A 59,355-nucleotide genomic window follows, 5' to 3' on the forward strand; every position below is an offset into this window, starting at 1 on the left:
AACCAGGCGAGGCAATCATTAGAGAAACCAAGGATGTCGAGTCTGCCGATGAGGATGTGGTGATTGACAGAGTCAAAAGCCTTGCCAGGTCAATGAATACGGCTGCACAGTATTGTTTCCTATCGATGGCGGTTAAGATATCTTTATGACCTTGAGCGTGGCTGAGGTGCACCATGACCAGCTCTGAAACCAGATTGCATAGCGGAGAAGGTATGGTGGGATTCGAAATGGTCGGTAATCTGTTTGTTGACTTGGCTTTCGAAGACCTTAGAAAGCAGGGTAGGATAGATATAGGTCTGTAGCTGTTAGGGTCAAGAGTGTCCCCCCCTTTGAAGAGGGGGATAACCGCAGCTGCTTTCCAATCTTTGGGAATCTCAGACGACACGAAAGAGAGGTTGAAAAGGCTAGTAATAGGGGTGGCAACAATTTCAGCAGATAGTTTTAGAAAGAAAGGGTCCAGATTATCTAGCCCGGCTGATTTTGTAAGGGTCCAGATTTTGCAGCTCTTTTAGAACATCAGCTGACTGTATTTGGAGAAAGAGAAATGGGGAAGGCTTGGGCGAGTAGCAGAGGGGAGGGCAGTGCTGTTGTCCGGGTAGGGGTAGCCAGGTGGAAACATGGCAGCCGTAGAAAAATGCTTATTGAAATTCTCAATTATAGTGGATTTGTCGTGGTGACAGTGTTTCCTATCTTCAGAGCAGTTGGAAGCTGGAGGAGGTGTTCTTATTCTCCATGGACTTTACAGTGTCCCAGAACTTTTTTGAATTTGTGTTGCAGGAAGCAAATTTCTGTTTGAAAAAGCATACCTTGGCTTTTCTAACTGCCTGTGTATACTGGTTTCTAGCTTCCCTGAAAAGTTCATATCACGGGGGCTGTTCGATGCTAATGCAGAACGCCATAGGATGTTTTTCTGTTGGTTAAGGGCAGTCAGGTCAGGAGAGAACCAAGGGCTATATCTGTTCCTGGTTCTAAATTCTTGAATGGGGCATGCTTATTCAAGAAGGTGAGGAAGGCATTTTTTTTAAATGTCCAGGCATCTCTTACTGACGGGATGAGATCAATATCCTTCCAGGATACCTCGGCCAGGTCGATTAGAAAGGCCTGCTCGCTGAAGTGTTTCAGGGAGCGTTTGACAGTGATGAGTGGAGGTCGTTTGACCGCTGACCCATTACGGATGCAGGCAATGAGCAGTGATCGCTGAGATCTTGGTTGAAAACAGCAGAGGTGTATTTGGAGGGCAAGTTTGTTAGGATGATATCTATGAGGGTACCCGTGTTTACGGAATTGTGGTACCTGGTAGGTTCATTGATTTTGTGTAGATTGGAGGCATCAAGCTTAGATTGTAGGGTGGCGGTGTTAAGCATGTTCAAATTTATCGCCTAGCAGCACGAGCTCTGAAGATAGATGGGGGCATCAGTTCACATATAGTGTTCAGAGCACAGCTGGGGCAGAGGGTGGTCTATAGCAGGCGCGAACGGTGAGAGACTTGTTTTTAGAGAGGTGGATTTTTTAAAAGTAGAAGTTCAAATTGTTTGGGAACAGACCTGGATAGTAAAACAGAACTCTGCAGGCAATCTTTGCAATAGATTGCCACACCGCCCCCTTTGGCCGTTCTATCTTGTCTGAAAATCTTGTAGTTGGGGATGAAAATGTCAGAATTTTGGTGGTCTTTCTAAGCAGGATTCAGACACGGCTAAATTAGCGGGCCCCAGATGAGCGTTCAGGTAACGTCGGGACGGAGGTGCCAGTTGGATAACTCCCTCGGGCAGATAACGTCGGCAGTCAGTCGTGAAGGCCCGGTGGGGCTCCGTATCTGCAGCAACAACAAKAAKAAWAAACGGGTCCGGATAGGTGACTGTAGCCCAGGAATGGCTGATGGAACTCCTCAGCTGGCTAGCTCCGGAATGATTTGAGTTTGCTCCGGGATCGACGTAAGCCAATAGTCACACGGTTTGCAGCTAGCTAGCTGCGAAATCAAGGTGCAAATGTCCAGAGCCTGCGACTGAAATCCGGGGAAACTGAGAGAAAAAAAGTCCCGGAATGCTCCGGTCCGAGTCGCGTTGCACAAAAGTGCCGGTAGATTATCGAGCTAAAGGAATAGCTGATGACCACAAAACGTGGGCAGCTGAAACACCAACGCTAGCCAGCAAACCGGCTAATTTCTGGGCAGCTACAGATTAGCTTCTGGCTAGCTATCGGATAGCTTCTGGTTAGCTTTCTGGCTAGCTTCTGAATTAGCCCCTGGCTAGCTTCCACGGTGGATTTTCAGATTTGAGGTAAATAATACTTTTTTTGTAATTGGTGAAGCGGGTTGCAGGAAAGCTTTTGCAGGAAAGCTTTTGTAGTTGAGTTCTTGGATAATAAAATATATAAAAGATATGCGAAGAAAGGTGTAAATATATATATATACAGGACACGACAATACGAAACAGAAATGACGTCTGAACTGCTAAGCCATCTTGGAATCTTTAACTTAACCAAAGTGAACAAAGCCGGGTAGCACGGTACTCAAAAGACATCAAGCGACATCAGCGTAATTCCAGTCATGCCTGCTGCCATTTAGGCCCAAGTCAGCCCTTTTATGTACTGTACTTTTAGAGGTGGGTCATGGTGTCACCAGGCTTATCTTTTTAGTTTCAGGGATAAACGGAAAAGTACAACTGGTCCACATCAAACTGCTGGGCAGGATGTAGTCTGTAGGGCCAAAAACCCATATGAAACACATTGGTTTCAACTGCTCTTCAATTCGTGCACCTTGGTTTGAGAGCAAGGTAGCGGCAGTGCTCCTTTCCCTCTGTAGTCAGCTGGCTAGCCTACTGCTAGTTGGTTTCAACTGCTCTTCAATTCGTGCACCTTGGTTTGAGAGCAAGGTAGCGGCAGTGCTCCTTTCCCTCTGTAGTCAGCTGGCTAGCCTACTGCTAGTTGGTTAACGTAGCTTCCAAACACATGCTGCTAAAACACCTGTCTGAAACCAAAAATAACAGCAACTGTATTCCCTAAACTATTTTACCATATGGCATAAACTACCAGGGGGTCTGCCTTGAGGGAGAAATTATCCCTGAATTTCTCACTAGGAGGCTGATGCACCACTCAGTTACTAAACAACAACAACGGGTCATCAGTGAACAGATTGGATGACAGAATAGAGAGATAAGGGCTTCTCACTGCTAACAACGTCACTCCCCTGAAACAAACTAAGGTCTAATTTCACTAGAGTCAGGTCAGGGTAATGAAAGTGTTGTCGCTGTCCTGAATAACCCTGTCCAACAGGAGTAATACTCAGTATCTGCACAGTTTAACGCACAAACATCTGATCTAATCTTTACCCTAGCTATCGCTTTAACAGGCCCAGGGACAACCAATTCAATTAGTAAAGGAGCAATAGAGAGAAGCAGGGATGGTGAGATAGAGAGGTTGGTTTTCCACTTCGAACCAGGCCGACAGGTAACAGGAGAGGGCTGAGGAACCAACTGCTCCTGGATATCCTGAGATAAGGAAAAGATGGAGGGGAGAGAAGGACATGGCAGGGAAATGGTCCAATTCAATCACTTATCAATAGAACATCCCTCGTCATCCCTATTGCCTGATCTGGCAGACTCACTAAACACAAATACTTCTTTTGTAAATGATGTCTGAGTGTTGTTGTGTGCCCCTTGCTAACAGTAAATAAATAAAAAACAAGAAAACATTGCCATCTGGTTTGCTTAATAAGGAATTTGAAATTATTTATACTTTAACTTTTGACACTTATGTATATATTACACCAAATACTTTTAGACTTTAACGCAAGTAGTATTTTACTTGGAGACTTTCCCTTGTAKTATAGTGATTGGTTAACACTTGTCGACATTTGATTTTCTTTATCATGACTATTCGGTCTGGTTGGCTGATATAAGTAACAGAGAGGCAGAAAGACAGAGGAGCGCTCCTMTTACCAACAAGAAAAACAAAAATGTCACTCAAACAGAAGGGGAACTAACAGTCACTGACCAACAACCAAAACTAAACAGGTGGGGTTTTAGGAGAAGTTCTGAAAGACACTCATGGGGGTGTCCACTGAAAGTTGACTAACAACAACTGGAACCTAAAAGACACCCACCATGAGAGCTCACAAATTTTGCCAAAGAGGTAAACAAAATAAAAACCCACACCAAACTTAACGACAGGAAGCAAAGCAAACCAAAAACGTGGAACAAAACAAAATCTGACAAAGCAATGTTTTCCTAGAAATCAAGTAGGGCATTACAACTAAATGTGTTGACAATCCACATCTCCCAAGACAGCTGGAGCAATGGGCTCGCCACTCTTAAATAGCACTTGGGCCAGCACAGGTGAAACACCTTCCCACTAATGAAACGGCAATGAGCACAGGTGTAACACATACAAAATGCTAACACATATTGACGAGGTGACACCAATCGGTGCACCCTATGTGCTAACGAGCTTTACATGCTAAAGCCCACCCTCAAAACATAAACGTAAAAACAATAGCCTGTAACAGGCTGCATCAACAACCCCCGCTCTGGCCCAACTCTATTCCTTCCTCAGACAGCAGCAGAAACACAGATAGAAAAGACTCTAGCTAACCACCTTATACTAAAATATCCACACACACCACTAGCCAGCCATACAGTGCCTTCAGAAATTATTCATACCCCTTGACTTAATCCTGATTTTGTTGTATTGCAACCTGAATTCAAAATTGATAAAATTCATTTTCTCACCCATCTATACACAATACCCAAAAGTTATCTGAAAAAGTGGACAGGGTAGATTTATGATGAGATATGGATAAGAGCAATATACTTTTATTTGATAATTGGCAGCCAAGCATTGGTCATCAGCATTCAAAGACAACACAAGATGAATAGGAAATGTGTGTCAAGCTCATGACTGTCCATCATTAAGTTCATCATAACTTATTGTTTAGAATTATTACTTCATGTATTTTTTTATAATTTTACATCCTTTGGATATTTCTATCTGTAGCCCACATTTTTTCGATATTTAAATAATAATGAACTTGATTCATCCATTGTCTTAATGATGGAGGATCATTTGATTTCCATTTTTTATTTCTGAGAAAAGAAATGCCCAACCCATTGAGTATCTCATCGCACCCTCATATGCCATGTCTTGAAATATGCAGATAGATGGACGAAAAGTACATTAACATTGCTAAATGTACTGGATTAAGCGTCATTTTTTGTTAATTTTAATTTGGTTAGTTACTGTATGTTCCAACACTCCTTCCATCTTGTGCCAATATCAGTTATTTTCAGGTCTTGGTTCCAATAGTTTCTATTTTATTTTGAAGAGATTGTCAGTGGGATAGGCTTTCTGCAAGGTTTTTTATATCTTCCCTATCATATGAGCATCATAACTTATTTAATCTGCCTATAAACTCTTAATGCTTTTCCACGTCGTAGTGGTACCTACAGTACAACCTATCATATCATCGCATGACTCCAAGTTTAGTTCAACGTAATGATTTATTATATWAATATTTGTGGATAAAGGAGCTTCCACCACAATTGTCACATAATTATACTTTTTACAGACACAAAAAGATCCCACCATGTTGAACAAATAAATTGTCTGGCGACATTTATGAAATTGTACCGGCACATCCGGTTTCCATCAAACCTGTCATGATATATATTTTATACTGCATTAATTAACTTGCATAAAAATTGTGATTGGAAAGGATAGTGTCACCATAAAAGGTGAATGGAGGGCACTTTCCAGGTGGAGTTACTGTCTAATGCTTATTCACATGTGCATCGTTTTAGAATGTCTGATTTATAATGGGAAACATGCATATATATGGCATGCAGCAATTATTTTAGATTTTTTTTAAAGTATGACCTGACGGAAAACTGTGATTTTTATTTGTTAATTTTAGGTATTACCAATACTCAAAAAATCTCTGAAATGTGTTAATGCAGCATACTGTTAATTAATGTGCATTGTGGAAAAAAATCTCTATTTCGAATGGTACTGTAATTCCACCCCACAAAATACAGTACCATACTGTATCTTTGGCGCACCAAAACCTTTTGACCACTAGTGGGTGCATGGAATTGTTGTCTCTGTCTTATTTTAACATATTTTGAGGCATGCCTTGTAAGAGGCTATATTTGTTGCACCTGTGAGTGAGAATGCTGTACCAACTTAACTCCAATGTGGTGATAGTGCCCCAATTTATTTTAAATATGTAATGGACAGATTGGAGTGGTAGTAAGTCTTTAAATGGTTGAGCATTTTGCCATGTCCTTTTGGTACATTTTTCGCTGTAGTCACTGACATTTTGGAAGCATTTGTTGATGAATATTTGGTGTTTTATATCACTTGCACTTCTAGAGTCCTTAAATAATATTAGTGATGTTACATTTGATACCGGAGCTCTGAGGCATGCGTCAAAATTGATAAGCAGTTCAGTTCGAAGCAGTTTGCCGATGCCTGAATACTTTATCAGAAGCACGTGATCAATGACATCCAAAGCATCCTTTTGTCGAACAACCACCTGATTGGTTTGGTATTGGTTTCGGTAGAAGACAAAAAGGCTGCACTGCGTACACGCTACGACGTGTGCAACATCATCTATACTGAACAAAAATATAAATGCACCTAGTGTTGGTCCCATGATTCATGAGCTGAAATAAAAGTACCCAGAAATGTTCCATACSCACAAAAATATTATTTCTCTCATATAACACATTTGTTTACATCCTTGTTCGTGAGCATTTCTGTTTTGCCAAGATAATCCATCAACCTGACCAGTGGCGGTCAGTGYCCTTTAAAGATGAGGGTGATACTTTTTTTAATGAGCATGCCCTTATTTTTATTACAGCATATTGGATGACTGTCATTAATTTTCCATTCACKCAGCTCAATGTAACATCAATAGGTTAAGGCTACTAAGTGATACTGAAATGAACCTAGCCTTGTTTATCCCCGCTTGGTTACATTTGCTTCCGTTTAAGAAAAGTCTTTCAACAGAATTGGAAAAATGAGTACACCCCTGATCACACTCAACAGTTCACTTTCATAGCAGCCACATAAAAACAGCACGATCAATCAAATCAAAATAAATTTATTTATATAGCCCTTCGTACATCAGCTAATATCTCGAAGTGCTGTACAGAAACCCAGCCTAAAACCCAAACAGCAAGCAATGCAGGTGTAGAAGCACGGTGGCTAGGAAAAACTCCCTAGAAAGGCCAAAACCTAGGAAGAAACCTAGAGAGGAACCAGGCTATGAGGGTGCCAGTCCTCTTCTGGTTGTGCCGGGTGGAGATTATAACAGAACATGGCAGATGTTCAAATGTTCATAAATGACCAGCATGGTCAAATAATAATAATCACAGTAGTTATCGAGGGTGTAGCAAGTCAGCACCTCAGGAGTAAATGTCAGTTGGCTTTTCATAGCCGATCATTAAGAGTATCTCTACCGCTCCTGCGGTCCTAGAGAGTTGAAAACAGCAGGTCTGGACAAGTAGCACGTCCAGTGGACAGGTCAGGGTTCCATAAGCCGCAGGCAGAACAGTTGAAACTGGAACAGCACAAGGCCAGGTGGACTGGGAACAGCAAGGAGTCATCATGCCCGGTAGTCCTGACGCATGGTCCTAGGGCTCAGGTCCCCCGAAGAGAGAGAAAGAAAGAGAGAAGGAGAGAATTAGAGAGAGCATACATAAATTCACACAGGACACCGGATAAGACAGGAGAAGTACTCCAGATATAACAAACTGACCCTAGCCCCCCGTCACATAAACTACTGCAACATAAATACTGGAGGCTGAGACAGGAGGGGTCAGGAGACACTGTGGCCCATCCGACGATACCCCCGGACAGGGCAAACAGGAAGGATATAACCCCACCCACTTTGCCAAGCACAGCCCACACTAGAGGGATATCTTCAACCACCAACTAACAATCCTGAGACAAGGCCGAGTATAGCCCACAAAGATCTCCGCACCGGCACAAACCAAGGGGGGGGGCGCCAACCCAGACAGGAAGATCACGTCAGTGACTCAACCCACTCAAGTGACGCACCCCTCCTATGGACGGCATGAAAGAGCACCAGTAAGCCAGTGACTCAGCCCCTGTAATAGGGTTAGAGGCAGAGAATCCAGTGGAGAGAGGGGAACCGGCCAGGCAGAGAACGCAAGGGCGGTTCGTTGCTCCAGAGCCTTTCCGTTCACCTTCACACTCCTGGGCCAGACTACACTTAGTCATATGACCTACTGAAGAGATAAGTCTTCAGTAAAGACTAAAAGGTTGAGACCGAGTCTGCGTCTCTCACATGGGTAGGTAGACCATTCCATAAAAATGGAGATCTATAGGAGAAAGCCCTGCCTCCAGCTGTTTGCTTAGAAATTCTAGGGACAATTAGGAGGCCTGCGTCTTGTGACCGTAGCGTACGTGTAGGTATGTACGGCAGGACCAACTCGGAAAGATAGGTAGGAGCAAGCCCATGTAACGCTTTGTAGGTTAACAGTAAAACCTTGAAATCACCCTTGCCTTAACAGGAAGCCAGTGTAGGGAAGCTAGCACTGGAGTAATATGATCAAACTTTTTGGTTCTAGTCAGATTCTAGCAGCCGTATTTAGCACTAACTGAAGTTTATTTAGTGCTTTATCCGGGTAGCCGGAAAGTAGAGCATTGCGGTAGTCTAACCTAGAAGTAACAAAAGCATGGATTAATTTTTCTGCATCATTTTTGGACAGAAAATGTCAGATTTTTGCAATGTTACGTAGATGGAAAAAAGCTGTCCTTGAAACAGTCTTGATATGTTCGTCAAAAGAGAGATCAGAGCCAGAGTAACGCCGAGGTCCTTCACAGTTTTATTTGAGACGACTTTACAACCATCAAGAATAATTGTCAGATTCAACAGAAGATATCTTTTGTTCTTGGGACCTAGAACAAGCATCTCTGTTTGGTCCGAGTTTAAAAGTAAACGTTTGCAGCCATCCACTTCCATGTCTGAAACACAGGCTTCTAGCGAGGGCAATTTTGGGGCTTCACCATGTTTCATTGAAATGTACAGCTGTGTGTCATCCGCATAGCAGTGAAAGTTAACATTATGTTTTTGAATGAACTCCCCAAGAGGTAAAATATATAGTGAAAACAATAGTGGTCCTAAAACGGAACCTTGAGGAACACCGAAATGTACAGTTGATTTGTCAGAGGACAAACCATTCACAGAGACAAACTGATATCTTTCCGAAAGATAAGATCTAAACCAGGCCAGAACTTGTCCGTGTAGACCAATTTGGGTTTCCAATCTCTCCAAAAGAATGTGGTGATCGATGGTATCAAAGGCAGCACTAAGGTCTAGTAGCACGAGGACAGATGCAGAGCCTCGGTCTGACGCCATTAAAAGATCATTTACCACCTTCACAAGTGCAGTCTCAGTGCTATGATGGGGTCTAAAACCAGACTGAAGCATTTCATATACATTGTTTGTCTTCAGGTAGGCAGTGAGTTGCTCGGCAACAGCTTTTTCAAAAAAAATTGAGAGGAATGGAAGATTCGATATAGGCCGATAGTTTTTTCTATTTTCTGGGTCAAGGTTTGGCTTTTTCAAGAGAGGCTTTATTACTGCCACTTTTAGTGAGTTTGGTACACATCCGGTGGATAGAGAGCCGTTTATTATGTTCAACATAGGAGGGCCAAGCACATGAAGCAGCTCTTTCAGTAGTTTAGTTGGAATAGGATCCAGTATGCAGCTTGAAGGTTAAAACCTCTACTTATCACCCTCCCGATCCGGGATCCTCCTCATCAAAAAAGCTGACTAGCATAGCCTAGCCTAACGGGACAGTGATATCATATAATATAATTTTCATGAAATCACAAGTCCAATACAGCAAATGAAAGATAAACATCTTGTGAATCCAATCCATCATTTCCGATTTTTTAAATGTTTTACAGCGAAAACACATATGTATTTCTATTAGCTAACCACAATAGCCAAACACACAACTGCATATTTTCACCATGTTTCCACCGCATAGGTAGCTTTCACAAAACCGACAAAATAGAGATAAAAATTAGTCACTAACCAGAAACAACTTCATCAGATGACAGTCTTATAACATGTTATACAATACATTTATGTTTTGTTCGAAAATGTGCATATTTGAGGTATAAATCATAGTTTTACATTGCAGCCACCATCAAAAATAGCACCAAAGCAGCCAGAATAATTACAGAGAGCAACGTGAAATACATAAATACTCATCATAATTTATTTATTTTTTTATCAGAAAAATACATGGTGTACAGCAAATGAAAGATAAACATCTTGTGAATCCAGCCAATATTTCAGATTTTTTAAGTGTTTTACAGCAAAAACACAATATAGAATTATATTAGCTTACCACAATAGCCAAACACACAAACGCATTTATTCACCGCAAAGGTAGCTTTCGCAAAAACCAGCAAAAGATATAAAATTAATCACTAACCTTTGGACAACTTCATCAGATGACAGTCTTATAACATCATGTTATACAATACATTTATGTTTTGTTCGAAAATGTGCATATTTATAGCTACAAATCCTGGTTATACATTGTGAATACGTAGCAACGATTCACCAGAATCTCCGGAGATATTTTGGACACTCACCTAATCTGACCAAAGAACTCATCATAAACTTTACATACAAATACTTGTTGTATGGCAAATGAAAGATACACTGGTTCTTAATGCAACCGCTGTGTTAGATTTTTTTAAAATAACTTTACCACAACATACAGCTTGGGTTATTGTGAGACAGTGCTCACCAACACGGCGGAGAATAGACATCAACATATACACAGAAATACGAAATAACATCATAAATGTTGTCTTACTTTTGCTGAGCTTCCATCAGAATGTTGTACAAGGAGTCCTGTTTACAGAATAAATCGTTGTTTGGTTTTAGAATGTCCATTTATTCTGTCGAATTCCGCGCACAATGCTAGCCAAGGTTGCTAACATTCCCATCCTCTCTTGGCGCAAAGAACGGAAAACTCCAAAAGTCCCAATAAACTGATAAAACTCGGTTGAAAAAAACTACTTTATGATGTTATTATCATATGTATCAAATAAAATCAGAGCCGGAGATATTCGCTGTGTATACCGAATGCTTTTCAGAAGACAATGTCGAGGTCCCTCGCGCGCCGTCGAAGACAAAGAAAATACCGGACCTGTCACTCCAAAGCTCTTGTTCGGCCTCAGATCAAGCTAGACACCCCATTCCACCTTCCACTGCCTGTTGACATCTAGTGGAAGGCGTATGAAGTGCATGCATATCGATAAATAAAAGCCAGTTGAATAGGCAGGCCCTGAAACAGAGCCTCGTTTTCAGATTTTTCACTTCTGTATGGAAGTTTGCTGCAAAATGAGTTCTGTTTTAGTCACAGATGTAATTCAAACAGTTTTAGAAACTTGAGAGTGTTTTCTATCCAATAGTAATAATAATATTCATATTGTATGATCTAGAACAGAGTAGGAGGCCGTTTCATTTGGGCACGATTTTTTCCAAAGTGAAAACAGCGCCCCCGTATTGACAAGAAGTTTTTAAGAGGCCATGATTATTTTCATCATTGTGTCAAAGATATAGTACTAAAACACTTAAGTGTCTCTCCCGAACTAGGTCCTGGCAGAGTTGTGCAGACTCAGGACAGCTGAGCTTTGGAGGAATACGCAGATTTGAAAGAGGAGTCCGTAATTTGCTTTCTAATGATCATGATCTTTTCCTCAAAGAAGTTCATGAATTTATTACTGCTGAAGTGAAATCCATCCTCACTTGGGGAATGCTGCTTTTTAGTTAGCTTTGCGACAGTATCAAAAATACATTTTGGATTGTTCTTATTTTCCTCAATTAAGTTGGAAAAGTAGGATGATCGAGCAGAGTGAGGGCTCTTCGATACTGCGCGGTACTGTCTTTCCAAGCTAGTCGGAAGACTTCCAGTTTGGTGTGGCGCCATTTCCGTTCCAATTTTCTGGAAGCTTGCTTCAGGCTCGGGTAATTTTCTAGTTTTTTATGGGTGCAACTGCATCTAGGGTATTGCGCAAGGTTAAATTGAGTTCCTCAGTTAGGTGGTTAACTGATTTTTGTCCTCTGACGTCCTTGGGTAGGCAGAAGGAGTCTGGAAGGGCATCAAGGAATCTTTGTGTTGTCTGAGAATTTATAGCACGACTTTGATGCTCCTTGGTTGGGGTCTGAGCAGATTATTTGTTGCGATTGAAACGTAATAAAATGGTGGTCCGATAGTCCAGGATTATGAGGAAAAACATTAAGATCTACAACATTTATTCCAGGGACAAAACTAGGTCCAGAGTATGACTGTGGCAGTGAGTAGGTCCAGAGACATGTTGGACAAAACCCACTGATTCGATGATGGCTCCAAAAGTTTTTGGAGTGGGTCTGTGGACTTTTCCATGTGAATATTAAAATCACCAAAAATTAGAATATTATCTGCTATGACTACAAGGTCCGATAGGAATCGGGAACTCAGTGAGGAACGCTGTATATGGCCCAGGAGGCCTGTAAACAGTAGCTATAAAAAGTGATTGAGTAGGCTGCATAGATTTCATGACTAGAAGCTCAAAGGCGAAAACGTCATTTTTTTTTTGTAAATTGAAATTTGCTATCGTAAATGTTAGCAACACCTCCGCTTTTGCGGGATGCACTGGGGATATGGTCACTTGTAACCAGGAGGAGAGGCTCATTTAACACAGTAAATTCATCAAGCTTAAGCCATGTTTCAGTCAGGCCAATCACATCAAGATTATGATCAGTGATTAGTTCATTGACTATAACTGCCTTTGAAGAGAGTGATCTAACATTAAGTAGCCCTATTTTGAGATGTGAGGTATCACGATCTTTTTCAATAATGGCAGGAATGGAGGAGGTCTTTATCCTAGTGAGATTGCTAAGGCGAACACCGCCATGTTTAGTTTGCCCAACCTAGGTCGAGGCACAGACACAGTCTCAATGGGGATAGCTGAGCTGACTACACCGACTATGCTAGTGGCAGACTTCACTAAGCTGGCAGGCTGGTTAACAGCCTGCTGCCTGGCCTGCACCCTATTTCATTGTGGAGCTAGAGGAGTTAGAGCCCTGTCTATGTTGGTAGATAAGATGAGATCACCCCTCCAGCTAGGATGGAGTCCATCACTCCTCAGCAGGTCAGGCTTGGTCCTGTTTGTGGGTGAGTCCCAGAAAGAAGGCCAATTATCTACAAATTCTATCTTTTGGGAGGGGCAGAAAACAGTTTTCAACCAGCAATTGAGTTGTGAGACTCTGCTGTAGAGCTCATCACTCCCCCTAACTGGGAGGGGGCCAGAGACAATTACTCGATGACGACACATTTTCTAGCTGATTTACACGCTGAAGCTATGTTGCGCTTGGTGACCTCTGACTGTTTCATCCTAACATCGTTGGTGCCGACGTGGATAACAATATCTCTATACTCTCTACACTCGCCAGTTTTAGCTTTAGCCAGCACCATCTTCAGATTAGCCTTAACGTCGGTAGCCCTGCCCCCTGGTAAACAGTGTATGATTGCTGGGTGATTCGTTTTAAGTCTAATACTGCGGGTAATGGACTAGGGTTTTCAATGACTAGGGTTTTCAATTTGTCAGAGCTAATGGTGGGAAGCTTCGGCGTCTCAGACCCCGTAACGGGAGGAGTAGAGACAAGAGAAGACTCGGCCTCAGACTACTCGCTGCTTAATGGGGAAAACCGGTTGAAAGTTTCTGTCGGCTGAATGAGCGACACCAGTTGAGCATTCATCAGCATTTCCCTCCAGAAGCCATGAGAAAGTTGTCCGGCTGCGGGGACTGTGCGGGGGGATTTATACTACTATCTGTACTTACTGGTGGCACAGACGCTGTTTCATCCTTTCCTACACTGAAATTACCCTTGCCTAACGATTGCTTCTGAAGCTGGGCTTGCAGCACAGCTATCCTCGCCATAAGTCGATCGTTCTCCTGTATATTATGAGTACAGCGACTGCAATTAATTCACCTTCTTCGCAACTATCTAAGCACTCTTCTCCTTTTACCTTTTCCCTTCGCTTGTGGACATCAGTGCACAACACATCAGCTGTCTGTGACAGGCYAAAAKAACTTTCCAAGCCAAACCTTCATATCATGACCGCTAACCACTGCACACAGCCTACATCGTTGTCACAACACAGTCAACTAAAACTAGTAGAACTAACGTGTTAGTTAACCCACTACAATTATGCAGTGCGGTGTACAGTCAGAAAGCAGTTTAGCAGTTACACCGGCGGGCCTCAGTGGCAATAAATTAATKAAATTAAAAACACACCTTGACTTGGAAGAGTTCCAGTGTTGGATAGCCATCTAGCTAACATAGCATCCCTCTCTGTTTGAGCCGGGTATTTGAGTAGGCTAAACTAGCTAGCTGCATAAGCAGTTTAAAGTTTAAAGTTAAAAAACAAAATACAACCAAATATAGCTAGCTCTCGCTCTCTCTCGCTCACTCTCTCTTGCTTCTCCTTAATTTTGGAATAAATTAAATTGTTCAAAACTGTTCAACTATTGTCTTTCTCTCTCTTTGAGTCAAATACCCACCACATTTTATGCACTATCCTGCTAGGTAGCTTTCAGTACTTGATTAATTCTCTGATCCTTTGATTGAGTGGACAATATGCCAGTTCATGCTGTAAGAGCTTTGAGGATGTCCTCTGGAAGTTGTCATAATAACTGTGCAAGTCTATGGAAGGGGGTGAGAACCATGAGCCTCCTAGGTTTTMTATTGAAGTCAATGTATGCAGAGGAGGACAGAAGCTAGCTCTCCCCTTGCTACATTATGGTGCTACCCAGTATGCTGCTGAGGATACTGTTGATCTTCATTGCAAAACAATGTGTTTTAATAAATTATTTGGTGACGTAAATATATTTAAAAAAGTTTTATCTAAAAAGGATAACTCTGTATTTTTTCACATAACACAATGCCACAGATGTCTCAAATTTTGAGGGAGTGTGCAATTGGCACACTTACTACAGGAATGTCCACCAGACCTGTTGTCAGATAATTTAATGTTCKTTTCTCTACCATAAGCCACCTCCAATGGCATTTCAGAGAATTTGGCAGCATGTCCAACCGGCCTCACAACCGCAGACCACGTGTAACCACGCCAGCCCAGGACCTCCACATCCGGCTTCTTCACCTGTGGGATCATCTGAGACCAGCCTCTAGAATAGCGGATGAAACTGAGGAGTATTTTTGTCTGCAATAAAGCCCTTTTGTGGGGAAAAACGAATTCTGATTAGCTGGGCCTGGCTCCCCAGTTGGTAGGCTTGGCTCCCAAGTGGGTGGGCCTATAGCTGTGCCCCTGCCCAGTCATGTGAAATCAATAGATTAGGGTCTAATTTATTCATTTCAATTCACTGATTTCTTTATTTGAACTGTAACTCAGTAAAATTGTTGAAATTGTTGCATGTTGCATTTACATTTTTGTTCAGTATGTAATAATGTGGCTGTTCTAAATTATTTTGACCAGCAGGTGCCACTAGCGTASACTGTGTTTATCAAAGCCTCGAGTAATAAACTTATTTTCGACACAATTGGCTGGAAAGCCTCAACGCATCAGGAAGCTTTACATTGTACGTATTCTTTTCAGAAATTGCGCACGCAGATATTTAATGTGAATTTTATGCAACAGTTATAAATGAGYCCCCTGAGTCCTTTGCAACTCCCTGTGTTGGGGGGAGGAACCACACCCAGGGATAGGCAAAAATTACAAAATACAGATACGTTGATCTTTATGGTATTATATATCATAATCAACTACAAAATACATTAGAATTATACATCACTATCGTATCAATTACATTTTCCCTCAACAAAGTATTTATCAACATTATTACATATACATGTATACAGTATTTAGTTAATTTAGCAAATGCTCTTATCACACTATATTGCTATCATACTTGTGATACCAACGCAGGATGAAAGGGGGGGGCCACAAAATGTGAACCGCTATAAAAAATATATATATATACAAATTATGGTATTTTAAAAATACAAAATGTAAAATACATTGTAGTGTAGTTCAGCCTGGTCTAATTCAAATGTCAAAATACTCAGAAGTAATTAAAATGCGCATTTCAAATACATGTAACAGAAATGCTGCCCATCACTACTGTCACGTTCCRGACCTTATTTCCTTTATTTTGTCTTTGTTTAGTATGGTCAGGACGTGAGCTGGGTGGGCATTCTATGTTATGTGTTTCTATGTTGGGTTCTTTTCAATTAGCCTGATATGGTTCTCAATCAGGGYCAGGTGTTTTACYTTTCCTCTGATTGAGAACCATATTTAGGTAGGCTGTTCACACTGTTTGTTTGTGGGTGATTGTCTCCTGTGTCAGTGTTTGTGCCACACGGGACTGTGACGGTTAGTACGTTTGTTGTTTTTGTATTCTTGTCTAGTTTTCATGTCATTAAATTATGGAAACTTACCACGCTGCACATTGGTCCTCCGATCCTTCTCGCCTCTCCTCATCTGAGGAGGAGGAACAAGGCAGTTAACCCACTGTTCCCCGGTAGGCTGTCATTGTAAATAAGAATTTGTTCTTAACTGACTTGCCTAGTTAAATAAAGGTCAAATAAAAATGTTCCTAACATGCTACGTTAATTCTCCTAACCTGCTACCTGACTGGGCAGAATTTCTGTTACATCTATTTAAAATATGTATTTAATTACTTTTGAATTCGTTTTTAGTATGTTAGCAGTTGTATTACACTGGCCTAAACTACAATCGAATGTTTGTTGTAACAAACACTTTTGAGTGCTSTAATTTGTTTTTTCAAAATACAAAATAGTTTTCTATACCATTTTTTWTAGTGGTTCACAAATCTGTGGCCCCCTTCAGCCTGCATTGGAATCAGAAGTGATGGCACTCTGGTGTGATGAGAGCGTCAGCTAAATGACTAAAATGTAAATGTGAAAATGAACACATGCAAAGTGCGCTGGGTATTTTTCTAATGAGCTCCGCCCCCAAAACAAGGCCAATAATAATGCCCAGTGTGCTTTGCAGTTGTTTATTTTTACAAATACATTTACATTTTGATAATTTAGCAGATGCTCTTATCCAGAAAGACTTACAATCAGTGTATTCAACTAAGGTAGCTAAAAAAAATATCACTCATAGAATGTACAATTATTTTGGTTACAGTTATTGACAATGTGGTTGTAGTTAAGCCGTCTACTTGCAAATGTATTTTAAAAATGCTAGCATTTTATTTAGATACAATGGTTTGTCTGGTATTTTGTATTTGAAACAAGATACTTTTAGATGTATATTTTTCACATCTCTGCCTGCTACCAAAAGGCAATTCTGACCTTGGCTGTATACCATCTAGTCAAAACCATAGCCTGGGTATCTTATACAGTATGGTGTGTAAGAGTTCACAGTTGATGTCAAAGGTGTGAGTCATTTCCTTGTTAACTCCCAAAGATATTTAATTGGTAAATTGTGTTCACCCCCTGTTCATTGTATTTAACCCCCTGTTCCTTAGATCCATGAGAAGTGATGGAGTCCAGAGTTATGATTTTGAGCATAATAAATATAATGGAAGATTTTGAGTTTGAGAAACATGGGGTAAAGAAGATGGATGCCTGCCTCCTGGGCTGCACCACCTCCTGTGCTTTTATATTTTAACATGCATGGTTTATGTGTAATTTTTAATGTAAGAATATTCTGAAGTTGAAAACCACAGTTAACCATGCCTTAATTTAATAAATGTTTTAAACTGAGGTGCATTCAGTTCGGTTCAACGTTTTCTATGCTGCATAACAGTTTGTTCTGAATGACATGTTTCCCCAAAACGGTGTGCACTGTTCTTGAACAGCCTTTTGAGGTATGCTTGGTTATGTTTGGTGGGTGCGGCGAGGTGTTGTCTGATTAAAATCAAGTTGTATTTGTCACATGCACAAATACAGTGAAATGCTTAACTTGCAAGCACAATATATGGGTACGACCGTTTGAAATCTCAAAACTCGTGCTGCACAGCATGAACAATCTCCGTCTATGCCAGCATAATCAACTGGTCATTCAGTACAGCACAGTACCGTTTCTCATTTTTGCATTTTACATTTTACTCGACGCTCTTATCCAGAGCAACTTACAGCAGTGAGTACATAAATGTTCTCATACTGGTCCCCCATGGGAATTGAACCCACAAACCTGACATTGCAAGTGCCATACTCTCTCTAATTAAACATGGAGAATTGTTCTATAAAGAACCTTCCTCAAAACTCAAGTTACTTTGTAGATCCTTTTGAAGAGGATAGGCATATTATATGATTAAAATGTATTTGGTGGTATTATTGTGATAATTGACCATTTGAATCAGGTGTGCTAGCCGTGCAATGCCTGTGTGTCCCTGATGATATACACTGCTCAAAAAAATAAAGGGAACACTTAAACAACACAATGTAACTCCAAGTCAATCACACTTCTGTGAAATCAAACTYTCCAATTAGGAAGCAACACTGATTGACAATAAATTTCACATGCTGTTGTGCAAATGGAATAGACAAAAGGTGGAAATTATAGGCAATTAGCAAGACACCCCCAAAGGAGTGATTCTGCAGGTGGTGACCACAGACCACTTCTCAGTTCCTATGCTTCCTGGCTGATGTTTTGGTCACTTTTGAATGCTGGCGGTGCTCTCACTCTAGTGGTGAGCATGAGACGGAGTCTACAACCCACACAAGTGGCTCAGGTAGTGCAGTTCATCCAGGATGGCACATCAATGCGAGCTGTGGCAAAAAGGTTTGCTGTGTCTGTCAGCGTAGTGTCCAGAGCATGGAGGCGCACCGACAGGCCAGTACATCAGGAGACGTGGAGGAGGCCGTAGGAGGGCAACAACCCAGCAGCAGGACCGCTACCTCCGCCTTTGTGCCAGGAGATGCACTGCCAGAGCCCTGCAAAATGACCTCCAGCAGGCCACATATATGACATATATTAATATATTATATTACTTAAATATACAGAAAATGAAAATAATATACTTCAAATACAAGATAAACTTTTCTAGTTGATCTTAGGTATACTATAAATATGCTATCATCAACCTTCAATACACGTATTAAAAGTGTACTTTAAATTAATTGGTTTTCAGTCTTAAAGTATACTATATGTTCACTATCATTACACTTAAACACACCCATTAAACCTATACTTCAAATTCAAATGTTTTAATTGTGTTTTTAGTATTTTAATTCAAAATACACTTGGAGTTGCAAAAGTATTCATACCCCTTGGTATACAAAGTGGGGTTAAAATTGATTTAATTGTAATTTGTTTGTCAACAATACTCAAAATACTGCACCCACACTGCTCGTGCGCACCAACGTCAGTTCTATTTGTGACGCCGAACGCAGTGCAAGTTCCAGGCGCTAAAATAGAAGTAAGTTATATTTGTGACGCAAAAAGCAGTACAAGTCCTGCCTCTCCCATCTCCTCATTGGTTTATAGAAACAGATACCCACGTATCATCTCCTCATTCGTTATACCCACGTGGGGGATTGGAAGATTAACTGAGTTTGGTCGGTCGTCGTGGTAACGCCAATTGCCATATAAAGTCCAAAGAAGAAAAAGCCTGGAAGGAGGAGAGATGACTAGAAATGATTTGGTTGATCGTTTTGTGTGGATTAATTGTGGGAGTAGAGGACCTTGTGCATTTCAGGTAAAATAACAACTCAACGTTTATATCCCAGGACAAATTAGCTAGCAACAGCAAGCTAGCTAAATAGTACAAATTAGCTAGCAACTGCAAGCTAGCTAGCTAAATTGCCATAAATGTTTAATGCTTTTCGACCTGTCCCCAAATTAATAAACTCGCATTTATTTTCAGCAAACTTAACATGTGTAAATATTTGTATGAACATAACAAGATTCAACAACTGAGACAAAAACCGAACAGGTTCCACAGACATGTGACTAACATAAATGGAATAATGTGTCCCTGAACAAAGGGGGGGGGAGGTCAAAATCAAAAGTAACAGTCAGTATCTGGTGTGGCCACCAGCTGCATTAAGTAAGTACTGCAGTGCATCTCCTCCTCATGGACTGCATCAGATTTGCCCGTTCTTGCTGTGAGATGTTACCCCACTCTTCCACCAAGGCACCTGCAAGTTCCCAGATATATCTGYGGGGAATGGCCCTAGCCCTCACCCTCTGATCCAACAGGTCCCAGACCTATATATTTAACTTAAATGTCCACAAAATGTATTTAAAGTATACTTTCAAAAAATCATGTTCCAAAAATGTGCACATTATCCAGCATCCTTTTCTGCAGCTGAAGTTTTTATATTTAATATATTGTTCCTCACGTTTAGCTTATTCATACATTTTGATGTTCATGTTCGAACTGAATAATGTTGTAATTATAATTACACATTACGTATTACAATTGTTTTTGTTTATGTTAATTTGTCACAGTAATGAGAACAACTGAAGTGTGAAATGCCAATGCCAGTGCACAGTTAACAAACACATCACTTGTAAATTGCTGTTCCAGCCACACCTGCTTTATAAATAGTATGTTAACCAAGAAGCCTTGGTCAATCAAGGTAACTTTCACATGATTACAATATCAAATGTGGTTAATGAGTAGAAGTCTATTTGTAAAAGTAGAATCGAAATACATTATAAATGCACTTTATTTCTAAAGAAAATACAGMAATTCTAATTCAAATACCATTTTAGTATACTTCAAATTTGAGGAATATACATACATAAATGTACTTAAGGTGTATTTAAAGTATATTTGTTTTGCTCTTTATCCAAAACACTAAGAAAATACTTAGGTAGAAAAATTGTCCCAATTTAGATAATTGAAAATGTATTTAGTATACTTACATTCTATTAAAATTAAACATGTTTTCACTTTAAATGCATTACACCAATTTAGATCATTTTAAACATAGCTGTATTTATCACAGACCTACTTAAATATATTACAATATACTAAAAAAGTATGATTTAGGTATATTTCAATGTATGTATTATTCACTTAGCATTAGATTAACTGGAATGACACTCTCACTCACGGTTGCACAAAAAGAGCTGTGTGTAAACCACGGCAACAAAATATTGTAATGAACCACCACAAAAAGAGGAAAGGACACTTTTCTGAATTGCAAAGAACCATTTTGAGCCATTATGATTCAATATAGAACCATCACCCTTCCCAAAGAACCTTTGAGGAACCCTATTTTCTTAGTGTGTAGTCCTCACGGCAGAGGAGGTCTGCTGTGACTGAATCAGAGACTAACTGAGACAGTAGCGACAGTGACAGCAGGGGCATTAGTTCAGGTGATAGAGGCAAACAGAGAAAGAGCACCATTAGCTCCTACAAAAGTCCAGCCTGTCACCATCAATCAGGGGTGGATTGGGACAAAGATTATAAAATTCTGCCTTGGCATTTTAGCCACACCATACAGGCAGTAATGCTACTGACACATAACATAGGCAGTAAAATATTGTACAGCGTTTCTCATCTTTTATTGTACCAGTGACCGGTGAAACATAGTACCCCCCCTTTTTTTAACAAGCTCTTTTTGACCAGCACATGTTTAAGGAACTGGCAGGACATCTGTGTCTCTCTGTTGTCTTCCTACCTCCACGGCACTCACCTCTGAGCTGTCTCTGCTAAGCCTAACATACTTTCCCACAGCACTGGGACCACACTGCCTGTGCTGGGCCCAGCAACATCTTAATGTACAACTTTATTTTAAGGGTCCATCATAATAAACCATTTATGTGACATTTATTTAGCAGTTGCAAAACTTTTTCTCACCATTTATTAACCATTACTACCACATTTGTAAATGTTAGTAAGCTAGTTTTTCCACACATGTGTGTATATATATATATATATATAGTATATATAAATTACCTTAATAAACATCCTGTGTTGTGTGCTTGTTCTTTTTAACAGGTACTGCAGGAATGTCTACCAATGGCATGCCTATCTTTTTGTGACAAATTACACTGGTCCCTCAGACATTTATAAAGTATTTATAAAGTATAAATAGCACTCACTTTAGATTAGGGACTGCAAAAATACTTTACTAATAATTAGTAAATGGTATATTAATGTGGTAGTCATGATTAATAAATGGTGAACACACAATTTATGAATCCCTTATAAATAGTTTATTACGGACCTTTAAAATAAAGTGTTACCCATCCAAGTTGTGAATGAATAAACACATAAATTAGACAAAGAYGAAAATCCCTGAATGAATGCCTTATACTTTAGGTGACCATTGTCTTTTATAATACATTATAACACCCTAACTACATATTTCAATATTAGTGCCTGTCATGTGTTCCCCCAGCCCACTTTTAATTTATTAAATATTTTATTAAACATTAGACTACATGTAATTCAATAGAAGAAAACAGAGAGAAAGAAGGAGAGAGAGACTGCCAGTTCCTTAATGTTTTGCCTGTATAATACAGCCAATGGCTACAATAAGTAAATGTAATTCTCTCTTGCTCCCCCCCTCTCTGTTTTCTTCTATTGAATTCAATAAAAAACCTTCTGCGTTTGTCAAACAATGATGCCAGGACTAGTTTTTGTGGATGCGGATAGATTTCCAGTGTTGTGCTTCATATCTTTCTGCCAAGAAGTGCCAGGTCTTTCAGCGAATGAAATAGACGGGAAATAGGCAGGAATTTCCAGTCTCCAGTGGCGGTGGCGGTGGCTATGTAATGTAATCCGACACCAGAGCACTTGTTACTACAGCTTATAAACTAAGACKCACTCGCTGGCTGAAGAGACTGAGGCTCAGAAGCGAGTAAACATTGATAAAACAATAAATTGTCATAAACACCGGGATTGGAACAAAGATTCTAAAATTCTGCTCTGGCATTTTATCCACACCAGCCCACAGTCATCGTGCGCACCCGCCCCCAACGCTACTTACACACACAGGCAGGCCTATCAGAAAACCGGGTTGGCAAATCTTGGTAAAGGGGGCCGGCCGTTTCCCACTAACAATTCAAATGCTCAAATATATTCTTACGACACAAGCCGGGCATGTCCCTTTTAATTATTATTTTTTAGCAGCACACACAACAAAAAGATGGTCCGGCCCATCTGGCATTTGGCAGAATTACCAGGTGGCCAATTCGCCCATGCCATCTATCTTCTCTGGACATSGCCTGTTATGCTCAACCTTAAGTGGATAAGATAGACTTGTATTTTTTCATCAAATGTACAAATTGGACCTACCACCATGGATGGAAAGGATTCTGAAATTTCCTAGAAGTAATGTTACGTTAATTACATTTGACCTTGATAATTGACTAATTACCTAAGTTTACCCATTCAACTTGGCTCATTAACATATTGTAAGAGACAGATATTGTATATTTGTTGCACCTGTGAGTGAGAATGCTGTACCAATTTAACTCTTATGTGGTTATAATGCCCCATTAATTAAAAAAATATAAGGAACAGACTGGAGTGGCAGCTGGTCTTAAAGGTACTCATCGGAGGAGATTTCAACTGTGCCTTCCGAGATGAAGACCGCAGCAGGCCCAGGAGAGACCATAGCACACAGGAACTACAATCAATCATCGTCGACTTCTCCCTAACAGATGCCATTGGCACCTCCCCTCCAACACCAACGTGGGTGAGTTCCTCCGGTGCATCCTACTCCAGGATTGACATGTTCTTGCTCTTGCCAGGTCTGAAAATGTGCTCCATGACAAGCCAGGAAGGGGACTTCTCAGACCACAGGAAGCTGACCGTGTCTGTAGATTGGGAAGGCCTAGTGAGAGTATGTAGGGGGTCTGAATACATCTGTCCGTTAGGACTCAGCAGTCAAGCTCTCCTTTGCCAGACGCTACCTGGAGTGGATAACTTTGAAAGAGCTTTTGGACTCCTTGATAGAGTGGTGGGAAATGGTTAAGGCCAGGACCAAGGGCTATTTRGGGGGAATAGGGCAGAGAAAAGCTAGGTAAAAGAGGGTCATTTTTGAACACCACAACAAGGCTCTCCAACGTCTTAGTATCRTCCAGCTAGGGGTGGGATATGGCCAGAGAGCTGGCCGAAACCAAAGAACACCTTTCCACCCTCTATTGGGAAGAACAGAAGAAGATCCAGCACAAGTCAAAACTCCAGGACCTGGAGGTAGAGGAGAAATGCACTCACTTCTTCTTTTGCAGGGCACAGTCAAAGCAAAAACTCATCCTGTACCTATACAACAACCAATGGGATTCTGTGACCAACAGTGAGGACATCCTGGGGGTGGCCCATGAGTTCTACGGTAGTCTGTATGACATCAAGCCTGCCGACAAAGCTCTCATGGCCACCTTCCTAGATGGGCTAGACAGTCACCAAGGGTGGCGAGACCGAGAACCCTGACCTAAGCACTGAGTAGCTCACCCGCCCGTGATTTCCCTGAACAAACACAAATCACCAGGAAAGAAAGGGATCCCAGGAGAGTTCTATCAGACCTTCTGGGACCTCTTCAATGATGATGTGGTGGGTCCATGCGACAGAATACTCTTATCCCCAAGAATTTGGGTCTGCAGGTAGCCTAGTGGTTAGAGCATTGTACTAGTAACCGAAAGGTTGCAAAATCAAATCCCCGAGCTGACAAGGTAAACATCTGTCATTCTGTCCCTGAACAAGGCAGTTAACCCACTGTTCCTAGGCCATCATTGAAAATAAACATTTGTTCTGAACTGACGTGCCTAGTTAAATAAAGGTAAAAATAAATAAAAATATGAAAAAAAGGAAGGGGACCTTAAGGATTTTCGGAACTGGTGCCCCATTAACCTCCTTTCAGTCAACTACAAAATCACGTCCAAAATTATTCTAGACACACCTCCTTTCAGTAATAGCCCCAGACCAGACCTGCAGCATCCCAGTTAGGTCCATCAGTGATAATCTGCTCCTGGTGAGAGATCTCATCCTGCACTCCCAGGAGAGGAGGTTCCCTTTGAGCCTTCTCAGCCTAGACAAGGAGAAAGCTTTTGACAGGGTTAGCCATGGCTTCCTGCAGAGAGTGCTAACCAATATGAACTTCCCCCAATACCTCATCCAGTGGACGGAACTATGCTACCAGAACATTACAGTTCTGGTAAACAACACCCTCACAGACCCATTCCCCATCAGATCCGGCATACGTCAAAGCTGCCCCTTAGCCCCTGCTGTACGTCATCTACCTAGAGCCTTTCCTCTCGAAGATCATGTCAACACCAGGAATCGCTGGCTACCAGATACCAGGGGCCCAGGGGGAGAGGTTTAAAGTGTCGGCGTACATGGATGACATCACCATTGTTGGCACAGATAGTCGCTCCATCGCCACTGGAACAAAAGTGGTGAACGACTACTGTGCAGCCACTGGCGCCCTTGTCAACAGGGGTAAGACCCTGTTGACAACTATACCTGTCACAAGACTGGCATGAGACTCTCACCCCCTCTTTCCCTGTCAAAACAGAGGCCATCAAGCTGCTTGGGGTCACTTTCCAGAGGGATGGAGGTAGCTCCGTCAGTTGGGAGGAGACCATCCGCCACATCCAACAGAAGATCTGCAAATGGAGCGCTTGGTCCCTCACAATGACAGGTAAGATCCTGATCCTGAAGGCAATCGTTCTCCCCATTCTCCTGTACCTAGGCAGGGTGTTTCCCCCAGACAGTGACCAACAAGAAAATTGATTGCATGATGTTCACCTTTGTTTGGGGGACTCAAGCGCAGCAACCTGTACAAGACCATGACAAATCCCAGACCCGGTCTTCAGCGTTCAGCCTCACCCCCGCATCGCTACTCTTCCACGCCCCACGCCACCAACCACGCCTCCAGCACCAGACCCAGCACCAACCGCTGGTTTTCCAGCCCTGGTACCAGCACGATCTCCAACCCGGCCCCAACACCAACCCAGGTTTTCCTGGTAGCAGCCTCAACACCAGAACCAACACAGCACCAACCAACCACAACAGCCAACTTCATCCAGCACACACACCGTCAACCACTCCAGCAGACCAACCATGACTGACTAACAAATTGACAGACTGATGATTGTTACATGTTATTTGAACAAAATCATTTAAATTTCGTTTTTTGTCAATAGTTGTTTTTTATTAACATAAGTTTAATTTAATTATTTATTGTTTGAATTGTTTATTATTTAAGCTGAACTAAATTTGATTAGAAATTGTAACACGTACAAACAGTTAAAAAAGAAAAAGACCTTAAAGGTCCTGAACCATCATTCTGAAAAGTGTTTTCAAACTTTTTCTGTCACGGCTAACTACCAGGTAGTTTGAAAAGAAAGGCTGAGTAGGTGTGGAGCTTATATTAATCAGCTCGCCTTGACTGACAGGTCTTTGAAATGAATCAACGTGGATGCAGTGTTGCAGCAAAATCATATCAAGAAAACTTGGTGATACTCAAAGCAACTCAAACAACATTGAAATTGCGTCATTGATTTTTTWAAATGATACACTGAACAAAAATATAAATACAACACGCAACAATTTAAAAGACTTTACTGAGTTACAGTTCATATAAGGACATCAGTCAATTAAAATAAATAAATTAGGCCCTAATCTATGGATTTCACATGCCTGGGAATACAGATATGCATCTGTTTGTTCACAGGTACCTTTACAAGGGCGTGGATCAGAAAACCAGTCAGTATCTGGTGTGACCACCATTTGCCTCATGCAGCGCTACACATCTCCTTCGCATAGAGTTGATCAGGCTGTTGAGTGTGGCCTGTGGAATGTTGTCCCACTCCTCTTCACTGGCTATGTGAAGTTGCTGGATATTGGCGGGATTTGAAACACGTTGTCATACACGTCGATCACGAGTTTCCCAGACATGCTCAATGGGTGACATGTCTGGTGAGTATGCAGACCATGGAAGAACTGGGACATTTTCAGCTTCCAGTAATTGTGTACAGATTCTTGCGACATGGGGCTGTGCATTATCATGCTGTAACATGAGTTGATGGCGGCTGATGACTGGCACAACAATGGGCCTCAGGATCTCGTCACAGTATCTCTGTGCATTCAAAGTACCATTGATAAAATGCAATTGGGTTGGTTGTCCGTAGTTTATGCCTGTCAATACCAAAGCCTCTCTGCCACCATGGGGCACTCTGTTCACAACATTGCCATCATCAAACCCACACGACTCCATACACATTGTCTGCCATTTGCCCGGTACATGGGATTAATCTGTGAAGAGCACACTTCTCCAGCATGCCTGTGGCCATAGAAGGTGCGCATTTGCCCACTGACGTCAGTTATGACACCAAACTGCAGTCAGGTCAAGACCCTGGTGAACGATGACGAGCACGCAGATGAGCTTCCCCGAGACAGTTTTTGACAGTTTGTACAGAAATTCTTCGGTTGTGCAAACCCACAGTTTCATCAGCTGTCTGGGTGGCTGGTCTCAGATGGTTCCGCAAGTGAAGAAGCCAGATGTGGAGATCCTTCACCCTCTTTTGTTCCATGCTGGCTGAAGACCTAGCTAGCCAGTAACTAGCTAACACCAGACACAGATGAAAGAGGAAACATATAAGTACCTTTGCCATAGATGAATAGGGCAAATTTTTCATTATATTTGCTGACACCCTACAGTCAAATTGTGACACCAGTAGAGTAGCTATATAGCTATATAAACCATGTTGGTTACAAGGCGATACCTATATAAATTAGGTAAGAGCATATCAGGTTACCATTGGTGTATTAACATGAGAGTTAACGTGATTTCACCTTGTACCCTTAATAATGAATCCAGGTGTTGGACATGGGGGAGGGACCAGTAACTTTTTGACCAAACTTGATCAACTTAGAAGCAACAGTCATTTTTCATACTTTGGTCATCATACTTTGATCTTGTTTCTTTAAAATATCATCACATTTTGTGAGAAACATGATTTTGACTGTTCATAACCTTTAATTAAAATACATGTACTTTATATTCCAAATACAAAACTACATTTGCAAGTAGCTGGCCCGAATAGCAACAACTGTAACGGTTACAGAAACCTTGTACTTGCTATAACTGTGATATTTTGTTTTTTAACTACCTTAGTTGAATGCACTGATTGTAAGTCACTCTGGATAAGAGTGTCTGCTAAATTACCAATTACTATTTTACTGTAAACAAATTGACAACAAATTATCGATCACAGTCTGTCTGCTGATGGACAAATGTATATGTTATGGCTTTACACCCCTGCTATATTGTGGATAAAGAGTTACTTGTCTAACACAACACAGATGGTGTTATTTAATGGAAGCCTCCCCAACATAATCTAGGTACAATCAGGAATTCCCCAGGTTAGCTGTCCAGGCCCCTTACTTTTTCAATCTTTATTAATGGCATGCCAATGGCCTTGAGAAAAGAAGTGTGGCTATGTATGTGGATGACTCAATACTATACACGTAAGCTACTACAGCGACTGAAATCACTGCAACACTTAACAAAGAACTGCAGTTAGTTTCAGAATTGGTGGCAAGGAATAAGTTGGTCCTAAATATTTCAAAAACTAAAATCATTGTATTTGTGACAAATCATTCACTAAACCATAAACCTCAACTAAATATTTTAATAAATAATGTGAAAATTGAGCAAACTGAAGTGACTAAACTGCTTTGAGTAACCCTGGATTGTAAACTGTCATGGTCAAAACATGTTGATACAACAGTAGCTAAGATGGGGAGAAGTCTGTCCATAATAAAGCACTCCTCTGCCTTTTTAACAAAACGATCGACAAGACATGTCCTACAGGCTCTAGTGTTGTCACACCTGGACTACTGTCGTGTGGTCTGGAGCCACAAAGAGGAACCTCTGAATGTTACAATTGGTTCAGAACAGGGCAGCACGGCTGGCCCTTAAATGTACACAAATAGCTAACATAAAAAATATGCATGTAAATCTCTCATAGCTCAAAGTTGAGGAGAGATTGACTTCATCACTACTTGTTTTTGTAAGAAGTGTTTATATGCTGAATGCACCGAGGTCTCTGTTTAAACTACTGGCACACAGCTCGGACACCCATGCATACCCCACAAGACATGCCACCAAAGATCTCTTCACAATCCCTAAGTCAAGAACAGACTACGGGAGGCACACAGTACTACATAGAGCCATGGCTACATGGAACTCCATTCCACATCAGGTAACTGATGCAAGCAGTAGATTTGGATATACATCACAGATAAAAATACCTCTTATGGAACAGCGGGGACTGTAGAGAGACACACACAGGCACAGACACACATGCACCTGATAAGACACAATCTACACACACATGCACATGGATGTTGTATTGTAAATATTTGGTGGTGGAGTGGTGGCCTGAGGGAACACACTGAATGTGTTGGGTAAGGTGTTATAAAATGTAATGTTACGTAATATTTTAACATGTATGTAACTGTCTTATGTTGCTGGACCCCCGGAAGAGTAACTGCTGCCTTGGCAGGAACTAATAAATACAAATACACCAGAGCATGTTAGGTGTTAGTATGAATGCATTGCTCATGCACCCTATTAATCACCTCTCCCACCAGATGTATCTTATATGCCCCATATGTTATAGTACACATTTCCCTATACTCTTAGAAAAAAAGGTTCATTGTGGTTATTGATAGCATCTTTTAGGAGTGCCATATATGAAGCAAGCCATAGAACCCTTTTATCTAAGATTTAATCAATTTCATGTCCTTTTTATCCTCCCCTTTCTCTCGTGGTTTGGAGGTCAAGCTTCAAACCAAAGCCTTATATCTAGAATGTGTCTCGCTGCTGGACACAATAACTGAGAGCAGAGAGGTGTTTGCCAGACTTCTGCCACCATAAGCCAGGACTCACTTTACTTCTTTCTGAATCTATTCCATCCTTTTCATCCTCCCTCCACAGCTGTTATTTTCTCTCTTCCCCTCTTTGACCAGCCCAGCCCTGCCCCAGTCCCCTATATCCCTCCAGTTAGTGGCCCCCCATCAACCACACTGACCACTGAATAACCCCACTCCCTCCTCATCCCTCTATCCATCCAGTTCGCCCTCACCCAGGAGAAGTTAATCCTCTCTTTATTTATCTGCTGATATTTGGCACACACAGCAGCAGCCCTGCCTACCCTGTCCTGGGCCTTTTGTGGTGTTCGTTTAATCATTCACAATGTCTTTGTGTTTCTCTCATCCTGCCTGATAAAATCATGCTATGAGCCTTCGCTCTGACCAAATGAAATTGAATGACGGAGGATGTGTCCCAGAAGGCAGCCCTATTCGCATAGGGTTCTTGTTAACAGTAGTGTACTGTATAGGGAATAGGGTGCCAATTGGGACACATTCAAAGAGGGAGAGGGGCTATAGTACATTTGGGAATTTTTTATTGACTTAGCGTGGGCTGACTTGCTTCGTAGCGATGTCATTTTTTTGCAGACTAAATGATCTGTCATGATGAATGAGTTACATTGAGCATTGAAAATCCCAGGTGCGGATTAAATCAATGGGCCAGTCTGGCCTCGCCCCTCTTAAAGAACACTTAAGTTAACATCTGAAACCCTACCTCTTCAAAGAGTATCTTAAGAGGAATGCACTAACTGTACTCCTCTCTGGATAAGAGCATCTGCTAAATGACTAAAATGTCAAACGTGACTGTATCCACATAAAAAAATACTACAGTTTACTATAGAATACTATGGTACGTATAGTAATATAGAATTCTGTAGAATACTGTAGAATAATATACTACACACTAGTATCCCTCGATTATGTGTAGTACTTACTATAGAATGTTGTAGTATAAACACTACAGTCCGCAAAAACAATACACTTTTTAAAACTATAGTAAATACAACAGTATTTAATTTGCATATACCTGCATGTCAGTCTCTCCTGGCTCAAAGTTGAGGAGAGATTGACTGCATTACTATTGGTGCGAGGTATTAATGTATTAAAAGGTACCAAACTGTCTGTTCAAGCAGTTGGCACACAGTTCAGACACTCATCGGTACAACACAAGACATGCAACCAGAGGTCTCTTCACAATCCCCAGGTCCAGAACAGAGGCTGGGAAATGCACAATACTAAATAGAGCCATGACTACATGGAACTCTTTGCCACCCCAGGTAACTCAAGCTAGAAAAAACAGATAAAAGAACACCTTACTGCACAAAGGGGACTGTGAAGAGACACAACCATTTTATATATATTGTATTGTAATTTGCATTGTACTATATACTAGACCTAGATATTGTGTATACGTACTGATATGTAGACTACGTGTGACGTTTTAAATAGATTTATTTCAGTCCTTGACTAATACTGTTCTGTATTATGTCATGTTTCATGTGGACCCCAGGAAGAGTAGCTGATCCTTTTGCAGTGGCTAATGGGGATCCTAATTAATACCAAATACCAAATATACCCTGCCCATTCCCCTCCGCCATATCGCAATTTGTGCTACCCATAAGTGAGAAACCTACATGCCAAGTATAGAGCATGTAATGGGGATTCTGATGTTTGTGCTGTTCTATAAACCTATTTCTGCGCTCATGCAAGTGGTTGACTAAACAAATCCTTCTCTTATCAGTAGCTGTAATTTGGCAGTACACCCAGACCTTGTTTTGAGAACAAACAAACGATATCTCTGTGTCAAGTACTCAGCTTAAAGAGGAGAAGCCTTGTGAGGTGTTGGTCTGTCACATGTTATGAAACAGTATTGGTCGGTCACATGAATAAAACAAAACAGCAACGATTAATTAATTATGCTAAATCATGCAAATATAACTTGTCTATGTATAGCCGTATATAGACAACTGCTGGGTCTGCCCAGGGAGAGCTCCTGATTGACATATGTACTATGGTGCATTGAGTTGGTTGGAACATCTCCAGCACGCTGACAAATAAACAATGATTAATTTAAGATTGACTTTGAATGTTCTTGTGTAAGAATTTCCACAATAATTTGGGGTCAACGAACAACATGATTGGTTCTGCCTGCGGAGCTTTACAGTGGGGGTCTGCGAAGAAAACCGGTGGCGCATTTTATGAAGCGTGAGGGAAATTCCTGTCTGACCAAAAGAGTACGAGGACCTGCCCAGACCAGACCCTTATTGTGAGTTGCCCAGGAGAAGACAAATCATCCACGAACAGTTGAGGGATGGCAACTGATTTCAGTAAGTAATCTTAAATCAATCTGTAAAAAAAAAAWAAWAWTAATTATAAAAAAGAAAATCAAAGTGAGTAACGCAAAAAAACATACCCATAGTCATATAGAGAGAATGCCATTCACTAGTCCTATGAGAAGACTAGAGCGAGTGCGTAACGGTACCATGGAATGCACGCCGACAGCTGTCTGTAGGCATTTATAAGAAATGTCAATGTGGTCTGCAGCCACAAAAAAATAACACAAGCTATTTTTGAGTACGGGGTGTTATTTATGTGCATAGCAAGTAACGACATAGAGAATTATTGACGACACACTTGGGTAATGAGGAGATTGCCGAGTATGTTTGGGAGTAGTACTAAGTGAATGTGGATGTGAAAGTTGTGAGATATAACATATTAAGCTGATTGCAATTTGGCTGATTGAAATTTGAATAACAAATAGATTGAAATTATTACTGTTACGATTGGAATTTGGATAAGGAGATTGAAATGTGGATAATAAGAGGATTGCAATTGAGCTATTAAGTATTGAGTGAATGAGAGCTGTCAGGAGACTAGCTTACGTATGAAAGAGGTGAATGAATGCTACAACAAGTTCTGTGTGAGCTGAGCTTTCCAGTTCTTTGAGCTGAGCTTTCCAGTTCTGCGTGGGCTGATTAGTAACGTTATCTAGGGGTCTATCCAACACCACCTTTGGATCTACAGGTAGAGGATAACATGTCTCAGAAATCAGATATGTAACATGTCTCAGAGGATAACATGTCTCATTAGTAAAGAGGATAACATGTCTCGTTAATGTCGAGGATAACGTCTCATTGGTAATGAGGTTAACATGTCTCTGAGGATAACATGACTTTAGATTATATGAGGACAACGTGTCTCATCAGTGGAGTTTAATGTATAACGTTATTATGTATGAAGATATGAAAGAAGAGAGAACTATTTCCGAATATGTTGTCAAATAGAACTAGTGTAAATATTTAAACCCCTGTATGAATAGAACACTAGTCTAGAGGAGGAGTTTGTGATGTAACACAAATGTGTAATGGGTTACTAGAGATAAAGTAACATACTATTGAGTGTAATGGGTTATTATGATTGTCTGATGAAGTAATAATAGAGAAATTATAATAGTATACAACTAGCACACCCACACGTAGACGTACGTGAGTGGTGAAAAAAGTATTCTGAGGAATCTTCAGAGTGGTCCGTTTATGGATAATTTGAGAAATTATAAGAGTTAAAGCATTGTACGGGACTTGACTTAACCCTAACCAATAGAACTAATAAATGCTTAAAAGATTTCCTCCATGCATTTTGAAATAAGCCCATACCCTGTTAAATAGAACCAATGAATGTTGAACATGATTTTCTGTTAACTAAACTTAAAAGGCTACAATTTATTGTACTACCAGTGGAGTTTTCATTGATATCCCAAATGATGACATTCTAAACCAATTCGTGAGTAGGCAAAATGGAGACTGCATCTATTTCCCTGTAGTTTCAGGACCAAGACTTTTATGGATGGAGAGTGATATCTACTGGGGACTAGGACAGTGCCAACCCAGTAAATACATATAGAGCCCTCCAAAGCATTACATATGAATCTTAAAATAATAAAATATATTATATATTTTATTATATAAAATAATAGAATCTTAAATAACATTTAATAAATATTGAAGCAGAAAGTGAATATCCAACAGAGATTGATAATAAAAATATAGAGTAACTTTTTGAAGGTATACTAAAATGAAAACAATGCCTTCCAATATGGAGAAAGTTATCATATTTGTTTTGTTTTAAACCTTGCAATAATGGGAAAAGCAAAATGTGGTTTGAGAGTGATCTGTGTGTTTAAGAATTCCTGCCTAAGATGCAGTAAATTCGATTAAAGATTACACATTTTTAGGACTGATTAAAATGTAGCATAGTGAAAACTAAGTACATGTTTATTTTCTTTCTTACAGGACTGATGGAATGTCCGCTGCCAAGTTTTTATTTCATATTTATCAATGATTCTGTATCTCTCCCTTTGAAATGCTTCCTGAAGCAAGGCCTTGGGAGAGCAGTTAATTGTACCCGGATCCAGCTGTTAAGGGACCTTCCAAATTGTTTTTTTGCCACACACATGCCAGCACCCACACACAACCCACCTGTTAATGAATATTTGTTAGTGGTTAATACTCTGTTCGATTTTGATGTGTGGGGTCTTTTTATTTTGTTTCAATGGGTTTTTCACGGGTTAGAAATGATGCTGTACACAAATTAAAGTTTATATTCTCAGATTTTTTATTTGCACACATGTAAATTCTCTTGATTAGAAAAAATGTACTGAAAAACCCAATGTAAACCTGATACACAAAATGTTTAAAATGTTTGAAATATCTTTAAATAATGTCTGAGGTACAGGAAACAAACACTCACTTAATAGGGCTGACTGATCTCTGACCTCTGTTCTGACTTCCTCGTGAGGCCTGATCAACCTTAATAGGAAGACAATAGACATAATTGTTTTTATATGGGATATGTAAAAACAAATAATTAAGAAGAAGCTTATTATTTATCAATAGTCCTATGTGTGATTTGGCCCACGAGAAGGACAGAGAGTGAGAGCTGTCTGTAGTCTATTTTACATTACCTTATGCGATACAATTATTACCTTATGCGATTCAATTATTTCCTTATGGAGTTATCAAGAGATCATGTAATTTGATTTATTCTAATTCGTTTATTTTTTATTTAAGGCAGTGTTGTTGTTTTTTCAGATGCATGAATCACGATGTGAGTCCAAAGGGGAAATTACCAGTCCCCTGGGGCCCTTTGGTAAATATGCAAATTGATTTCTTCACGTCTGCCTGCAAAAGGAAAAAATAGATGATAGTAATGGATGACAGTTACTCCAAATGAATGGAAGTTTTCCCCACTTCAAGTGATATATGTGTATTACTGTTGTTGTTGTGTTTTCTTTGTATTGCTGTTGTTTTCTTTTCTTTGTTTTTGTCCTGCTTCAATAACAAATCTCACCAGATTGGGTCTACTGGATGGTTGGGTTTTCTCCCTAAGGATTAGCCCTCTGACTCCCTGACCTATAACTCTGCAGTGAGATCGCCAAGATGATAAGGGAGTATAAGCCAATTTGGGGGGGTTTCAATGGTGTGTTGTTGTTTTAAACTAAACTGTTGTTCTGGTCTGTCCTCTCTCGAGGTAATSGCAAAGATGGTATATAGATGCATGGAAGATAATTCGGCCGATGAACAGTGATAACCTCAACACCCCCTCTAACCGGCTATAAATGGTGAAAATGGCGTTCAGTATGGTTCTTCACCACTTCTACTGTGAGACCTAAGTCCTAGCCAGCAACAAGTACACAACAGTTGAAGCTATCAAGTGCCTTTTCTCTCATGCTTTTTCTCTCAGGAGTGCGACATTGGGTCCATGTGGAGTGATGTCACGTTCGTCATAATGATTGGACCAAAGCGCAGCGTGATCTGGGTTCTACATCTTTTTATTACTAGGTGAAACTCTCAGCAAAACAAAACAATAAATAGCAAAACAAAACGTGACGCTAACATAGTGCTCACAGGCAACTATACATAGTCAAGATCCCACAAAGCACAAAGGGGAAATGGCTGCCTAAATATGATCCGCAATCAGAGACAACGATAAACAGCTGCCTCTGATTGGGCTCCATACCAGGCCAACATAGACATATAATTACCTAGATGACCCACCCTAGTCACACACAAGTGAGCATGGAGAGAGATCCAGTCCAAGCCTCTCTCATGCTGCTGGTTTACTGGTAGGAAAATGGACAAAGACATAATGACTGTAAAGGTAAAATACATTATGAAGGGCCATCCACTTTGAACATGTGCCATTAAAAGGACAAACTGAAACACTACCTGAAAAAGAACATGAAACGCCAGGAAAGGAAGAATGATTGCCGTGAAGGGGTGTGGTCAACCGTGCCCGTAATTTATTTAAGCTTATCCGAAATTGTTTATTTGAGGTATCAGGTTGATTGTGAAGGTCTGCACACTGCAAAAATTATAGTAAATTTAGACTAAGAAGGCATTGGTATTTTAATCTGTCATTACCACAAGTGATGAGAAAAGCGAAGGTCTTACATTAAAATGATAGAACCCACGTGAAGCACTAAGAACTGTCATTCTAAATCTGGGTTGGATAATTCATCAATAGTTATAATTATGATATGGAAAGGCGAGGCTTCTAGAGACAGAGCTGTCCCCTAAAAAAAGGAGAGACACAAGATTGTAGCTTGGGCTAACCTTGCAGCAATCTCATTCTTAGCAAGGTTGGTGTGAAACTATTATAACATGTGTTCACTTTCTACTCCCTGTGAAATGTTATTTACATGCTGTAAGGCGATGTGCCTCTCTGGCTGATATGATTTCAGCAGCTAACTTGTTTTCTACTCCTCCAGAAGATGGTGAAACAGTTAGATGTCAACTCTGGATGAGCCCCCATTGCCCCCTGTAGTTACAGACGATAAGTAATGATTGAAGGTTGATTTCTGTTAACAAGTTGAGGTTAAGGTCATCTAAACCCTTAACCTGTTTACATTATGTGGAACACTGAGCTGATGAGTCAGCACCAAGTCTTAGCAGAATTGTTAAACAACAGGGTTATATATTTTGACTAGGTTGATGTCCCAGGGACAGTTAGTGAAAACGTAGGTCAATACAACCCGACTGTGGTAAGAAATATGGAAACAATGGTTAACATTGAGAGATTTATTCACCTCTGAATCTATAGATCCGTTGTGTATGTGTGTATTTTTGTATACTCACTCCCATTAATAAAGTATAACCTTTATTATGATTATAGTATTACCATACTTACTGGATTGTACAACCCAGAATGAAGGGTTTGAAATTATGAATGTGTCAGGTTTTTTTTCTGTTGATTTCCCTTACTTTAATAGAGTATAGAATATTTTTATATAGAAGATAAAATCTAAATGCTTACATTAAAATGTTATGATTATTATCACACATAGTGATAAGAGGATGGAATGTAATGGGAATTTTAATAGTTGTGCTTTTCTTATAACTCATTTCTGTGTTCTATTCATGTGCTGTTCTATAAACCAATTTATGTCTTCGTGCAAGTGGTTGACTGAACAAATCCTTCTCTCAGTAGCTGCAATTTGGCAGCACGCCCAGACCTTGTTTTGCGAACAAACAAAAGATATCTCCGTTTCAAGGTCTCAGCTTAGAGGGTAGAAGCCTCGTGAGGTGTTGGTCTGTCACATGTTATGAAACAGTATTGGTCGGTCACATGAATGAAACAAAACGGTAATGATTAATTAATTATAAATCATGCAAATATAACTTGTCTGTGTATAGCCGTGTATAAGACAACTACTGAGTCTACCCAGGGAGAGCTCATGATTGACATGTGTACTATGGTGCATTGAGTTGGTTGGAACATCTCCAGCGCGCTGACAAATAAACAATGATTCATTTAAGATTGACTTTGAGTGTCCCTGTGTAATAATTTCCATGGCAACCAGATAATGTGTTCCCTATAGGCTATAGAAAAGAGCAGAAGTACAGGACAATCTGTTCAGACCCCAGTTCCATTTACAGTTTATGAGAAATAAAGAAATTTGCTCTTTTAGTATTTTCTCAGTAGCTTTCCTGGAGGCGAAAGCCTTCACTTTGATGTCAAAGATAATAAACCACTACAGTAAATACTAAGGTATACTAGTCTGCAACACTACAATGAATACTATAGTACATACTACATTTTTATTTTATTACTGGAGTTATACTGTAGTTAACTGTAAATACTACAGTATACTACAGTAAATACTACAGTCCACAAAAACAGACTTTAGTCCACAAAAACACTACAGTGAATACTACAGTAAAGTCATCAAAACACTACAGTGACTACTGTACATTACTATTTATACCATAGTATGCTATTGTATTTTTTCATGTCGCTAAGAAGTACAGTGATATTTATTTCTCCAGCATTAATTGTATATTGCTATCTTTCATTACAAACCCTGCATCATAATACTTTCCATTTATACCCAATCTCCACATACAGCATACCACACAACACAGTGCAGTAAGCAATCTGAAATGGTGCTATTCTATCCCTTACATTCAGAAACATTATCAGGTGCTTAATGAAAACAAGACAACAACAACATATGGCCTGATGAACGAAGGAATTGTTTTAACAGGTCAAGTAAGGTAATGTCAGCAGCAGCAGTAGTAGTAGTCTAGTCGGCATCTGAAAAATCTGTCGGGGTGAAATCCATCTGTTTGTCAAGAGAAGGAGGTCAGAATCCTAGCCAAGACACCCCTCCCATAGACCCTGATCTCTCCCATTGCATTGTCCTGTTGTATTTTTCTTCTGTCAGTAAGGATCAACGAATCAGCACCAGTATTAGTTTGACAGGTTGGCAGGACATGTTGGAAGTCATACAGTCCTTCCTTCCCTGGATAGATAGCTCCACTTAAACACATGCATATGCACTTACACACACACACACATACATATGAGCACGCACCCGCACGCATACAAGCACGTACACTATAAATCCCAAGGCATTTTTAACTCAAATACTTCTAGTAAATTGAACTCAAAGTCAATGAAAAGCCATTACTACTTCAAATGTTTGTGGTACTGACTCAAAACTATCAACTAAATTTTAAAATTATGTTAACAAATGAACTTAATACCGAGCACGCTCTACTGTAGGGATCTATATATATATATATATACTAATGACTCAATGAGTAATTGAGTCATTGATTGATTAATCTTATGCCAACAAAGATAAATAACACATTTTTCTAAACTAATCCAAAAATGTAGTTGCACCGTTACTGAAATGGTTGTTGCAGTTTAAATGGCTTAGGTAGTATCCTCACTCTGTCCATAATCCTGGCACTCATTATGAATGTAGGTTGTGGGGGAATAAAAATTCTATTTGTTGGATATCATAACTCTGGCTGTTCCAATAGGAATAACACATCACTTTGCAAGGCAGCATAATGTGACTTGCAGGTAGGGTTGCAAAATTCTGTTGAATTTCCAAGGTTTTCCTTGAATCTTGGTTGCAAGATTCCTGGAAATTCTCCAACCATTACTTTTACAATCCTACTTGCTGCCCTGATGTGGCCTGTAGACCATGAGTTTCAGGCAACTGTATTAGGGTAAAATAAGGCCTCATGAGATATGTAATGTATTGTTAGAAAGAGGTTAACTTTTTATGATAATATTAGCTTAGGAACTTACTTGGTGAAGGCCACAGAACTGAAAATGAAGGAATTCAATGACCATGTCTCTGTCACTAACAAATACAGTCATTGGTGGTAACTCTACAATTCACGCAAAAAGGCAAGGCACACTGGGAAATTATATTGGATGGCTTAGTGGGGGTGTGGCTTTCAGTTAGCTATTTTTGGCCAACTGTGGGCCAGTCGCTGGACCAGGTTCAAGTCCGAGGCGGGGTTACCTACCAAATTCCTTATATTGGTGTAAGGAGTGGGACGTTAAAAAGCTGTGCACACGTGAGGGACTTCATATATAGAGAAGGGGTACATTTTTGCCACTAAAAAGGAACAAATGGCTTTGTCACTGTGGTGGTACCCTAAAAAGGCAAATTTGTACCTTTTCTAAAGGTATGCTTTTGTATCTGTGGAATATATGTAACTAAGGTACTATCTCTGCACTTCTAACTAAAGCTACAATTGATGTACCTTACTTGGTACCACTACAGTGACAAGTGATTGTACCCCTTTAAGTACAATTCACAACTTTCTTTTTGAAGAGTGCCCACACTTGACCTCCCGCACGTGGCCACACCACACATATTGATTGTGAAAGCTGTTGTGAGGTCTAAGGCAAACGCTGTCACTAAATACCGTATGGATATCAAGCTTGGTTCCATTTATCATAGGAACCGGAAACTGTCATAACACCACATGGCTGTGAGAGGATGTGGTGCGGGAGCTGGTGTCATAGGACATGTGAAACAGATCGATACAGGGGCAGAATATCCCCTGTGTGTGTGCATGAGCGTGTGTAAACATCACAGTCGCTCGGGGTGAAGGATGTGGATCTGCCAGCAGTGTGCACACAGCACAGCACCCTGCAGTAGGGTTGGTAAGTGTGTGTGTGTGTGTGCTTTGGTAGAGCATGCCATGGCATGTGACAACCTGCCACCTACTCCCCCTATAGCCCTCCCAATTGCTCCCTCCAAGTCTCCCCAGCCCCCCTTCAGCCCTTCTCCAGCCCCCCATGGAAAGTCTGACAGGTCCAGGTCAAGGCCTCTCTGTAAAGCATCTAATGTGTTAGAATGCCACTGGACTACATCCCTGTGTTCCCATGGATCTTCTCCTACTCTATTTATATGCTTTATTGGGTTGCCATTGTATGGCACGTGCCTATATTACTTCAAAGCTTAATGCCGTGATTTTCACAACTCTATTCTATTCTTCTCTCTCGTGTGGAACAAGACATACTGTACGTCAGCCAGTCCATCTCTGACATGGTGGATCTGGGATTCGAACACATGCACGACACAATGACCTCCAATAGCACCGCTAACACCACTGACCTCCAATAGCACCGCTAACACCACTGACCTCCAATAGCACCGCTAACACCACTGACCTACAATAGCACCGCTAACACCACTGACCTACAAAAAGTCAAGACATTTCTGAGTCTGGGAAAGTGGTACACTATTCCCTATATAGTGCAATACTTTTGAGCAGAGCCCTGTACCATTTTAAGAATGGACGTGAGTCTTTGGCACTAGCACAGCCACAACAACCACAACAATTGCTGTGGTAAACAGTAACACATCAGCATATTATTATATTTTATTCACAGACAGACAGGACAAGCTCCAGATGATGGAAAAATCCCAGGCTAATGTGTCTGACATTCCTAACCTTTCATATCCGTACCTCTTCTTCTTTTGGTCCTGGCACCTCTACTCACCCCTACTCTGTCTAAGCTGGACGCTAACAGCTGTCCGAGCCCTGGGTGCCGCTTTTGGGAATGTTGCTGGCTTTAGATGGATTGCATTGGGTAACAAAGTCTGCCACCTGGAGAGCTAATGGGAAGAGAGTATATTTTCAACCACAGCCCTGCTAGTCAAGTCTCTAAGGTCTCCTAGGAAACATTCAACAAGGCTTGGTAAATATTTAGTCAATTAAGGAAGAAGACAGGTACTGTTGTATAATAACCTGCTTTGCTTTTTTTACTCTGAGCCATCGATATTGCATAATTTTATTTATCTGTCTAACAGGTGCCTTCCCTATAGGCCTAGATAGCCCTCTGAGATTTGAAAACAAAATTCAATAACACACACAAAAAAAWAWAWATATATAGTGCCAAATAAGGGTTATTTGGCTTGTAACTATAGCAAAACCCTTTTTGGTGCTAAATAGAACCATTTTTTGAAGGTTCTATCAAGAAACATGCTCACAAAATTCTAAATTGAACCTTTATGGTGCTATAAATAAACCTTTCCTATGGTTCTACAAAGGAACATAAAAAAGGTTCTAAATAGCACCAAAAAGGGTTCAGCTATGGTAGCAACCCATTTTTGGTGCTGTATGGAACACTTTCTTTTGGTTTTTAATATAATCTTTATGGATAATTTTTCTACAAATAACTTTTCTCAATCGCAAATGTTCAAGAAATAACCTTTTGAAGAACAATACAGTTAAAAAAATTCTGGTTATCCATATTTTAAAAATTACAATTGTATTAATTCACAATTTGAATCAGGTGGGCTAGCTCTGGAACGGCTCGGGTCCCTGATGAGAGAATTGAGAACTACTGATTTAGTCAACAGTTCTCAACTGACACAATGCCTCACACAATGCCATAGCCATATTTGACACGTAATGACATAACACAAAACATTAGATAAACTGTAATGACACTCACTCACAGTTCCACAAAAACAGCTGTGAGCAAACCACACCCCTTTTCTGAATGGTAAAGAACCATTAAAGGTCTCAAAGGGTTCTTTGAGTCATTGTGGTTCTGAAATGAACCATCATCCTTCCCAAAGAACCCAAAGAACCCTTGAGGAATCCTCTTCTCTTAGTGTATAGACTAAAACAATATTATGTAGGCCTATTATTTTTACTCGTTGCGCTAGTATCAAATATGCAACTAGGCCTACATGAGTGTGCAGCACTCGCCAACCAGGCTATGTTGTTTTCTTTGTTGTTGCTATTACAATCTTGCTCCTTTCTAGTTTAACATGATAGAAATGACAGAAGGAAAACATTACATTAGATTTGCAGACTGATGACTCATGTTTGTAGTGGCTGTGTCATGTTTCTAAGAAAAGGGTGAGTGAGATAAGATTGAATTAACCAGAGGATCTAGCCGTGTAATGATGATGATGATGACGATATGAATGGTTCCTAATTAGGTGTTATTGTTTACGGTTGTCAGTGAGAAGAGGCAACGTATCCTGGTATCCGGACCAGTATTTGTTTCCTTTTAAACACTTTTCAGCATTTTATTGAGCCTGCCTGATGGGTGGGGTTTGCACTTTTGGGATTATTCTAATGATTCCATCGCATCAGGCAATCTCAATCAAGCGCAGATAAAGTATTGGAAGAGAAAACAAATGCTATTTTAAAACAGAGGGGTGTACTACAAAGCAGGATTAATAAGTTAGTCAGCTAACATCTAAATATTTTGATATATATATATATATATTTGAAGATAAGCTTGACATGGGTATGGTCTAATTGACTCAACAACCAAAAACGTATACTTAAGTTCAGCTTTCTTAATGAACTGAAATAAATCGTTATTTTTGGTTGTTTATCAAAGTTAGCTGGCTAACTCATTGATCCTCCTTTATACTATACCCCTCTGGTCTGATTCAGACCACGAGGCAGCTAGGCACAAACCATGGACTCGTCACCCTCCCTGATGCAATGTCATTCAGATGTGGTACGCCACATTAAACCACATCATTATTTTGTTATTACAGCGCTGCATTGCAATCCCTTTTTCACATTCATGTACTGTATATTATGCTAATTCGAGTATAAATAAAATAGAATCGGTATCATTAATCCAAGATTTTGAATACAGTTAACCATAGCACTTTCTTGAACAGCTAGTTTATTGTGCATATTGCTGATAATATTATGATATATTTACTTAAGGTAATTTACTCAAGGTAATTTTACTCAAGGTCATTTGAATGTACAGGATCAGCCCTAGCCTTTTGGGGGCCCTAAGCGAGATTTGGTTGCCCCCGCCTCACAGGAAAACATTTTAAGTGGACCCCTCTTGATGGCGGATAGAACGTTTTTAGTTGTAATCTTAATTTCCTGTTATTCTACCCATTTTGGCATGGGGTGGAGATAAATGTTAGCAGCTTCAAAGCAAATTTTCTGCAATTCTACACCTTTTGCCAAGATTAATGTCATGTTAATTGGTAGAGGCTAATTGGAGGAGCTATAGGAGAATGGACTCATTGTAATGGCTGGAATGGAATTAATGGAAAGGTATCAAACACATCAAACATATGGAAACCACACGTTCGACTCTGTTCCATTTATTCCATTCCATTCATTACAATGAGCCCATTCTCCTTTTGCTCCTCCAACCAGCCTCCACTGATATTAATGATATCTGAGTGAGAGTGTCTAACACAATCAATGGGGCCCCCCAAAGGTCAGAGCACATGCACACATGCCCAGCATGCCGGTCGATATTCGGCCATGATTGCCACAAGTTTAGATAGCTGGCTAGACTAACTTACCAATCTAATAATTGTTAGCTGATATTGATAATTGAGTGAGTGTCAGTGACTGACATAACAACATAATAATTGCTGATGCACAACCAATTTTAGAAATTGCACCTTGTGTATTTTAGTGTTCTAACTCTCAAAAGTAAGTTGCGACCCAGAATGATTTTGGACGGGGGCTCTAAACGACCACTTATGTCGCTTATGCCTGGAATCGGCTCTGTGACTGTATTTTCTTACAAAGCCAGGAATTCAGGGATGCACCTGCCCCTGAACATTTTGGTTGTGTTCCAATTGACACCCTATTCCCTTTATAGGCTTGGTCTACAGTAGTGCGAATAGGGTGCCATGGGACGCATACATTGAATTAACTAGACTAGAGGGTTTGAAATTTGTTTTGTCAATTGTAGTTCATGGTGTTGTAATGGAAGGTTGGTGGTCTGGGGTTCAACTTCAGACTGGATTCCAGCTCTGTCTGGGTATATTTTAAGGCCAAGGAACGAACTCAGAGTACACTTTAAAGGTCTCGAACAGTCAAAATCATGTTTTCATGAAATTGGACATTTATTTGGATGAAACCAGATCGAAGTATAATGACCAAACTATGAGAAATTACTGTTGCTTCTATATTGCTAAAGTTGAATCATTAAGTTACTGGTCCCCTCCCCTATGTCAAACACTTGGATTCTGGAGGTGGAATGGCGGTGGGATTAAGCAACGTTGCAGAAGGCATGTTCACAGAGGGGTGTTGTTTACGTAGCTAGGTAGCTAATCTACTGATGCCAATATTTTGACTACAACGTGTCAGCAAATACAATTAGAGGTTTCCCCCATTTATCTGTGTCTGGTGTTAGCTAGTTACTGGCTAGCTAGGTCTTCAGCCAGCATGGAACAAAAGCAAGGGAAGGGTTGCAGTTGTCATGTCATTACATCGAGAGACATGCCAAATGGGAAATTCATAATGTACAAACTTCTAGACGTCATTAATAGTCATGATATGTAAACATTGTCAGGTAACTGCCAAAATAAAGGAAACACTTGAGTAAATTAGGGATATAAAGTATATTTAAAGTAGGTGTTTCCACACAGGTGTGGTTCCTTACTTAATTTACCAACTAAATCAAAATCAAATCAAATTTTAATGGTCACATACACATATTTAGCATATGTTATTGCGGGTGTAGTGAAATGCTTGTAAAAACGTCCCATCATGCTTGGGGTCATATATGAAAATACCCAGTTGCTCATTATTTAGGCTGCTATGGCTAGAAGAAGAGATCTCAGTGACTTTGAAAGAGGGGTCACAAAGGAGCATAGGGGGTTTAAAGTGTGTGCGTGTGTGCTCAACCCAATTTGACACTTATGGGAGATTCTGAAGCGGCGCAAGAGACAGCATTTCTAACACCATCAATAAAACACTGAATTGTGGAATTTCTCGTGTTGCATCCCTCCGAGTTCCAGACACTTGTAGAATGTATGCCAAGGCACATTGAAGCTGTTCTGGTGGCTCTCTCGGCTGGTGGTGGCCCAACGCCATAGACACTTTATGTTGGTGTTATTTTGGCAGTTACCTGTGTATACAGTGCCTTCGGGAAGTATTCAGACCCCTTTACTTTTCCATATTTTGTTAGGTTACAGCCGTATTCTCAAAAGAATGAAATATTTTTTCCCCCTCGTCACAATACCCCATAATGACAAAGCAAAAACTCCACCAAAAAAATCCCCAAATGCAGGTGTGCAAAAATTTATATTTTGTTTTAAACCTTTTTTAGAATAAGGCTGTAAAGTAACAAAATGTGGTGAAGTCAAGGGGTCTGGATACCTTCCGAAGGCACTGTATGTAATGTGCCCAGACTTCCCCCTGTAAAGTTTCCACTGAAGTTGTTCAAGATGAACTGGCTAGCTAGCTTGATAAACAGTGCTGACAATTCCATTTGGGGTAGCTAGCTAAGATATACAGCCAACATTTTGTTTATATTGATGCTGTTACAATAACAAAACAGTTGGATAAACAAATAATTTGTGAAACCATGATGAGATGTATGACAGTTTCCTGTCAAAGACGTGGATGTCGATTAAGGCACCCCCCCGCACCTCTCTGATTCAGAGGGGTTGGGTTAAATGCGGAAGACACGTTTCAGTTGAATACATTCAGTTGGACAAGTGACTAGGTATCCCCTTTCCCTTCCCTTTCCCTCCCAGTTCCATCTGGTGTGGAAAGGCACAATGGAACACTGGGGTGGGCTTTGGGCCTCAAAGACAATTTCCTTGATTCCTCGAAAGCATTTGATCCAGTGCTGGGTAAAGCTCACAAGCTGACTATTTGAAAAAATAGAGGACTTTATAAACCAAGAGGACTTTATAGGGCCATAATAACATTGTCATGTTTGTGTGTGCTTAAACACCACTAGTAGAATGAAATTGTTTCCAAAATAGTCTAACATGAATGGGTAATTTTTCTCTCATTGACCAAAGACAGGAAAGAGGCCACCCTCTCTGTATCTATTTGACTGAAATGGTTGTATAATCTTTTCAGTCTGATGCTTCATTCATCCTATTTTTACCAGATGCTCTTATCCAGAGTGATTTTATAAATGTTCATACTGGTCCCACATTGGAAGTGAACCCACAACCATGAACTTGTTGTGCCACGGACTACCAACTGAGCCACACGGGAACACCATCCCCCATCAGACATATACAGGCTTCAGAAGCGTTTAAAAAAGTTGTACTAAAATGGCCTTTCCAATAAATATAGCATCAAAATGCTCTTTGAATTATATTGAGCTGGTGTTGTTCCTCYGTCGTTCAGTAACATCCACCGAACGTGCTACCTGTCCCAGACCTGCTGTTTTCAACTCTTAATGATCGGCTATGAAAAGCCAACTGACATTTATTCCTGATTATTATTTGACCATGCTGGTCATTTATGAACATTTTGAACATCTTGGCCATGTTCTGTTATAATCTCCACCCGGCACAGCCAGAAGAGGACTGGCCACCCCTCATAGCCTGGTTCCTCTCTAGGTTTCTTCCTAGGTTTTGGACTTTCTAGGGAGTTTTTCCCAGCCACCGTGCTTCTACACCTGCATTGCTTGCTGTTTGGGGTTTTAGGCTGGTTTCTGTACCAGCACTTTGAGAATCAGCTGATTGTAAGAAGGGCTAATATAAAATAAACTTGATTTGATTGAGTAGCTGGTGTTTGTCCTGGTCCGTTCAGTAGCGGGTGTTGTTCCTCGGTCGTTCAGTAGCTGCGGTTGTTCCTCAGTTTCAGTCGCTGATGTTTCCTCAGTCGAGAGATGAGAGAGAGAGAGAGAGAGAGAGAGAGAGAGAACTTCTTTGAGTTTAATGTTTACTATACATTTATATTGTTTATTTCACTTTTGTTTATTATCTACTTCACTTGCTTTGGCAATGTTAACATATGTTTCCCATGCCAATAAAGCCCTTTAATTTAATTGAGAGAGAGAGAGAGAGAGAGAGAGAGAGAGAAGGGGAGAGAGAGAAAGAAAGAAAGGAGGGATAGAGAGAGAGAAGGGTAGGAGAGAGAGAGAGATAAATCAAATCAAAGTTTATTTGTCACGTGTGCTGAATACAACAGGTGTAGACCTTACAGTGAAATGCTTACATACAGGCTCTAACCTACAGTGCAAAAAAGGTATTAGGTGAACAATAGGTAAGTAAAGAAATAAAAAATAACAGTAAAAAGACAGTGAAAAATAACAGTAGCGAGGCTATAACAGTAGCGAGGCTACATACAGGTACCGGTTAGTTGGGCTGATAAAGATAAAGAGGGGGAGAGGGAGGGGGGAGAGAGAGGGGAGAAGGAAGGAGAGAGAGAGCGAGAGAAAAGGGAGAGAGATATAAATGTTGAGCAGACCATTTGTCACTCCTCTACAGGCTCAGGTTGCTGTGACCAGCTGCAGTGCCACCCTGGACCCTGTACCTAACCCTCCCTTAACCCCTATATCTGGCCCCTCACCACTGTCTGGTCTAGGTTGTGCCTGTATGTCCGCCTGCATGTGCCAGGTTGAGTGTATCTTTATCCCTTAATCCGGGACAAAGGAGAGGAGAGGACATGAACCAAATATATACCATGTTTACAATACCTTCCCTTACGTAGATAATGATTGCTTTAAAAAAACATATATATATTTGTCTTTAACACTGCATTGTTGGAAAGGGACCCGTAAGTAAGCATTTCATTGTTAGTCTACACCTGCTGTTTACCACACATGTGACAAATAAAATGTGATTTGATTGGAGGGTTGATTGTTCAGACTCGAAGAAAAAGTTATCTGGACTAGTTTCAACTAGTCTTCTCTTATACTTTTTGCCAGCTGATAGTACCTTATAGATACTGTAGGACAAGAGTACCAAGATCTTACAAGATCCTCTAAGATCTTGAACAAGATTGCTACCAGGGTAGTGGCGTATACGCTCATTCAGGTCTGGGTAGAGTTACCATCAAGACATACTTGGGATTTTCGGTTTTACACAGGGGCATGTGCTGTAGTGCTATGCGGTTTGAGTCTTACGTCTGTGCGTGTGTGTGTGTGTCTGTTGCCTGGGGCCGCTGTCAAACAGCAGATGCAGGAAATGGAAACAAGTCTTTTGGGTATTAAGAAAAGTATTCAGCTGGTCTGCTCCACAGTACAGGACAGTTATTTCAGCCAATAGAGGATAACTAACTCAATGGGAAGAGAGATAGTTATGAATTATGAGGTGTGATACAATAGCAGTAAAAATAAAAATAAAAAGTATTAACTGATTTTGCCCAGTTATAGAAGTACAAAGCTACAAGTATCTAACACATAACACTGTTATGTAAAAATTATTATGTAATATTATGCATAATTCATGGTGCAAGCCATTCATTTCAATACTTTTGAAGTTAAGTTAGCTTTGTACAATACCAGGTACAACCATGGTGTGCACATTCCTATTTGAAATGAATGCATTACACAGATCATATCTCTGGAGCTATAAATGTCATAACTTGCTCTATAACTTATTGCTCCCAATCGACAATGGCAATCAAACCTCTTGTGATCAATGATCGACCCATTGAAAGATGGAATGATGTGGGTGGCTTAAAGGTTTCGTGGACACAAGCTCAATTTCACCCTGAAAGCGGACTCCCTAAACGTGGGCATTGTGCGGCTGTTCGGCCATGGAAACCCATTTCATGAAGCTCCAGACAAACAGTTTTTGTGCTGACTTGCTTCCAGAGGGAGTTTGGACGTGTTACGACCTTCAACACTCTGTGGTCCGTTCTGTGAGCTTGTGTGGTCTACCACTTCGCGGCTGAGCCATTGTTGCTTCCAGATGTTTCCACTTCACAATAACTTACTGTTGACCGGGGTAGCTCTAGCAGGGCAGGAATTTGACAAACTGACTTGTTGGAAAGGTGATACTGCCACATTGAAAGTCACTGAGCTATTCAGTAAGGCCATTATACTGCCAATGTTTGTCTAGGGAGATTGCATGGCTGTGTGCTTGATTTTTTTTACACATGTCAGCAACGGGTGTGGCTGAAATTGCCGAATCCACTACATTTAAGACATTTAAGTCATTTAGCAGACGCTCTTATCCAGAGCGACTTACAAATTGGTGCATTCACCTTATGACATCCAGTGGAACGGCCACTTTACAATAGTGCATCTAAATCTTATTAAGGGGGGGTGAGAAGGATACTTTATCTATCCTAGGTATTCCTTAAGAGGTGGGGTTTCAGGTGTCTCCGGAAGGTGGTGATTGACTTCGCTGTCCTGCGGTCGTGAGGAGTTTGTTCCACCATGGGGGCCAGAGCAGCGAACAGTTTTGACTGCTGAGCGGGAACTGTACTTCCTCAGTGGTAGGGAGGCGAGCAGGCCAGAGGTGGATGAACGCAGTGCCCTTGTTTGGTGTAGGCCTGATCAGAGCCGAGGAGTACTGAGGTGCCGTTCCCCTCACAGCTCCGTAGCAAGCACCATGGTCTTGTAGCGCGATGCGAGCTTCAACTGGAAGCCAGTGGAGAGAGCGAGGAGCGGTCGGTGACGTGAGAGAACTTGGGAAGGTTGAACACCAGACGGGCTGCGGCGTTCTGGATGAGTTGTAGGGTTTAATGGCACAGGCAGGGAGCCCAGCCAACAGCGAGTTGCAGTAATCCAGACGGGAGATGACAAGTGCCTGGATTAGGACCTGCGCCGCTTCCTGTGTGAGGCAGGGTCGTACTCGGCGGATGTTGTAGAGCATGAACCTACAGGAACGGCCACCGCCTTGATGTTAGTTGAGAACGACAGGGTGTGTCCAGGATCACGCCAAGGTCTTAGCGCTCTGGGAGGAGGACACAATGGAGTTGTCAACCGTGATGGCGAGATCATGGAACGGCAGTCCTTCCCCGGGAGGAAGAGCAGCTCCGTCTTGCCGAGGTTCAGCTTGAGGGGTGATCCGTCATCCACATGATATGTCTGCCAGACATGCAGAGATGCGATTCGCCACCTGGTCATCAGAAGGGGAAAGAAGAGGATTAGTTGTGTGTGTCGCTGCATAGCAATGATAGGAGAGACCGTGAGGTTATGACAGAGCCAAGTGACTTGGTGTATAGCGAGAATAGGAGAGGGCCTAGAACAGAGCCCTGGGGACACCAGTGTGAGAGCACGTGGTGAGGAGACATCTTCTCCGCCACGCACCTGGTAGGAGCGACCTGTCAGGTAGGACGCAATCCAAGCGTGGCCGCGCCGGAGATGCCCAACTCGGAGAGGGTGAGAGGAGGATCTGATGGTTCACAGTATCGAAGGCAGCCGATAGGTCTAGAAGGATGAGAGCAGAGGAAGAGAGTTAGCTTTAGCAGTGCGAGCGCCTCCGTGATACAGAGAAGAGCAGTCTCAGTTGAATGACTAGTCTTGAAACCTGACTGATTTGGATCAAGAAGGTCATTCGAGAGAGATAGCGGGAGAGCTGGCCAAGGACGGCACGTTCAAGAGTTTTGGAGAGAAAAGAAAGAAGGGATACTGGTCGTAGTTGTTGACATCGGAGGGATCGAGTGTAGGTTTTTCAGAAGGGGTGCAACTCTCGCTCTCTTGAAGACGGAAGGGACGTAGCCAGCGTCAGGGAGTTGATGAGCGAAGGTGAGGTAAGGGAGAAAGGTCTCCGGAAATGGTCTGGAGAAGAGAGGAGGGGATAGGTCAAGCGGCAGGTTGTTGGCGGCGGCCGGTCACAGACGCGAGATTTCATCTGGAGAGAGAGGGAGAAAAGGTCAGAGCACAGGTAGGGCAGTGTGAGCAGAACCAGCGGTGTCGTTTGACTTAGCAAACGAGGATCGGATGTCGTCGACCTTCTTTTCAAAATGGTTGACGAAGTCATCTGCAGAGAGGAGGAGGGGGGGGAGGGGGAGGAGAATTCAGGAGGGAGAGAAGGTGGCAAAGAGCTTCCTGGGGTTAGAGGCAGATGCTTGGAATTTAGAGTGTAGAAAGTGCGTCTAGCAGCAGAGACAGAGAGGAAAATGTAGAGAGGAGGAGTGAAAGGATGCCAGGTCCGCCAGGGAGGCGAGTTTTCCTCCATTTCCGCTCGGCTGCCCGGAGCCCTGTTCTGTGAGCTCGCAATGAGTCGTCGAGCACGGAGCGGGAGGGGAGGACCGAGCCGGCCTGGAGGATAGGGGACATAGAGAGTCAAAGGATGCAGAAAGGGAGGAGAGGAGGTTGAGGAGGCAGAATCAGGAGATAGGTTGGGAAGGTTTGAGCAGAGGGAAGAGATGATAGGATGGAAGAGAGAGGGTAGCGGGGGAGAGAGAGCGAAGGTTGGGACGGCGCGATACCATCCGAGTAGGGGCAGTGTGGGAAGTGTTGGATGAGAGCGAGAGGAAAAGGATACGCTAATAGGCTAATAGAAAAGGATACACTAATTTGAAAGTGTGTCCACAAACTTTTTATATATAGTGTTGTATATATAGTGTAGCTAGGTGAGACAACCACGTATCTACATAGGACATCGTAGTAAGTACATTTAGCAACTTAAGTACTAGTACGAAAATAATAAGACTGTGATGTGGTTGTCATGTTTCTGACGCTGCTCTACAATTTGAAAGAGGACAAAAAATTTTTTAGCGCAAGAGCAATGTGTTGCATGCTGTCTTGTTACAGAGTGGCTTGTCTCTGATGGTGACGTGTTTGGCATGACACCAAAGAGAAGTCAACTGTATCTGGCAAAGCTTCAAAGTCGGCATTGAGGAGTCAGAGCTAGTTAGCTTTTGGAAGCCCTGGACTGTCCGGTTCTTGAAAATGTCCTCTATCACCTTGCTAAGTCATTTGAATGGCTCAGATAGTAGCATCACAAAACAGTGTATTATCGACCGCTGGTATGAGCAGGCGTATTTCACACATTTGATCATCAAGATCAAATATACAGAAATGTATGTCCACATATAAAACCGTTTTTTATGCTAATGACCAAGGGATAAACAAAGTTATCCACTGCGTGTAGTTTTCCGAGGCCAGTCGCCCAACTATTATCTTGTTGTTGTCTATCATTGAGGTACATATTTACCTGCCCCATCTCCTCTTCGGTGGACCCTGGAGGTATCCTCATACTTGGAGGTGCAGTTATTTTCAACTGGGCAGGTATCCGGGCAGCCGAGCGGAAATGGAGGAAAACTCGCCTCCTGCGGACCTGGCATCCTTTCACTCCCTCCTCTCTACATTCTCTCTTCTGTCTCTGCTGCTAAAGCCAATTTCTACCACTCTAAATTCCAAGCATCTGCCTCAACCCTAGGAAGCTCTTTGCCACCTTCTCCTCCCTCCTGAATCCTCCTCCCCCTCTCCCCCCTCCTCCTCTCTGCTGATGACTTCGTCAACCATTTGAAAAGAAGGTCACGAACATCCGATCCTCGTTTGCTTCAAAACGACACCGCTGGTTCTGCTCACACTGCCCTACCCTGTGCTTTGACCTCTTTCTCCCCTCTCTCTCCAGATGAAATCTGCGTCTTGTGACGCCGGCCGCCCCAACAACCTGCCCGCTTGACCTATCCCCTCCTCTCTTCTCCAGACCATTTCCGGAGACCTTCTCCCTTACCTCACCTCGCTCATCAACTCATCCTTGACCGCTGGCTACGTCCTTCCTTCTTCAAGAGAGCGAGAGATTGCACCCCTTCTGAAAAAACCTACACTCGATCCCTCCGATGTCAACAACTACAGACCAGTATTCCTTCTTTCTTTTCTCTCCAAAACTCTTGAACGTCCGTCCTTGGCCAGCTCTCCTGCTATCTCTCTCAGAATGACCTTCTTGATCCAAATCAGTCAGGTTTCAAGACTAGTCATTCAACTGAGACTGCTCTTCTCTGTGTCACGGAGGCGCTCCGCACTGCTAAAGCTAACTCTCTCTCCTCTGCTCTCATCCTTCTAGCACCTATCGGCTGCCTTTGATACTGTGAACCATCATATCCTCCTCTCCACCCTCTCCGAGCTGGCATCTCCGGCGCGGCCCACGCTTTGATTGCGTCCTACCTGACAGGTCGCTCCTACCAAGGTGCGTGGGCGAGAATCTGTCTCCGCACCACGTGCTCTCACCACTGGTGTCCCCAGGGCTCTGTTCTAGGCCCTCTCCTATTCTCGCTATACACCAAGTCACTTGGCTCTGTCATATCCTCACATGGTCTCTCCTATCATTGCTATGCAGACGACACACAATTAATCTTTCCTTCCCCCCTCTGATAAACCAGGTGGGTGAATCGCATCTCTGCATGTCTGGCAGACATATCAGTGTGGATGACGGATCACCACCTCAAGCTGAACCTCAGCAAGACGGAGCTGTTCTTCCTCCCGGGGAAGGACTGCCCGTTCCATGATCTCCCATTCACGCGTTGACAACTCCATTGTGTCCTCCTCCCAGAGTGCTAAGACCTTGGCGTGATCCTGGACAACACCCTGTTCGTTCTCAACTAACATCAAGGCGGTGACCCGTTCCTGTAGGCTCATGCTCTACAACATTCGCAGAGTACGACCCTGCCTCACGCAGGAAGCGGCGCAGGTCCTAATCCAGGCACTTGTCATCTCCCGTCTGGATTACTGCAACTCGCTGTTGGCTGGGCTCCCTGCCTGTGCCATTAAACCCCTACAACTCATCCAGAACGCCGCAGCCCTTTGGTGTTCAACTTTCCAAGTTCTCTCACGTCACCCCGCTCCTCCGCTCTCTCCACTGGCTTCCAGTTGAAGCTCGCATCCGCTACAAGACCATGGTGCTTGCCTACGGAGCTGTGAGGGGAACGGCACCTCCGTACCTTCAGGCTCTGATCAGGCCCTACACCCCAACAAGGGCACTGCGTTCATCCACCTCTGGCCTGCTCGCCTCCCTACCTCTGAGGAAGTACAGTTCCGCTCAGCCAGTCAAAACTGTTCGCTGCTCTGGCACCCCAATGGTGGAACAAACTCCCCACGACGCCAGGTCAGCGGAGTCAATCACCACCTTCCGGAGACACCTGAAACCCCACCTCTTTAAGGAATACCTAGGATAGGATAAAGTAATCCTTCTAACCCCCCCCCTTAAAAGAGTTAGATGCACTATTGTAAAGTGGTTGTTCCACTGGATATCATAAGGTGAATGCACCAATTTGTAAGTCGCTCTGGATAAGAGCGTCTGCTAAATGACTTAAATGTAAATGTAAATGTATTTTCTAAGCCCTCCTCTGCCTTCATCCGTCATTCAACTGTATTATAAATCACTGCAACCTTCGACACTGTCACATACTGTCAACACGTTCAGACAGAACAGGTCAGGAACTCTGGTCCAAGAACATGAGCACTAACTGAACTGACCATTGGGGCATACCAATGATACATGCGCAACTGGTTTAAAACTGGTTGAAATTACATCATTACATATTTAAAACCAGTTTTTGGTCCTTTTGTAATCTGGTTGTAATGGCATCACATTGTCTTTTAAAAACAAATCTGCCAAAAAGCCTTTCAATTTGACCCTGACGTCCCCAAAGCAAAAGGGAACCTACCTAACCCTGCTGCTCTTCTGGTTCAATCCAGCAAACACCGGAGGGATCACAGGTCTGGAAGAAAGCTGGATCTGTCTGAAAAGCTAAGTTCCCATTCAGGTTCAATAGCAAGAAAGGGTGTTTCCGGTCATATTTTGCTTGGGGAGGGAGGGGGATTGTTTTGTGTTGTTGCCCCCATTTTATAGCTCTAAACTGTTGTCCTTTGATTCGGATCTTGGAAAAACACAAATATTCAAAAGGTTGATAAATGGCTGAGCAAAAAAAGTGTCACATTTTGTTAAATTAAAGATTATCGAACTATAAACTGCCGCTAATACCCTGTCTCTGTCTCTTATGGGTTTGCATAATGAAAGTTAGTCCAACATTTCCTATTTGGGATGTTTGTTCTGCTCATATACAACTTTATTGTTTGCATAAACAGGGGAGGTGCGGAGGTGGAGGGTGGAGGGTTGAAAGACACAATAGAAGAACAGAAGCTCACCAACAGTAGCCAGAACCGCTACACTGCTACACTGCAAGGCACTTAACAATATTGGACTATTATTTCCTTTTGAACAGGAAGTAGCCTCAATGTGCCTTTCCTAGTCACTACTTTTAAATGAATAATTCAATGAATAAATTGATTATTAAATGGTGTAACCAGAAATGGATTGACTCCTTGCTCCATACTTTCCCACCAACGTCCCCCTCCGTGTCTCACTTTTATTGCCCTCCACCCTTGGCGGTACATACCCAGCCAACATGACATTGGCATGATGTGGGTCCAATAAGGGCTAAAATATTGCCCCCACGTAAGCTTCCCACATTGGGCCGATGCACCTTTGCTCGTACGGCTCCACATTAGCCCCCAAGGCATTGCCCCAGTGTGGCCCATTGTGGGCAGCCCTCACTTCGTGTAACGGCTCTCTTTCGGTGAGTGAGTAGACCAAGGCGCAGCGGGTGATGAATACATAATACTTTAATGTAAGACGAAGACAGACACGAAATACACTTGACTAAATATACAAAATAACAAAACGAACTAGACAGACCTAAACTACGAACTTACATGAAACGACCGAGACGAGACAGTACCGTGTGGTGCAACAAACACAGACACAGCGACAATCACCCACAAACAAACAGTGAGAACAACCTACCTTAATATGACTCTCAATTAGAGGAAAACGCAAAACACCTGCCTCTAATTAAGAGCCATACCAGGCAACCCAAAACCAACATAGAAACAGCAAACATAGACTGCCCACCCAAAACTCACGCCCTGACCATCACACACATACAAAACAACAGAAAACAGGTCAGGAACGTGACACTTCGCCTGAAATAAGCCAACCCTTTTGGATCGGCTGCCCATTACATTGCATCAGAAAGAAAACAGAGATGTTGCTATATACATATTTTTACTACTTAAACGTTTATCTTATCTGACATGCACTTATCTAAGTCTTTTTACAGACTTCATCAATGGCAGTGTTTATCCTCTTCGGTGGAGTTTAACGGCGGTTGGCATCCAATATTAAAACCCAGCACCTTATTACACTACTTTAACCCTATCTGATCCTACCCCAGGCCAATGGCCTGAGAGGACGGGACACTACCACTCCACACACCCTGTAACTCTTCTGAAGTGAAATATCGTACACCCAAATACTTCTCTGCAGCTGCCACCACAACATCTATTTTCTGTGACTTAAGCTCCATCTCTGCAGTACAGTTGATAACTATTGCTATGAACACTAAGAAGCTAACCTTACTGAAACATATATCATTCATTGGCCTATCCCTCTGTTCTGGCACAGCTCTACTATTCACAGGGATCCTCTCAGAGTCCCTCACCTTTGATCCACCCTCCTCTACTTTCTTCACTGCCTCAGCATAAGACATCTTCTGCACTACTCTGACCCTGGCCACCTCAACCTGCCTCTCTCGCACCAGACACTTCCGATCTCCAGCAACATGGGCACCCCTATAGTTGACACACACAACTTTTTCCAACGAAACTACACATTCCTCTGTCCCATGTCCTCCTGCACACTTCCCACATCTTGGAATCTTTCTCCTACACATTGCTGCGACGTGACCATAAACGTGACACCTATAATACCGCAGTGTATTCGGTACAAAAGCTCTAACAGCATAACTCATACATTCTAACTACCTTGTCAAGTAGAGACTCTGAATAGAAGCTCAAAATAACAGACTGTGTCATCTCGGTTTCACCATGCTCCCCACCGGATATGCGTTGCACCAAATGGCGGGCATCACAAACACCAGGAATTTCAACTTAAATTGCTCCTCCTCCACACACGCTACCACAAAAATCACTCCCTTCAACAGAGCAAAGCAAGAAACAGGTATTTCCCCAAGTTGAGTCACACGGAGTGCATTCTCCCTCTGATCTGAAGAAACAAACAAACATCACAAGTCCACTTTAGCACCTGCTCCCTCTGATCTGAAGAAACAAACAAACATCACGAGTCCACTTTGGGTTTTAAATTATTGTTATTATTATATTTTTTTTGACGTCACACAACAGAACACTTAAACTGGAACGACATTCCAAGAGATGTTCACACAAAAATTGCTTGTGACCTTAGAGCTACAAGGTCATATCTAAAAAATACGATTCCAAGATCATTCGGAACGCTCAATGGCTTGAATGGTGTTTTTAAATTTTGTTATTTTTCACTTAACAACATGAATTGGAGTATATGCTGAAACCACGCCTGCAAATTTTCTAATTAGAACCTGCCTCTACATTATGACGTAGCTGGGCTTGGTGTGGGCTAGCCTGTGCTGGGCTTGGTGTGGGCTAGCCTGTGCTGGGCTTGGTGTGGGCTAGCCGGTGCTGGGTTTGGTGTGGGCTTGGTGTTTTTGGCGCCCACCTTGCCCACCAAATACCCACATGTGGCCAATAGCTTCATGTTTGGTGGGCAGTGTCTTCATCCCAAATGGCACCCAATTCGCTATATAGTGCACTACTTTTGACCAGGGCCCATAGGGCTTTTGAGTCATTCTTGACAAATGAGTCGATTCTTAAAACAGAACTGGAGTTATTATCTGACTCCATTTCTCTCTCTTCTGCCAGTTTGATAGGAAGTGAATCAGATCACTTAGCTGCCAGAATACATCAAACACAAACACACACACACATCCACAGCACTGATGCCAGAGTTAAGACTCCAGAAGTTGACATTAGTGTCAATCTTCATGAACTGTAAATTTAGGAATTTTCCATGGAGCTCGGTTTTATCCTGTTTTTCTCCATCCTCCCTCTTCTCTCTTGAACACACGTGCAAGGGTGGAGGCTTATTGTCATCCGTTTCTTTTTCCTCTCTTCCAATACTGGATTTTGTCTTTGTGACATGATGACAGGGCAATTACACAAGACACTGTTAAAAAGCTTCAAACAATGTTTTTTTTCTCTCATTAATTTTGTCTTCAGAGCAGACCTGTGATTTAGAGCAATTCCTATAGATTCCCGGTTTAACCATAATATCTGTCACTAATGAAATATTGGTTTGTTGGGTCCTTACTTTGTATTTCTAGTGTGACCAGTAGCCACTGATGTGCCTTCTATCCCTCTGTCTTGCCCGCCAGGTGCGTCTGGTCTGCTAGTCAAGGGACGTGGTTGTGCCAGTGCCAGTGCCAGTGCCAGWGCCAGTGCCAGTGCCAGTGCCAGTGCCAGTGCCAGTGCCAGTGCCAGAGCACCTCCCTCGACAGATAGTTTTGTAATTTGGAAGGTTGACGTGCCTTGGGAGGACAAATTGGAGTCAGAGATAGTCCCTGAGAATCAATAGAGTCTTAAATATTTTGTAAGTATAGTGTGTGCATTATAGCACTGGTAAACATTACAATGAGATCTGCTCTCCTTCTCTTTGGGCACGCCAGCTTGAAAGTGCAGTGGGGCCTGGCAGAATTAAGTTTCTGTGATTACTATGGAAATTGTGTGCGCTTAACCTTGAGATGTATCATTGCACATTTCCCTGACACTATAAGACTGTCTGTTGTGCAGAGATCATTGAAAGAAATGGACTATGTTAGAAACTTAAATTATATATATTTTTTATATCTTGGAGAATAAAACCAAATTTGCACTCAATGTTACAGTTGAGATACATGTAAATGACGGGATGTAGAGATAAATCAGTGATAAAAACACTCAATACCTTGGAGTATTGAAAATTAGCCCAAAGTCTGACCATACTCTGATCATACTTGAAATACAGCAATCCATTCTCATGGTCTGGGGAGTTACAGTAGCTGAAGTTGATTGGAAACCACAGATTGACACTCATAGACTAATTGTGGAGAATTGGAACAGTCATTATGAGCAGCACAAAGATCAATACAATTACAGTGGACTGCAAGACAAGATGAGCGATGTACAGAGCAGGAAAAT

At 41.6% G+C, this 59,355-nt stretch overlaps 1 long non-coding RNA gene across 1 annotated transcript; it reads left to right on the forward strand.

Moving 5' to 3' along the window:
* The first annotated feature begins 32,041 nt into the window (after positions 1-32,041).
* LOC139029170 (uncharacterized) lies at positions 32,042-36,411 on the forward strand. The gene is made up of 2 exons (XR_011481460.1): positions 32,042-32,189; positions 34,950-36,411. It is a non-coding gene; the product is annotated as an uncharacterized lncRNA (long non-coding RNA).
* The last annotated feature ends 22,944 nt before the right edge of the window (positions 36,412-59,355 follow it).

The sequence above is a fragment of the Salvelinus sp. IW2-2015 genome, linkage group LG18, assembly GCF_002910315.2.
Source record: "Salvelinus sp. IW2-2015 linkage group LG18, ASM291031v2, whole genome shotgun sequence".
NCBI lineage: Eukaryota > Metazoa > Chordata > Actinopteri > Salmoniformes > Salmonidae > Salvelinus > Salvelinus sp. IW2-2015.